This window comes from Tenrec ecaudatus, chromosome 14 (assembly GCF_050624435.1).
Source record: "Tenrec ecaudatus isolate mTenEca1 chromosome 14, mTenEca1.hap1, whole genome shotgun sequence".
NCBI classification, from domain to species: Eukaryota; Metazoa; Chordata; class Mammalia; order Afrosoricida; family Tenrecidae; genus Tenrec; species Tenrec ecaudatus.
The window spans coordinates 46,856,584-46,907,602 of NC_134543.1; the positions used below are offsets into that span (position 1 = coordinate 46,856,584).

At 41.8% G+C, this 51,019-nt stretch overlaps 1 protein-coding gene and 1 non-coding gene across 2 annotated transcripts; one reads left to right on the top strand and one right to left on the bottom strand.

The window, feature by feature from the left end:
• Positions 1-1,021: 1,021 nt before the first annotated feature.
• TRNAK-CUU (transfer RNA lysine (anticodon CUU)) lies at positions 1,022-1,094 on the top strand. Its single transcript has one exon. It is a non-coding gene; the product is annotated as a tRNA-Lys (tRNA).
• A 4,050-nt stretch (positions 1,095-5,144) lies between these two features.
• Positions 5,145-40,328, bottom strand: ACTR10 (actin related protein 10). Its single transcript, XM_075530750.1, has 13 exons — positions 40,130-40,328; positions 35,181-35,253; positions 34,161-34,243; positions 33,259-33,367; positions 29,344-29,451; positions 27,435-27,502; positions 27,072-27,151; positions 26,131-26,166; positions 21,736-21,815; positions 21,582-21,655; positions 8,537-8,618; positions 6,891-7,092; positions 5,145-5,673 (listed from the first exon to the last, which is right to left on the bottom strand). The coding sequence occupies exons 1-13, from the start codon at positions 40,204-40,206 to the stop codon at positions 5,492-5,494; spliced, it is 1,254 nt and encodes a 417-aa protein (XP_075386865.1). The 5' UTR covers positions 40,207-40,328; the 3' UTR covers positions 5,145-5,491.
• Between the last annotated feature and the right edge of the window lie 10,691 nt (positions 40,329-51,019).

A 51,019-nucleotide genomic window follows, 5' to 3' on the forward strand; every position in this document is an offset into this window, starting at 1 on the left:
TAATTAAAATAAACCAGAGTTAGCAATTGCAAGAAAAACTTGTTAGAAATAATTGTAATATTCTTTTATGCTTAAAAATTTTAATACTTAAACTTCTTTTGCACTGAGGAATATAAACCTACCACATTACTTTATGACATAACATTTTTTTTCGTTTTAAAAATGGATAACTTCAGGCAATATGATGCCCGATGCGCTTAAAGAACATTGTCCTTTGTTAGTTGCTATAAAGTGGATTACGACTCACCTTCTAAAATTCTTCTCTTATTTTAAGGCTTACAAGGACTCTGAGAACTAGCAATTCTGAGAAGTAGGCCGGCAACTCTCCCCCAGTCAACTCCAGCAGTTTGCAGAATTCGGTGTCTAGTATGCATAGGAGATGGTGCCATTGTTCCAGGTTGTACAAATCAGGTTTCGCTCACCTCTTAGCGCTAACCTTCTTGGTCTTAAGCTGGGATGGGGTGCGGTGGGGTTGGTACCATCCCTCCTGCCGCGCGATTGCTGCAGTGCGCGCCAGTTCCAAGGAAAGGCTCTATTTTAATGCAATCGAAACTGCCGTTCCTCAGGGTAGCTTTTCCGGACCAGAGCCATTCCACAGGAAAGTCATTACTTAGGCTTGGTCGCTCTTCAGAGTATGTAATCTATTCAGAGGTTGGACATCTTTTCTTTTTAACGCTGAGAGCAAAACTGGAAGAATCCAAAATGCTATTTGATAGGTGTTGGACAGCTTTGGAAAGTCTTGATGTAAATATAATAATTTATTGGTAGCAAATATTTAAACACATTTTAGGAAAAAAAAAGATTCAGTGACTGTAATGACATTCTATATGTTTTCAGTAAACTTTAGATGTTGACATAAAATTCCTTAAATGTGCTTAAGCACAGGAAATAAATATAAAAAACATCTGACAAAAGTTCTGTAACAAGAATTAACAGTATAAAATAACTTTTGCTAACTAGGTAGACTAAATCCAGTTGCTGATCTATGAAAGGAGAGAAAGAAGCACTCTGTTTCACAGGTGCCCGGCTAGCTCAGTCGGTAGAGCATGGGACTCTTAATCCCAGGGTCGTGGGTTTGAGCCCCACGTTGGGCGCAACATTTTTTGCAATGGATAGCAATCGAAAAACGTTTTCTCAAACATTTAAAATGTAGCATGACTAAAATTCCCTCACATCGAAAAGTTTTAGCATGACTAAGGAGAATTATTTACATAATTGAAAAAATTTAAAATATTAGCCAGCTCTGTGGAAGAAACACTGTACTGCGATTTGCAAGCGTAAAACCTCGCAAGCTGCGCTTGTGTACTGGAAGGCACACGAGCCTCTTTTCTTGGGTCGCTCCCGAGCTCACATTTTTGCGCAAAGAAAGCAAAATGACCGTTGTTGAAGGTGGAGGCAGGGATTCTGTGTTACGCTGCATACTTGTGTAAGAACAAAATTCGGGGCCCAACTTTGGCTGCTTTTTAAAATTTGGAGGTCCAATGTAAAAGCAGTTGGGGCGCCGGAGGACGCAGTTTCTCTTCCTCCACCTGTCAATACACAGCGCCTGTCCCAGGGAATACACGTGGATAGGTATTTCTTTCCGTGGCCAGATTTATTCAGCTAGTGTGTATCAGCTGCTTCCCCCTGATCTTGGGACCCTACCGTGTCGTATTGGATGGATATTGTTGGCAGGTGCCGTGGAGTGGGTTCCGCCGACCCGTAGCCAGCGACCTTATGTACAAACAGAATGAAGCACTCGGGCCATCCTCCCAAGCACATGTTTGTGTCCACTGTTGCAGCGACCGTGCAGGCCACGGGACGCGACGTTCGTGGAAAGTGAAGCTGGTGGCGAGGAAGCGGTGGGGCGCTGTGATGGGAAAGAGGGCCGGCAATTACAGCCTCCTGGCCCTTGGCAGAGAACTGAACGGACGCACACACTCCCACTAGCTGGAGGCCCCTTGCGTGAAGGATTTTGCTTCTCCTAAAGCACTAGATCCACACCCTCCAGCTCCCCACCCAATTCGCTCCCACTCCACGGTCTATTATTCCCTGCAACAGACAAACAGGCTCATCTTTTTCAATCTTAAAACATTTGAGCGGGGAGGGAGGGAAAAAAAGAAAATGAACTGATTCCAGGAACCCAAGTGGATGGCAAATGTTGAGAATGATGAGGGCAACGAATGTATAAGGGTGCTTTACTCAATTGATGGATGTATGGATTGTGATAAGAGTTGTATGAGCCCCAATAAAATGATACATTAAAAAATTTTTTGACCCTGTTTCTGGCTTAAATTTCTCTGCGCCTTCTGGGGCACTCGCCGCTAAATTCCTTTTCTTTATGATTCTTGTTGGAAAGAAAATCCTTTAAAAGCAAAAAAATAAAAGTAAAAAAAGAAATGATGAGGTGTAAAAACAAGGTGGAAGTTTTCTGGAGTGGAAGCTCACAAAACCCGAGGCAATTCTATGATGTCGCCAAGTTTTCTGTAGGGAAGGAGCGTGAAAAAGATGAAATTGGTAAAGAAGATAGCATCCACCCATTCTGCAAGAGTGTACTTTGTAAGGGACAATGGCCTGAAGTGGATGTTCTGCGACAGGAGATGGTTTCGTGATGTCCGATGAGTTTTTAATAACAGAGGGTTGGCTGTGCTGTCTCTGGGTGCGATTTTCTCTCAACCCACTCAAATCAAGATTTCACTGCATTGTCAACCACTCTGCGCAAACTGCTCACATTGAGAGTTCAATTCCCAGTCCTGATCTGCTTGACCTCAGAGATGATAAAAATGGACACTCCCTCCCAGCTATAGTTCTCTCCTTAGCTTCTTTTATTATCCCCCTAGTTCTTCCATTTCTCTCCTGGCTCTTAAATTTCGGGGTGGCCCAGAATTGGGCCCTTGGTCCTCGTTTGTTCCTTTTACGCTTGATCTCATGGCTATTTGCTGGTGACCCCAGCTCTGAATTTACAGCCTAGAGCTTGTCCTTAAACTTCCAACACATTTACATTTGGATGTGTAGTAGATGTTTCAAAGTGAACGTAGCCAAAATGTAATGCTCTTTATACCAGCACATTTCACCTGTAATTTTTTCAGCTGATGCTGTACCACCCTTCTCATCTAGTGGTTTGCTTGTGGGGCGCCTTCCAGTTGATTCTGGCGAAGGCCCGAGCACAAAGGCCCCACAGGGTCTCCAAAGCTGTCATCTTCACGACTTGAACCTTGACAGCTGAGCACACACACCTTGGAAACAGCATCGTCTCCTGTTTCCGCTAGCTATGAGAGTGCCTCCAGTCAGCCTCCGCCTACACTGACTCGGGGTGCAGGCATGTGGCTAGACTAGACCAATAGGGGATTAGGTTTAGAAAACTGGGGCTCGGCTCCAGCTTGCCATTAAGTGCTGAGTACCCTGAAATCACCAGCAGTGAAGAAGCCTAAGCTAGTCCTTTGTGGAGAGGCCATGTGGAGACTATCCGACTTCCCAATAAGCAAGGTAAGCTTGGTTTTGCTTGTGCGTACGTACTAATCGGTAGTGAAGTTTCATCGCAAACCCATGTGAAATTGTTCACTACACATTAATAAGCACGAGCTTGGATTTACCTTGCTTATGGTGGCCAGTCCATCCTTGCCCATGTGAAGATCACTGTTACAACACTTCAAAGCAAGCTAGCCTTTATCCAATACACCAATTGGGCCACGCCAAGTGGACAAAACCAAATTTCCTTTATGTTACTAAAAGTTTGGACAGTGTGTTACACAGCACAGACAACCAAACACATCAAACCTATCATCAAATCCTGTTGGTCTACCTCCAAGAAATATCAGTAATCTGACTACTCCTCATCTGGATTACTGTGAATCTCTGAGCTAATCTACTGCCTGAGCTTCAGCCTGCCACCTTAAACTCCTAACAGTATCAGAATAATCCATTTAAAACAGGCAGTTCTTGCCATTACTCTGCCCTAGGCCTCCAAAGGTTGCCCATTTCACTGGGTAAAAGCAGATGCCCTTCCATCTAATAAGGTATGCAAACCTCTAAGACCTCATCTCCTCGTACATTGCTTTCCGCTCACTCCCCCGCAAACAGGGCCCGAGGTTCCTGGAACATGGTGGGAGCGTTCTTCACATGGCTCTTGGCCTGGCTGGTTTTTCTATCACTTTCCTTTCTGGATGTACATGGCTCACTCACCTATTGCTCTGCTCCAGTCACTTTCCTAATGAGCTCAACTGTGACTACCCGATTCTAATTGACAACAGCCTTGTCATTTACCTCATTTATTCCACACCACTTCTCATCTATCATATAAGACATGATTATCTCCTGTTTGCTCAGCTCCTCAGAATATAGATCCCCACAAAAGCAAGTGTTTTTTGTTGTTGTTGTTGTTCATGGATGAAGCCTTTCAGGCACCTAAATTCGTACTTGGTGAATGTTCAAGGAAGGTGTTAAACTAGTGAATGGGGGCTACCTTCTTTACTAACAACCATAGAGCAAACACTAGAACAGGTGCAGTTTTCATAGGATTGCTGGAACTTGGAATAGACTCGGTTTGCTTGGTTACATCCCACTAGGTATCTACACCTGCGACTTTTATCTAAATGTATTACTCTCATTAAGTTGATTCCAAGGCAGAGTGATCCTACAGTGCAGAACAGAACTGCTCCTCAGGGTTTCTCAGACTAACTATTTACAGAGCAGCCAGCCGCACTGTTCTCTCAGGGACAACTGTTGGGTAGGAACAGCTAACCTTGTGGCTAGCAGCCTAACACTTAACCGACTCTGCCGCCTCCTCTACGTGTGTGAGAACGGAGTCCTGGGGGTGCAGTGCAGCAAGCATTGGGCTATTAACCAACAGGCAGGCCCTCCCCCAGGGGAAAGACAAGGCAATCTGCTTCAATATAGACTTACAGCCTCAGAAATCCTGAAGGATCCAGAAAAGGCTATCAGAATGAGCAAGAATTGACTTGAGATGCAAAGTCTAGAAAATGTACTCAGGGTACATAGATATGTATGTATGTGCACATCTTTCTTATCTTCACAGGTATCTAGGCAGAATGCCAGCAACACTTCAACAAGAAATAATTCATTAAAAACACAGAACAAAAATTTTTAAATGAATGAATATTTCAAAGAACCCCTGCCCTCAAAAGATACAAAGCACTAAAGAGGACATTGGTAACAGTATTTATTTTTAGATAATTCCTAAATACCATAATACCCAGGAGAGGAACAATGTTGCTCTTTTTGAAAAGTGGACTAAGTAACAAGCTTCCCAGAGTATGTTACTATATTTTATTGTTAAAAATACAGTAAAATCTCACAAGCATTAGCAGTCATTGTACTACTACATAAGAGAAACAAAATAAAAAAGAATTAAATATTAATGCAGAAGTAAATATAGAAATGTCTTCATCTCTATAAAAGTTGCATATAACAAAACATCTTACATCCTTCCTACAATTTGTTTAGAACTGATTAAATATTTGAAATCAAGCAAAGTTGAATCTTAACCAAACTTTTATTTCTCAGTGGAAAATGCTCTCTTCATCAGAGGTGGCTGTGCTTTCCCGACATCAAACATCATTTCCAACGGTGGGTTATTGAGAGAACACCAATCCGGGATGCGACCCGTTTGATTGTAATACTCTTTCGAGACGGAACGACTTCCGAGGATGTCTTGCAGTGCTCCAAAAACAGCGCCTGTGGGGTCAAAATATTTTTGCAGATTGGATGATTTCTTTCTTTTAACATTCTGTTGTGAATTGGGTGAAGTCACATATAAAGATCGCTTTTTCATTCAACAATCCGTACACATGTGGTTTCATTTCATTAATTACAATCCCCACAATATAACATCACTTTAAGATGAAAATATTTACCAGAAATCTTTGAATGACAAGCATACCAACTTCAATAAATGACAAGAGTTAAGTAGTAATATTCAGCACTGCGTAATCACACTCTTCAATTAATTCCAGTGAAGTTTTTCTATTATCCTATTTGTGAATAAATGGAACTGAAAAAACCTTTAGTTTTCTGTGTTTAACTCTAAGATGACCAAACTTCAATAAATAACATGGCACCATAAAACTCAATCGACATCATTAAATAACTGTGCTGGAGGACTTACTAAGATCCAGAAAGCACTCTTAAACCACTTGTTCATCAAAAATATACTGACTTAACTTTATTTTTCTCTCTAAATAAATGTGATTATATGCCTGTAAAAGTATATTATACAAATAAACACAAATGGGGCATCAGAAAGTGTCATCGGATTACATGTTCCTCACATTTATGACAAAGTAATGTGATTATATATTTTTTAAGTACACAAAAACATATAATTCATAGTTGTTTTCCCTTCTACACAGTCACTTGATTAAAGTACCGTATATACTTGAGTATAAGTTCTCCAGCACATTTTTAATAGAGTTTTTGTGGTAAAATTAAGTGCCTTGGCTGATACTCGGGTCGGCTTATACTCGAGGATATAGGTACTTATTTTTGTTCAAGTATCATAATTAAAACATTCAACTAAATCACAAGCAACTAGAAAATAGAGATCAATTCTCATATCTCACTCACAAATTGGAATTAAATAATTGTTGTTTTTTTCCAATTAAGTGTTTTGAACAATGAGCATCATTAGAATAAATCCATAGCATTCACTTCTCCGAGGGATGAAGACTTTTACTGAAAAGAATCAATAATGACACTTCTCCATGAACTTTTTGATGCTCCCTTGTGTGATTCAAGGAAAACTCAATGTTCAAAGAAAATTATTCAATAATAATCCTGGTAGTTTATTAAGTGAGTAATTTTGAACATGCATTGTATATTCTAACATATTGATTAGTAATGTCATTATCAATGGTTTACTATATAACCATTATATTTTCGAACTAAATCCTTACCTCCCAACCAGGCCACACAATTAGCCTTTGCCAGTGGAGTATGAATTCGAAATGTCTTGGTGCCAAGTGCTTTTTTATACTTTGGTTTTTCTACCAAGTATCTTATTTCTGCAAGCAACCTGTGGAGAAATCCTGGCAACATAGACGTGCCACCAATGATGACCAAGTTCTCTGCTAGCTGCTTTCTGGTATCTATTGGGCACTGTCATTAAAAAGGAAGAAAAAAAGAACTTATTCCTTCACTTACAAATACTGTTGACCGTATTTTAGAAACCAGACCTATGCATGACCGATGGATGAGGAGACCATGCAGTAAAATGCTCCTGAACTAAAGAGCGTTTCATGTAGTGAATGCGGCCACCAGAACATTACCCAACACGACACACAACTTTTTCTTTTTGATACAGAACTTTAGAGATCTGTAAAGTGCTTAATAATCTAATAGTACAGACATTTAAATTCCACAGGACAAATGGTAATTTGTGAGTCTTCTCTTCAGGGTAGAATGACTGAGCTGAGTAAAAACACAAGAAGTCACTTTTCCTTCGTAGCAGGGAACGTATGCAGACAGGACTTTCCTAAGGGGTATCATTATAGCATTACCAAGTCAGAGGCATTATTGAGTCAGAAGATAACACACTTTGTCAAACTGTATCGGCACATCTGTTCTAAGAATTTGGGATGAGATCTTTCACTGATATTTTTATTATTTTTGATAAAAGTTCCTGTTCTAAAGCACTTGTGATTCTGTAGTCATTAAACAAGACAAATTAGCACATATCCCGTGAAGTGTGGAGACTCAGGGTAACGCAGATGGTTAAAGCACTTGACTAATAACCCAATGATAGACATTTCAAGTCCGCCTAGAGGCACTTGAAAAAAATCAGCCTCTTAAAACTTGATGAAACGTTTTACTCTAACATAAATGGGGTCGCCCTGAGTTGAAAATGTCTCAATGTTAATGAGTTTTCTGTGAAATTTAAAATAGTTTGCCGTGCAAACCGCACGCCACAGTCAGTACAAATTAAAATTTTGGTACCACTGTCTTGAGGAGAAAAGAATATATACGCTCACGGACCCATTGTCTTCAGTACCATGCTGTGCGATTTAACATACGTGGTGCAGTGGCCACACTGGGTGGCTGGCTGAGTCTCCATGACTCAGGAGAACGACTGGTTTCCACTGCTGTCAGAGCCGTCTGTGACCCTGATGCCACCAGACCCCGGGACTGGAGGAGGCACGCAGGGACCCCACCGGCACTGAGAGGCTGACACCGCCACTAGATCCAGACTTTCCACCCACTGGCCGGAGATCGTCCTGCACTTGGCATCACTGCATGTGTTTCGTCAGTCTGAAGAGGACTTTATAGACTGGTATCAGACATATGGGCTAATATCAGACTTATGGGTTTGGGATGCTGTCTTAATATACAATTTACCCTTTATATAAAACTCTCTCTTATAAAAAAAAGTAGTCTGTGAAAACTCAGAGGGGTAGTTCTACTTTGTCCTATAGGATCACTATGAGTTGGCATTGACTCAATGGCAGTGAGTTTTTGATTAAGAGCTAAAAAAAAAAAAACAAACAAAAACATTTACATTTTTTTAAAAGGGCAACAGTTGTAATTTCCCCCCCAAAGTAAATACCTCCATAAGTGAATCCAGTATTAAAGTGGCAACTGACTTCTCCTCATTGTCTTGTTCAAAAAGAATTTCCACAACTGAATCCCTGAAAGTAAAAAGATCACATAATAGAGGAATATATCAAGAGTTCTAGTGACATAATATTTTAATACAAAATACTATGTTAATGTAGAATAATTCTCCAAACATAAGGTACTCTCATATGTACAGTAAGGAGAATAACAGTATCGACCACAAAAAGGTTGAGGTGAGGATGCGCTGAGTTAATCCACAGTGCCTGGTCCACAGGAGGCACTCCGTAACAACGTGCTGTTGTTAGGGCCGTCTAAATATACCTCTCCGAGACACGTAACAGAGGAAAGGCAGTCTACAAAAGTTATTAAGACTCCAAACGCATATCATTTGATTTAAGAAAAAAATCAAAACACCATTTCTTTTGTTTTTAATAGTAATGTATTACAAAGATTGCTATTGCCTATTAAATATGCAATTTCAATTCCCATGCTCTTTCTCTAATTAAAAGAGGCCCACTTCCGGTTAGCCTGTTTGTGGTGACAGACTAGTTCTGTATCTAGACTGTGGCAGTGATTACACAGATCTACCCATGGTCAACTACACATACGGATATATGTTCTTTCTATCAATGGCAATGCCCTGGTTTTCACATGACACTAGAACTGTATAAAATGTATTCAAGGGGGGAAACTCACTGGAGGGCACACAGGACCTCATTGTACATTCACTGCAACTGTGAATTTAATATTGTTTAAAAATAACAAAGGAAAGAATACTCCTTTTTAACTTGGTCACACTGCATGCCTATACTTACCAGCCTCCTTTGTGGCTAGAGGTGGCTATCTGACTAAGTACCCGACGCGTGGATAGCGGCAGAAGTGGCTGTGGGACTTCTAGAAAGCCTCCTTAAAAAGGACGGGGGAGAGCGTTTCTCTTCCCATCCAACATCAACCTGAAGGCTGCAAGCCGAGCAGCCAGCACGGACACCAAAAGAAAGCCAAGGTGATGTCCCGAGCGGCACTGGAAGACGGAAGAGTCTGGTTCCCAAGGAAGCTCTTGTCCCACATCTGGACCACCTAGTCCTGAACTTCTTTTGAATGATACACAAATTTCTATCTCATTGAAGCCATTATTTTTAGGTTTGTGTGACACAGCCAAACAGAATTCTCATTAATATAAAACTCACTGTACATGTGAACATGAGGGGGCTTCAAAATATTCATGGAAAAATGAAATGTAAGATAATGGATTTTTCATGACCTGTTTGCTCATATATACACAAGAGTTTATAAAATTTGGATCACAGTATACAAACTATTTTGTAGTTTTATAAAATATTTTTACAAAAATGAAAAATTCATTTTCACATTCAATGCACAGGTCCATTCCCACTAGGTGAGTCAGCCCCATGCTTACAAAGAGGCGCCTTTCTTTCACATCCTTCCAAATTTTAATGCCCATTGATTTGAATTGAAATTACATACTGAAAATAACTATTCAACCAATGAGATTTTATGCGACAAACTGGTTGTTTGTCCTATGATAATTAAGTTGAATTCTTTAGAAAGGCCAAATTATTTTTAAAATCTTTTTAGTGTAAGTGAGACAACTTTAAAAGTCTGGAAACAAAGCCTCTAAAAAGATCCTATACAAAGACTGTTAAGTTCTAACCATACTAAAAAATAAAATAAAATCATAACAAAATCATGAATTGCTGGTTTATTCATGTGTACTTCAGAACTCTGTAGACTAATCCTCAAATTCAGAACCTTTCATCACAGGAAACAATCTGGGGAAAAACTGCCAAAAAATACACATTTATAAGTTAAAATGTTTGGTATGATATTTTTAAGTTCTTCACTTTGAATGACTTCCTGCCTTAAAAACAAAAAGCCCCAATTACCTGACCTAACTGTATCTAATTAGATTCATTGCAATAAATTTTTTTCTGTAGGAAACCTCTTTAAAAGCAAATCCATAAGGTCAGGTATGAAACATACTAATGGCGTTTAGCTTTCTTTATCCACGGTGTCTTTCCTTCCCTGACTCTCGTGACCACAGGTGATTTTGACTCACAGTGACCCTACAGGACAGGACAGAACTGTCCCTGTGGGTTTCCGAGATGGATCTCTTTATGGGACTAGAGAGACTCTTCCTTATCCCGTGGGGAACCTGGTGGCTTCAAACGACCAACCCAATGTGCAGCACTACAGCACCAGGGATGCACATACATTTCTCACTAGTTAACACCTAAAAACTCTCTACTAACTGAATTTCCTTAAATGTGTGTTTGGGTTTTTTTACACGTATTTTATTCTTTTAGCCTCACTCACTGCCATCAAGTTGATTCCAGCTCATAGAGACTTTCCAGGACAGAGAAAAACTGACCCTTCAGGCATCTGGGCTGCAAATTTCTATGTGAGCAGAAAGCCTCATCTTTTCTGTTTTATTCTGGATTCCACTTAACAATGAGGAGAAATTTTAAACAGCAATTTAAATAATTACCAAGCTATATTCTTGCTCGTTTGATCCCTTACTATGCCACCTTAAACATCTGTATGCAGACAGACCCTGGGTAACCAAAGACAGCTGTTTGAAGGCTGGCTTTACGTCAAATGTGTAAGGACGCTGGGATGCTGCCGTTACGTGGATCACGTTAGTTCTGACCCACAGCAATCCTATCGCAACAGAACGAAACACTGACTGCTCCCGTACCATTCTCACAACAGTTCCCATGCCTAAGCTCACTCTTACAGCTAATGTGTCAACCCATCTAGTCCAGGGCTTGCCTCTCGTCCTCTCTTCTACTTTACCAAGCCTGATGTCCTCATCCAGTGTCTGGTCTTTTCTGACATGTTCAGAGTATAGGAGACAAAGTCTTACCATCCTTGCCTCTTAAGAGCATTTGGGTCACACTTCTTCCAAGACAGATTGGTATGGCTTTTTAGCAGTCCGTGGTACTTCCAATATTCTTCACTAGCACAATTTAAAGCCATCAATTCGTCTTCAGGTTTCCTTATTCGATGTGGAACTTTCACATGTATATGAGGAAGTACCCCCACCCCACATAAAAAGGAACTGAGCTGGACAGAACGGCTTTCATAGCATGCATTTCTCCTGCTGGGCGAGCATGAGCAACTCGCTCGGCCTCAGGGCACCCAGTAGTCTTGCCCGGGAAGGTTCTCTCGGCCACAGTGAATTTTCTTGTAAAAGAAGTTTCGTTCATACCTCATTGTGCATGTCTGTGAAATATTGTTTCCTGCTCAGGAGAGATGCTGCAGAAACTGCTGTCATGCTGAACAGCTTAGCGTCAGTGCTATGGGAAACTCAAGTATATGGTGCTTTTCTCATTTTAAAAAAGGTGAAATGTCAATTGCTAACAGTGCCTCTTGATCCACGCACAAGTTCCTTCTGCATAGTAAGTCAGGATAGGCGCACAGAGTTCTTATTTAGAAAAGCTCCTTGTCTTTGTAAAGAGTTAAAAGCTGCATGCACAGCAGTGAAGGTGATTAGTGTATTCTTTTCAAACTGAGATCAAATTTACATAACATTAAATGGCAGCAAAAAGCTAGCCCACGGATGTATTGTGTTTCTGTCCATCTGTACATTAACTTACATTAATCTCTAAGTAAAGATGAAGAGCCCTCCCTAGTGGCATAGCGGGCTGCACCCTGGGCTGCTAGCCACAGAGTCAGCAGTTTGAACCTCCATTCCATCGGAGAAAGATGAACTTTTCAGCTCCTATAAAGATTTACAGGGAGGATTCTCAAGATGGCCTCCAGATAGAATCACCCGCTCGGTGCTCCCATTGTTACATCAGGAAATTAAGAGGTAAGGAGGCCAATTATGGGAGGCCAGGTGCTCGGCACAGAATCCCAGTGTCCTAGGGTTTGTGTTTCAGACCTCCTCCACGTAAGATTTTTGCCCATGGAGCGCTCCAAGGGTTTGCTGTGTTGCTTTAAGTTCACCGCACCTACTCTCCGGGTTTCCACACCCCCCTCCAGGTCCTGCTTCCGCTACCCCTTCCTAAACCCAAGATCCGAGGGCAGTCAATGTGCTGTAATTCCCCCAGAGTGCTGTTTAGGGGGAGAGGGGATGTCATAATATCAGGCCTATGGAGAGCCTCTGAAAACTAGACACAAGAGCTCACTGCAGCACTCCCCTCTCTGCTCATGCATCCATAGGCTTTGAACCTCCCGTCCCCACCCAGGGGCAGAACGACCACATTGGCCACCTGTTTTCCCCTTTGCCCCAGCTCAGCACATGGGCAGTCAGCATGGGTAACGAAGGATATTAAACACTTATTTACTACAGTCAGAGAGCCCCTGCACTTCTAGCCACAGTGGATTGAAGATTCATGGAGCACTCTACAGAGCCCAAGAGTGAGCCAGCAAGGCAGCTGGGGTAATTCAGACCTAGTGAGCTTCAAACTCACTTGGCCAATCTAATGCCCCACAGCCCCAACACCAGGACACCCTGCAAGCCCCTTAAAGCGAACAAACAGAGAGACCTTTAAAAACATTCTGAGGCTGTGGGTTTTTTGTTGTTGTTTTTTTATGTAACTTTGAATCTAAGCCACCACACACCTGGTTCATTAACAAAGCTTTAACATAATAAATCCTGCTAGGCTACTTAGGTAGGTTACAGGAATAGATCCCCTTCTCCCACCCTCACTTGGCCACCTCCACCATCCCAATCCCTTTTGACCTGATTCACCAGAGGTACATTCTCTCAAGATACCATATATACTCATGTAAATGCCGAGTCTGTCAGCACATTTTAATGCAGTTTTTGTGGTAAAATTAGGTGTTTCAGCTGATATATGGGTCAGCTTATATTCGAGTATATACCGTAATTAACTCAATCACAATACAGCTCTTGCAGCCATACCAAACACCAAATCATCCCCCTAACTTGAATCTTACTTCCTCTATGACATCCTTCAAGACCACAAAGCAGTAAAAGAACATACCACCAAACACTGTGCCTACATAATACACAGGGTCAACAAGGGACGCTGGTGGATTCACTACACTCTTCCTTTAACCCCACCACAATAACCTGTAAGTCTGTTCCCTCGCATGAGCAACATACAACCTCCTAACCACCACAACCTCTAGACCTACTTTCTTCACCTCAACAATACCTATTCTCCACCAACTTACCAACTAAATACATATTCCCCATATCCCTCTGTGCCCAGGTCCTCTGAGCCGCAACCTATCCTGTTGCGGCCCGTGAACGTGGGTCCACCTGCACGTGATTGGCCTCCCCAGAGCCACCCTTGCTGCTTGCAACAGACCTGGCACTGCTGCTAGTGATCGGAGCCTGCAACTGGTCTGTGCACAGGTCCCTTGACTAGCTCCCTGCCCTGCTACAGCCCGTGAGAACTGGACCACACTTTATACAACCAGCCTGTCAAGCACCACCCTTGCTGTCCTCACTCGCCCCAATCAGCATGCCTGAGAAAGCCACCCATTTCACCCTCCTGATAGATAGCTCTAGATGTCCAGGGAGAGAGTCAACCGAACTGAGGTAGAGACGCAGCTCAAGCCCGCAGGGCAGCTAGCTCTAGGTAGTCCTTAGACTCGTTCCTACTAGCCTCTGAGAAAGAAAACACAGGGCCCCTGGATTCTCAGGATAATGGTGCTGCGCTCCAACACAAGACCACACAGACAACAACCCACAGTAGCAGCCACTACAGAAAGCAAAACAAACAAAACACAAAGTAATCTTCAATATGCTGCTTAGAGTCACACAGAATATGAGGGAATCAATACAGAAAAAGATGAAAAAATAGTTAAGATAGAATCTACATATCAAAGAGAAATACAAGAGTTAAGGGAAAACACAGCAGAAACAAAGCAAATGGTAAAAGACCTTACCACCAGGCTGTAAGAGGAGTAGAATCGTATCGACCTCAAAACTGGCCAAGCAGAATTCAACAAACACGAAACGTGATTATCAAAGAAGATAATCAAAGAAGCTGAAGAAAACCTGAGAACAATAGCGATGCTATGAAGAAAAACAATATTCAAGTAATTGGGATACCAGAGCAAATACAACAAAAAAAAAACAACAGCCAAGATAACAAGGGAGTTCCTGGAAGAAACCTTCCCCAATTTAATGAGAATCAGACAATCATCCAGGAGGCAGAGAAACACCAATTAGACTGAACCCCAAGAAGAACACAGCAAAGCATATCGTGAAATTATCCAACTTTGAGGAAAAGGAGAAAATTGTAAGAGCAGATAGAGAAAAAAATGTAGCACCTATAGGGGAAGAATATGCTGAGAGTTATCAGCAGAAACCACAAAGAAGAGGAAAGAATGGAGTAGCAGCTTCCAAAAGTTAAAGGAGAATAATGGTAACCTTAAAATCCTCTATTCTGCTAAACTCTACATCAAAATAGACCGAAGGATAAGGGTTTTCCCAGATCAGGTAAAATTTAGATAATACATTAAAAAAAACAAAAAACCCAAAACCCAAGCACTACAAAAATTAACTCTTCAATTCACTTTGGTCAAAAGACCAACATCCACTGAGTACAAACATGAGACCACTGCATAGTATAATACACACACACACACACACACACACACACACACACACACACACCACCTACCCCCACCCTCCCTAACACACTACTCAGGAGGGAAGGAGGAAAAAGTCCATCATAAAAAGCACCAGATGACAGCAAAGAATTCCCAGTTGGATGTAGTAACTCTGAATGTCAATGGTCTGAATTCTTCTCTCAAAAGACTAAGAGTAGCAGACTGGATTAGGAAATAAAACCCAGCAATCTGTTGTTCTCAAGAGACACATCTCAAGCTCAGAGACAAAAAAATGTTGAGGATCAAAGGTTGTTGGAAAGTGTATCAATCTAATGGCAATCTAAAAAAAGCAGGAGTTGCAATTTTAATTTCTGACAAAATTGATTTCAAGGAGTATGACATAACAAGAGAAAAGTATCAACATTATATACTGTTTAAGGGATCAGCAGACCAAGACTCAATGAGTATAATAAACATATATGCGCCAAACAAGAGACCTGCGAAATACATCACTCAAATTTTTAAAAGATGAAAAAAGAAATCACGGGACTGACAACCATAGTAGGAGACTTCAATACACTGAAGTTTGATAAAGAAAATTTCTCAATACTATGGAAGATAGATCAGCGGGAATGAAGTTCAACAAGGAGGCTACAGAACTAAATTCTACAATTAGGCACTTCAACTTGATAAACATATGTATAGTGCTCCACACAACTGCAAAAAAAAAATGCACATTTTTTCCTTTTTAAAAAAAATTATTTATTTTTCTTTCTTTTTTATTTAATCATTTTATTGGGGGCTCATACAATTCTTATCACAATTCATACATCCATCCATTGTATCAAGAACATATGTACATTTGTTGCCATCAACATTTTCAAAACATTTGCCTTCTACTTGAGTCTTTAATATCTGCTGTTCATTTCCCCCTTCCCTCCCTACTGCCCCCTATCTCATGAACCCTTCATCATTCATAAATTATTATTATTTTGTCATATATTACACTGTCCGATGTCTCCCCCCGCCTTCTTCTCTGCTGTCCCTCCTCCAGAGAGGAGGCTATACGTGGGTTCTTGTAATCAGTTCCCCCTTTCTACCCCATATTCTCTCCACTCTCCAGACATCGCCACTCTCACCACTGGTCCTGAAGGAGTCATCTGTCCTGGATTCCCTGTGTTTCCAGTTCCTATCTGGTCTAGCCAGATTTGTAAGGTAGAACTGGGAAAAAAAATCCACATTCTTTTCAAGTGCACATGGAAGGTATTTGAATATAGACCACATGCTAGGACAAAGGTCAAGTTTGAGCAAATTCAAACATATGGAGGTCACTCAGACTTCTTTCTTTGACCACTATGCCATAAAGATGGATACCAACAAAAGAAAGATCAAAAGAACAGGGGAAAATACTTGGAGGATGAATAACTTACTTCTTCAAAAGGAGTGGGTATTGACCCAAATTAGAGACAAAATTAAGAAGTTTCTAGAAACCATTGAGAGTGAAAATACAACATACAAAGACCTATGGGATACAACAAAGGCAGTTTTCAGAGGATGCTTGATAGCAATAAATGCATATATGATGAAGGAAGAGAGACTTATAGTGGATACCCCATCACAAAACCTCCAGCAGTTGGAAGAGTCAAAAAATAATCCTTCCAATATGAAGAGAAAAGAAATTATAAAAATCAAGACTGATTCTAACTTATATATCCGGCTAGACTGAAGGATGTACACCGGCACAGATAGGAACTGGAAATACAGGGAATCCAGGACAGATGAACCCCTCAGGATCAGTGGTGAGAGTGGCGGTATCGGGAGGGTGGAGGGAAGGTGAGGGAGAAAGGGGGAACAGATTATAGGTCTACATATAACCTCCTCCCTGGGGGATGGACAGCGAAGATGTGGATGAAGGAGATGTCAGATGGTGTAAGATGTAACAAAATAATAATAATTTATAAATTATTAAGGGTTCAGGGGGAAGGGGGAGTGGGGAGTGAGGGGAGAAATGAGGAGCTGATACCAAAGGCTCAAATAGAAAGGTGTTTTGAGAATGATGGTGGCAACATATGTACAAATGTGCTTGACACAACTGATGTATGTATGGATTGTAATAAAGAGTTGTATGAGCCCCAATAAAATGATAAAAATAAAAATGAAAAAAAATCAAAGCTGAGATAAATGACTGGGGAAAAGACATGGAGAAAATAAACTCAGTAAAAAGCTGGCTCTTCAAAAGGATTAACAGAATCAACAAACCATTGGCAAACCTAACAAAAGATAGGAAGGGGCACATTTCAATCTCCAGGTTAAGGGATGAAGCAGGGGGAATTACAATGGACCCTAATGAAATTAAAAGACTAATTACACAGTACTACAAAGGACTGTACTCCAAGGAATAAATACAACAACCTGGAATATATGGACAAATACCTAGAAAAACAAATCCTCCCAAGATTACCTCCTACAGATATCAAGAAGTTGAACAGACAGACCCATAGCAAAAGAAGGGATAGATAAGGTTATAAAGTAACTATCACCTGAAAAAAAGCCATGGCCCAGATGGCTTTACGGAGCATCCTACCATGCATTCAGCAAGGAGCTGACGCCAACGCCACGCAAATTCCTGTGTAGTACAGAACACAGAAAAGGACAGTAAATTCCTAAACATACTCTGTGAAGCTAATATAACACCGTTACCAAAACCGGGCAAGGACTCAACAAAAATAGAAAACTACAGGCCAATATCTCTAACAAATATAGATGTAAAAATCCTTAACCAAATGTTGGCCAATAGAATACAAAAGTATATAAAAAGAATAATTCACCATGACAAAGTGGGGTTCATACCATGCATGCAGGGATGGCTCAAGATTAGAAAATCTATCAACATTATCCACCACATTGAGAAGAAAAAGGACAAGAGAGAACCACATGATAATATCAGTAAACGCAGAAAAAGCATTTGACAACATTCAACACCCATTCCAGATTAAGACTCTCAAGAAGATAGGACTGGGAGGAAATTACTTCACTATAATTAAAGCTATATATGAAAATCCAACAGCCAGTGTTGCAATCAATGGAGAAAAGACATAAACACTCCCACTGCAAAGGGACCCAGACAAGGATGCCTCGTGTGCCCACTTTTATTCAACATCAGAAGGATATCAAAGGAATACACTTGGTGAAAGAAGAAGTGGAATCGTCGTTACTTGCAGATGAAATGACTTGACAGGGGAATATGGTAGAGTGTCAGGATGCACGACCAACAAGCAGAAGTCAATTGGATTGCTATATGCAACTGATGGGATTACAGCAAACAAGATCAAGAAGGTACGACCCTTCACAATAGCAAGCATAAATGGAAATATCTAGGGATATACCTCACCCAAAGACCCAAAATATCTTAATGAAGAAAACTACAGAAAATTATTACAAGAAGCCAAAAGGGACCTTCACAAATGGAAAAATAGTCCATACTCGTGGATGGGTAGACTCAATACTGTACAGATGTCCAACCTATGTAAGGCACTATCTGGGTTCAATGCACTCCCCATGCAAATACCTGCATCATTTTTCAAAGAAATGGAAAAACTGACTACCACCTTCTTATGGAAAGGGAAGAAGCCCAGAGCTGGCAGACTCAAGAAGAAGAAAGTGGGCTGGCTTGTTTTACCTGACTACAATTTATCCCACTGTCACAGTTGCCAAAACAGCAGGGTACTGGTAAAACGACAGACCCTCAGACCAATGGATAAGAACAGAAAACCAGAAATAAACATAAACACAGTATCCTATAGACAGCTGATCTTTGAAAAGGGCTAAAAAAAAAATCAAATGGGAAGCAGATGCTCCTTTTAACAAACGGAGCTGGAAAAACTGGATTACCAACCTGGAGAAGAATGAAACAAGACCCTTACCTCACCCCATACACAGGAAAAATGCAACAAGGATCAGAGATTTCGAGATGAAATCCACTCGCTATTTAACGGAGAGATACTCACCGACTCTGGGTTAGGCAACAGGTTTTTTTCTTTTGCTGTTTATCTATATAAGACAGGCAGGGTAAGCAATTCCAAGGAGACAGCAATGGGACTGATGGTTAGGGGGGTATGGAAGAGGGGGAGGTGGGGATTGGTGAACCAATAACAACACGGACAGGGGTATAATAAAGGATCCAAAATTGATGGTGAGGAGTGTGTAGCGTTACTGGTTGTGTGCAATCAATTGAAATGTATCTGTGAAGAATTACTGAGAGGTGAATGATGAGTAAACATGATAGTGGGCAGGAGGAAGGAACAAAGAAAACTAGGAAAGAACAATAGAGTAAAAATTATAGATATATATGTATAAATAGATTAGAATACACAAATATATAAATATGGATGGATTTGTATATATATGTAAATTCAGAAAGGAAGCAGATGGACTTTGGGCCTCTACTTAAATCTTACCTCAATACAAGAATTCTTTGTTGTAATAATGTGGCAATGTATGATACTCACATTCCCAAAAGGATCAATAAAAACAAAATGGATGCAAAAGCAAATGTGGTGAAGAAAGCTGATGATGCCCAGCTATTACAAGTTACAGTATCTAGGGTCTTAAAGGCTTGAAGTTGAACAAGGAGCCATCTAGCAGGGAAGCAACAGAGTCCGCAAGCACGAAGCACACCAGCCTGGGTGCATGAGGTGTTCACAGGGATAGGTATCAGTAGCTCAAAAATGAGCAAAGTGACAAGGAGCATGGACTAAGAGGAGACCCAAAACCCACCTGTAAGATAATTGGACAGTCCCTCACAGAAGGGATGATATATCCAGGGTATAGTATAGCACTGATGAACACATAACTATCCTCTAGTTCTTTAATATTTCCTCCCCTTACCATTATGGTCTTAGTTTCACCTCATTAATCTTGTTAGACCTGCATATGTCCACTTGTATTATTAAGATCATTCAATGCATGGAATCCAAGACAGCCAGACTCTTCAGAGACAGTAATAGGCGTAATGATCCCCTGAAGGTACAGAAGAGAGAGGGGCGGGGGGGGGGGGATTGTGCAATCCCGCTGGGGGGAACTAATAACAGAATTGCAGGTCAATAGATATATTCAATAGTGTAAGATAGGGGAAGAATCATATATCCTGTATATACTTGAGCACAAGCCAACCCGAGTATCAGTCGAGGAACCTAATTTTACCACAAAAACTGTGCTGAAAAACCCGGCTTATCGTATAGACGGGAATAATAATAAGGGTTCCTAGGAGGGAGAGGACAAAGGGGAGCTGACACCAAAGAGTGCAAGAAGAAAATGTTGTGAAAGTGATGGTGGCAGCAATTGTACAAGTATGCCCGATTTAATTGAATTATGGATTGTTATAATATCGGTAAGAGCTCCCAATAAAATGACCGGGGGGGAGGGGGGGAGAAGATTTACAGCCTTGGAAACCCTAAAGGGCAGTTCTATTCTGTTCAATAGGATTGCTGAGTCAGAACTGTCTCGATGGCAGTGGGTTTGGTGGTTTTTAAAACAATCTTTATATTAATTATCTTACACTTTTACAGAACTTTCATTATATTACAATTTTTTCTGTGCATGTTCTGATTTTATAATTTCATAGATAAAAAATTAAAAAGCTGATATATATAAAAAAATTATCCTGTTCCCAATAGAATGTAGGTGTGTGTATACATTTATATATACACACACCATATATGTAATAGCTTATACATGCTATTATATAGGCATATATATAGTAGCTTATGATAAGGTGACCAGACATCCGATTTTTAACAACTTTCCCCCGCATCCCGTGGCATTTTTAAAAAGTCCTGATTTTTGGAAAGAATGCACGACAAGCTAGGGTATATGGTTTTCGGCTTCCATGTGGCTATTTCACCAGGATATTTGTTTCACCAATGGTGTCCCATTGGTGTCCCGCTTTACCAATGTTAAATTCTGGTCACCTTAGCTTATGATGGATAATTAGAATAAATAAGGTATTTACTAATGGATCTTTTTTTGGTATTTTTTATTAATGGATCTTAAAGACTGAGTTTATTTGGAACAATACAATCTTGCTACAAGAGAAACTAAGTAGGAACTAGAAAATTATGGAATGAGCCAAGTCCAGCCCACTGCCCGATTTTTGTACATTAATTTTATTGGAACACACTTAGCTTATTCATTTACATACATCTACTGTTGGTTTCGGTGCTAGTTACAGCATGGATCTCAAAGATATTCACATTCTGGTCTTTTTCATAAAAATTTTGCTGACCGTTATATTAAAATACCATATTCCCTGCTCCAGTTCATGGAATGAATGGTTTTATTAACTGAATTAGTTCTCATAAGGCTTAATTTTTCCACCATAATTATTAAATCAGTAATACTAAAGTAAAACCTAACACAAAATTTTTTAAAAGGCAGAGACTTCAGTTTGTAATTTGGCTCCTAACAGATTAAAGTCTCACCTGATGGATCCTAGGACATGTAAAATCTTCTCCCCGTCTAATGGGTAGTCAACATCCGGGGGTGGTGTGGGACGCTGAAATAAAAATATCCTAAGTTTAAATCCACATTTGTCATTACATCACCCAAAGCAATATACCTGTATTTTTAACTTACCTCAGTTTTCCCATCAATGTTAAATTTTGCTGCTTGGATATTTAGTCCACGCTTCAGATCACTTACAAAGCAAGTGCGGACTTAAAAAGAAAGGCAGAAAAAGGGGATTGCGTTATGCTTGGAGATTGAGTAGTCAAAAATATCCCAGTTAAAACAATCCCATTCAAGAGGACATGCTTAGTAAAAACTACTGGTACTCCAAGAAGCAAGGAACCTGTATTTATTTGCACTATAAAAACTGGAACAGAGTTATCTTGAGAAAGATGTAATTTGAAGAAATCTTCCCATTTTGTTTTTTAGGCATTACTCCAATTTGAATATAAGAAATATAAATTACTCTGTATTCAAATATTAATAATGCTACCTCTTTTAAATCTTATTTTATAAATTAGTTTCACACACACAAAAAAAGGACAGTAGGCTTATGACTATTCACAAATAAAAGGTTGCTGTCTTTATTCACTGAAGAGGTTTCAATTACATTAAAATAAAAGCACCTTTGAGAAAATTATTACATTGTTTGCTATTTCTTGTCTAAAGAGTCCCATATTTAAAATAAAAGTTAGAACCTTGAAAATATAGCTATTTTAATTGAACTGCATGTTTCCTTAATCAAATTTATTAATACCTAACTATCCATCCATCCAGGTTCTGTTGGGTAAGCACTGGACTGTTAACCACAAGGTCAGTGGTTCAAATACACCAGCCACTCCATAGGGAAAAGACGAGGCTGTCCGTTCCTGGAGAGGTTTACCAGTTTGGAAACTCTACAAGGGGCACTGTGAGTTGGAATCAACTCCAGGGCAGTGAGGGTTTTGTTATTTGTTTTAAACAATTTTAAAATTATGAATGAGGTAGGGGTTTTACATTTCTGATCACCAATTTTGTTTAAAAATACAGTTATTATCCATCACTTTCTCTAGCTCCTAAGTTCCCTTGCTTAATTGGCCTACTGTCCTCTCCTCACGGGAGGTGGGGGGGAGTGACTCAGGACACACTGGCATTGAAAAATTTTTGTTCAATAGTCAATAATATAGGGTAACGTGTAGGTTTCTTTTTCAGGTCCCCTGGATCATTCCAGTGTACCCCAAAGTGGGTAGTACCACCCACCTTGAGAAACTACTTTAGCTAGTTTTTTTTTAAAATCTTAGTGGGTTAGAAGACAAAGCTAATGTTGCTCTTAGTTGTAGTAACACTCAAAATTTCCTTCTATATTAGATTTTAAAATTTTGTTTCTTCAACCTTTAAACATTTATTCAAGGTTTTTTCATCTGTTGAGTGGTACACAACAAGTTACTTGAAATTCTTTTTTCCAAATTCTTTTTAGAAATAAGGAAATAGGGAATCATTTTTTAAAACTAGAGATAAAATTGGTTAAATTCAATCAATCTACAACTTTAATTTCTTGTTAAACGTATTAATTGTGTATAGAAAATTAATTTCTTTCATGAATATAAAGTACACTTGTTAAGACAGAATTTACCATCTGCAAGACACTGAGCGACATGTCTAGCTGAGATAAATCTACTCACACACCTATTCCTCACTTAGCAACTATTTTCTTATCTGATATTTGGCATTTATGAAAACGTTGAAGAAATTCCCAGGCACTGCCTCAAATGATTCAGGTCTCAAGGATAAACCCAGTGATCTCTATATGGGCCACCCCACCAATACACCGAAGACCTTGGTGACAACCAGGCCATGCTAGGATGGTGGCTGCTTGGCTGTGGAAAGCCTTCTCCCATGTGTCAACAAGTCTTGGGGAATATCCATGGAGGGAAGACCACAGGACATAACAGTGGGACAATGCAAGGTCACAGGCAATCAGGGAAGATAAGCATGGGACTGAAGATGCCAGGGAGGCTGGTGGGAGGGGTGGGGAAAGAAGGGACCTATATGTGGGACAAGTGAAGTCCTTACGCAGGAGAGGCAGTGGGAGGTGAAAGGCAGAGGGGGAATGGGGTTCTTGCCCACTGAAAGTACCAGGAAGCAGTGGGTAGAGAGAGGGCTGGTGGAAATACCCAAACACTACCACTACCATTCTACAGTGGTGGGGAAGATGTGAGAGGTAAAGGATGCCCACTGCACCACCTGCACTCCCACCACAGTGCCTGACGGGACATGGTCCGCAAGTCACAGAACACTGATTTGACATAGCAACTTGGTCTCGGAAAGCTACCCATGCCATAAGTGAAGAGTAGGCATGCCGTTTACATTGTATGCAAGTCCTTCTAACTATTGAAAAGATAAACACGGAGCCTACTTGGCAGAGGTCAGTATACTTATTAAAAGCAATCAAAATGACTGAATTAAACATTCAAGATCAGATAAAGAACACTTAAAAATTTTAAAATAGTTGACATTTTAACATAAATGGGATCACACTGCAAATATTATTCAGTAACTCACTTCCTTATTAACTTTAGGGACAGCCTTCTAAGTCAATAAATGTAGTTCCTTCTCTTTTATAGTTACTTGGCATTCCTTATTATGAAATTACCAAACTTCATTCAACCATCTTCATTTCACTTTCAATGCCAAGTTACTTTCTAGAATAGTTTACAATCCTTTCATATACATTTTCCTACAATCTTATCAATAATATTGTTGTTAGGTGCCGTTGACTCCAATTCTCAGCAAACCTAGTAAAACAGAAGGAAACACTGTCTGGTCCTACGCGTCCTCAGACTTGGTATGTGTGAGCCCACTGTTGCAATCCACCTCTTCAAGGGCCTTCCTTCTTTCCTGCTGCCCCTCTACTTGGCCAAGCATGATGCCCTTTCCTAAGGATTGGTCTCTCCTGACAACACGTTCAAAGTATGTGCTTCTAAGGAGCATTCTTGCTGTACTTCTTCCAAGACAGATTTGTCTTTTCGCAGTCCATGAAACTTCAATATTCCTCACCAGCACCATAATTCAAATGCATCGACTCTTCTGTGGTGTCCCTTCTTCAGTGTCTGACTTTCACATGCATATGAGGCAACTGACTGAAAACACCACAGCTTGAATCAGGCACATCTTAGTCTCAAAGTGGCATCCTTGCTCTTCAACACTGTGAAGAGGTCTTGTGCAGCAGATTTCCTCAAAGCAATGCACCATTTGGTCTCTTGACTGCTGCATCTATGAGGAATGATCATGGATCTAGGCAAGATAAAATCCTTCACAACTTCAATTTTTTCTCCAGTTATCGTAATGTTACATACTGGCTCAGTTGGGAGGATTTGGGTTTTCTTCATATTGAGCTATAATCCATATTGAAGGCTGCAATTGTTGATCTTCATCACCAAGTGTGTCAAGTTCTCCTCACTTGCAACAGGCAAGATTGTGTCATTTGCATATTACAGTGTTAATAAGCATTCCTCCAATCTTGAGGCCACATTCTTCTTCTAACTCAGCTTCTCTGATTCTTTTCTCAGCAAACAGACTGAATAAGGAGGGTGAGGATACAACTGTGACACACACCTTTCTTGATTTTAAACCATGCCGCATTCCCTTACTCTATTTGCGCAACTTCCTCTTGATCCATGTACAGAAGAGTCCGCATGAGCACAATGAACTCACTTGACACTGACTCGCCATGACCCTGTGGGACAGGGTTTCTAAGACTGTCATTCTTTACGGGAGTGTAAGGCTGTCTTCCTCCTGGAGCAGCTAGTGGCTTCAAATGGCTGAGTCTATGCTTAGCAGCCCAACACATCACCCTTGGAACACAACGAAGTGTTCTGCAGTTCCCATATACATAAACAATTTAATTGCTATTTTATACTAGGAAAATTTCAGTTCCTTAGTAGCCCAGTATACTTTATGTATTTTTGAGATACTCTTTTAACACATCATAGATAATGCCAAGTGTTTCTATTGGTCTGAATAAAAATCAAAGTTATTTATATTATTTCATAACCTATATATTAAATATTTAGAAGATTTTACGTAGGAAGATAGGGGTCCTGGTGACATATTGATTACACATTTGGCTTCAATCCCCAAGGTCAGCAGTTCAAATTCACTAGCCAGTTCCAGGGGAGAAAGGCAAGACTTTACTCTCAAAGTTACAGTCTTGAAAAGCCACAGGGGCAGTTCTGCCTGTCCTACAGGATCGCCACGGTATGTGCGAGCCTATCTCTCTCTCTCTAGGCAACATAAAAATGAACGTAGAAACATATCGACTACACTAACTCAAGATGAAAGGACAAAGTTGGAAACTTAAAGATTTGGGAGGGAGGGGAAAAATGAGGAGTTGATATCAAGGGCTCAAGTAGAAGGCAAATATTTTGAGAATGATGATGGCAACAAATGTACATATGTGCTTGACACGATGGATGGATGTGTAGATTGTGAGAATTGTACGAGCCCCCAATAAAATGATTAAAAAAAAAAAAGATAAAGATTTACCTTTAATGTCCTCTAGGACACCTTCTGGAACTGCACCTAAAAGACAATTTTCACAAATGATCTATTAATTTGCCATCGCATTTCCATTTTGACAAAAGTAAAATATATAATTACTATAATATGAAAAAAAGCCATGCAGAAAAATTAAATGTTTTAGGGAAGGCATTTATTATTTAAAGCCAAGGCAAAGTATAAAGTTAAAGCCAAATAAGCCCAAGTGCTGCAGGATACCCTCAATGTGTAAACTTTGCAAACACAAGCTCACTAAAATCTGAAACGAGTTGTTATTAGGAAGAAATCTACTAAGATAATATTTTATACCATAAATTGGGTTTCTGGTTACAGTGTGACAAGTACTTAGAAGAATATATATATATAATATAGCTTAAAGAGAGATTATTTTTCTTTTATAAAAAGTGATATTCCAAATATGCTTATCTGTTTTGTGCTAACAAATGGCTGTAATGTACTAACCTTATTTTAAAAAGGATCACATGCAGACTCTTTTCTTCCGTGTAAGGGTCACATTTTAAAATGAATGAGCAGGACCTATTCAAAGAACCCTATGCAATGTAGAGAATCCCTGATTAGTGCGCATTATGTTCCTAATGTTAAGTGATATTTGTTGCCCGAAATGTCAAGATTCAAATTAAGATTTTTTTTAAACAAAAATTTTTAAGCCGCTGTTACTATGCAGTGGGTATGGAGCTTAGGTGGCACAGTGTATTATGTCAGGCTGCTAACCCTAATGTCAGCCATCCGAACCCAACCAGATGCTCTGTCGGAGCACCGGAGGCTGTGTGTTTCTGTACAGTCTCTGAACTCCCATGGAGCCTAGTCTACTGTCCTATGGGGCTGCTCGGAGTTGCACAAGAGTAAAGAATGAACTAAAGGTGACGGAGTCTGTAGAAACTACTTTAAACAGACTGAAGGAATTTTACCCATCACGGAGGGAAGGCTTTGTTCTTTAGCAGCACTTGTGTCAACAGTACATTGTTCCAAGAGTTGAGCTTCCAATTCCCTAAAATGAAAACAAATGAAATTGCTGGAACGAAAATATTGTACTGGTAACTACTCTTAGTTTAATACTGAACAATATTATTGATATCTCCTTACTATATATGATGGCTTAAATAAAGACTATCTTATCCTCAATATATGAATACAGTAAAGGCTAATGAGAAATGGAAAAAAAATGTCCTTATGTAACACCCTCCCCTGATTTAAGTAAAAAAAAAAAAATCAAACTGCATCTGCTTTTGTGGGGCAGGTAAAGAAAATGTGTGAAGTCCCAGGAAACTTACTTGTGAAGAGCTTTTCCTCCTAGGGGTAGTGCACCCCAACAATTCAAGACTGGGATTCCTTCATAGATCTATATGGTAGTCAAGGCTATTACACTCAAAGACAAATGCATTTTCTATAGCATTGTTCCGTTCTTGAGTCTTAAGTCGGCTCTGTCGCAAATTCTTATTTTTTTAAGAATTGAAAAATCAAGTCTTTATCGTCTTTGATGAAAATAGATTTTAAAAACATACACACATAATTCATTGGAGCAAGGATGTCTAATGAACTTGCCACAAGTGGTAAGTGGCTGCTGAGTGCTTAAACACATGGCTAGCGTGAAATGGAATTTGTTTTAATAGTCAACACATTGGACTTAGACTTAATACAAAAAGCATTCTGTAAAACATCTCAGGATTTTCTGAAATACTGTAATAATTATTTCTAATATAAGTAAAATATTAAACATGTATACTTTAAAGTATATTAATTTAAAAATTACATGGTTAAAGTGCAATTTTTATTGCAATTAAAAAGTTTTTATTTTATTTCTACAGAATAGTACAGAGCAAGTGGATAGATGCCATGTTGCCTTTTCACAATTGGGGTTATGACCTTGTCACCCATAGTATTTTGGTTGGTACCGTATAAAGTACAATGTTTATAAATAATAAAATATATTGTAAGAGTATCAACTTTAGAGACAAACATGGGATCAGATCCTGTCTACACTTACATGGCCTTGGGCTATGTAACACAACTTTTAACTTTCTATTTATTTAATGAAGGGAATAATGCCTATGCTGACAGGTTATTGTTAAGATTAATTATAGAGTTCTTTCTACATTAAAAAGCAGTAATGTAACAGTTTCTTAGAAGCTAGTGATTCTTGACTTTATTCCCCAAGAATGTCTTCTCATTAATGAAATACACATGCAGAATCTAAAATTGCAAGAGGTATTTGATCTCCTCTTCAATGAAGCAACAGTCACTACAAAACTCCTAAGAAGCAATTACCTACACTCTATTTTAATGCTTCTAATGGTAAGGAATGTACCAGCTTATACTAATTTAATTCTAGCTCAGTGTGAATCATTGGGAAATTCTTTCTTATGGTGAATGATATAAAAACTATAATCCTTAATGAGCAAGGACTATGGGCCAGGTGCTGGACTAAATACTTCAAAGAGATTACTTCACTCAACCGTAAAGCACTCCTGTGAGGTGGGACAATTAAAATTGCCATTCTGTACACAGGAAATGGATGGCAGAGAGGTTAAGTCAGCATCATGCACCAAAGGAGAGGCCCAACTCTGACTTTTTCATTTACGTATGTACTTGGCTCCCAGAGCCATGCTCGCCAGGCCTGTGCTGTTCTGTCCCCATGCTATCTACCTGCCACCACAAGGCACTTTTCCAGAGAGTCCGCCCGCCATTTGAAGGCAGACTTCATGGTGTCATTAAATTTTAATTTTATTTGACTAAAATTTCTTCACTTTTTTTCATTTTTATCATGATTATTTCCAAATATCATTTTCATTACCACTATTAGACATTTGAAATGTTTCAACTTTTAAATGATCTATATATTTTATTAAAAGATCTTACAGCTCTTGTAACAATTTCCCCATTTTGTACAATCTTTTCTTTAGAATTAGACTACACTCGTCTACTTCTTTGTCACGTCCCAAACATGCTGATGTTCCTCTGAAAACCTGAACATAATATTCAGGAGGTCTCACTCAACAGTATATACGGAGAACAAATCATAACAATAATTTCTACAACGCCTAAATTTATGTCTCACAATCCTGCAAACTTTTCCCACATAATTCCAGGTAATCCAAAAACAGTTTGTTGCAATAAAACTACGTGTAATTAAGTAGAACTTGAGTGAAAACTGCAGATTTGTCTGACTGACATAAAAGATACAGGTAACACCAGGCTTTCCCTATATCCACAATCCAGGACCATGGCAGAGTTAATCCCCAGGGTCAGAAGAGCCATTAAATGACTTGGAGCAAGTAAGACAGATGGAACCTAGAAAACAGCAACAATAACAAAATGAGCATCAGACCGTGATTATGCTTACATTTCAAATGCTACATGTATATGAAGACAGCTCTGGTGGGGCAGTGGTCATGCACTGGGCTGTTAACCACAAGGTCAGCAGTTTGAAACGACCAGCTGTCGCTCAGGAGAAAGATGAGGCGTTCTACCCCCATAACAAACGACAGCTTTGGAAACCCACGGGGGTCCTTCTACCCTGTCCTGAAGCCTGTTATGAGCTGGCCATTGACTGGATGCTACTGAGTTATATGCATAGGAAAACATCCCTGGTCGCATTATGCTTCGTTATGCTAGTGTCCAGTCCCATGTTATGGCACTATATTAAACAACAAGCTCACAGAGCAATTTGAATGTATGTAATAATAAAAAAATACTATAAATATAAACGTTCTTTTAAAAAATTTTAATAGATCATTATCAGAGGCTCTTACAGCTCTATAACAAAACATACATCCATTGTATCAAGCAATTTGTACATACCGTATATACTCGAGTATAAGCCAACCTGAATATCAGCCAAGGCATCTAATTTTACCACAAAAACTGCATTAAAAATGTGCTGAAAAACTCAGCTTATACATGAGTATATAAGGTATATTACCATCATGCTTTTCAAACATTTTCTTTTTACTCAAGCCCTTGGTATAGGCTCATTCCCCCCCTTATAAGCCCTTGATAATTTGTAAATTATTTTTATTTTCATATCTTGCACAGATCGCTGTCTCCCTTCACACTTTTTTGTTGTTCGTGACCCTGGGGAGAGGGGTTATATGTTAATCACTGTGATTGGCTCCCCAAATATAAACATTCTTTTTTTTTTTAATATAAACATTCTTAAGCCAAGTGTTTTCACTCTGAATGGCAATTACAAATTATTTTTGACTAATTCTTGTTATGTTCCTTTTGGAGAGGAAAATAGCCAGGAATTTTAAAAAGAGGTCCAGAAAAATTCAAATGAAGCTGTTAAAAAAGACAAGTTCCTTTATCATCAAAATGAAAACACAGTTAGCATTCTTGTCATTATTCACAAGATCTGTAACATGCACTGTATTTTTAAAACATAATAGAGAAGTCAAGTTAAATTGCCCCTTAACCTAACAAAACTCTTTAGCGGTTCTGTGGCTTTTTCAGTGACAATTTATCACCTTTTGTACAGTATCAGGCAAATGTTTGACCCAATGGCAGACAAAAGAAAGGTCATTTTTCTTATCTCTGTAGTTATTGCAGGTTCTGATCAGATACAAGAAAAAAGGCTCCCGACAATAACAAGGAACATTCTTTGTTGTGAGTCAATGCCAAGGCATGGTGAGCCCAGGTGTGCAGAGCTTAACTGCCTCCTATGGCTGTCAAGGCTGGGCCTTTCGAAAGCATATTGTCAGGTCTGTCTCCTAGGTGGGGTTCAACTGTCAACCTTTTGGTTAGTTGTCATTTTGCACCACCTAGGGACTGCTAAAAGATACGGTTTAATAGCAACTAACACTAAGAAAGTATAAAAAAAGAGTCAGCTATTTTATTCAAGTTAAGAGCCGATATGTCTTATTTTGTTGTGTTACTTCTATCGCAAACAAATGTAACTTACAGAAATTCCTAATGATGTGACATTAGTAAATTAAAAAAAGATATACAATCTGTTTTATGCACCTATTCTACAAAACTGTAATTTAGGAATATTAAGTGCCCCTAACTCTTCAATACATTGTGATTTTTGGCTAAATGACATCAGTATACTTTGAGTCCAGAAGAATGTATAAAACCCATTTATATATGCTTATTTGTTATATATTATATGCATTTTATATAATTTTCCTGTTACCTTGCAGAAAAATGTTAAATTTGTAAGGAAGACTTTACAAAATAAATAACGACCCAAGCCTTACTTTAAATATAAAAGTCTTAAATCATAATCTCGGTCCTTAGAAAAATCTTGACTCCTATAAAATGAAAGCTACAAACAAGGCGCTCTGTGGCTCGAGGGTTAAGCACTAGGCTGCTCAGAGCTCAATCAGTGGTCTGAACTGGCCAGCTGCTGCTCTGGAGACACGCCCTGGGATCTGTTCCTGGAGATCCCAGCCTGGGAAGCCCCATGACAGTTCGACTCTGTGCTAAACCCAATTGCACCTAACAAATAGTAATATTACAGTGCTCGGAACAACCAATCCTTTTCCGAAGTTTTTAGCTAAGACAGAGTATAGTATTTGTTCTTATCAGTTTTAAAGATTCAAAACGGTCAATATGACTAGACAACAGAAACTAAGAAAACCTGGGGGAAATGCATCTTAAGTTCCTTTTTTAAAAAACAGTTTTATTGGCACTTCATCCCCATCATAAATTCCAGGGTACAGAATATACAAATATTCTGAAAAAAAACCAACAATATAGTAATAATTCTGAAAAAATATCCCAATAGAAAAATCTACATTAAAATAAGTAAATAACAGAAACACCAGAGAGATATCTGTATTAGATAAAATACTAAGGTGGACAGGCAGCCATCTAGCTCAGAAGCACTATGGTCCACCTGGAGGAAGCACACCACGATCACAAGGTGTCAAAGGGATCAGGTATCAGGCATCATCAGAACAAAAAATCTTACCATAGTGAATGACAGTGGGAGTGCGGAGTGGAGACCCAAAGCCCATTTGTAGGCCACTGGAGATCCCCTTGCAGAGGGGTCTCGGGGAGGAGACGAGCAAGTCAAGGTGCAATGTAGCAATGACGAAAAATACAGCTTTCCTTTAGTTCCTAAATGCTTCCTCCCCCACGCCCCCACTATCATGACCCCAATTCTACCTTGCAAGTCTGGCTAGACCAAAGGATGTACACTGGTACAGACAGGAACTGGAAACACAGGGAATCCAGGGCGGATAATCCCTTCGGGACTGGTGGTGTGAGTGGCGATACTGGGAACGTAGAGGGAGGGTGGGTTGGAAAGGGGGAACCGATTCCAGGGATCTACATGTGACCACCTCCCTGGGGGATGGACAACAAAAAGTGGGTGAAGGGAGACGTTGGACAGGGCAAGATATGACAAAATAGTAATTTACAAATTATCAGGGGTCTGTGCGGCAGGGTGGGGGAGGGTATCAAATAAAAAAATCAATAAATAAATAATCAATCAATCAAGGGTTCATGAGGGAGGGGGCAGTGGTGAGGGAGGGGGAAAAATGAGGACCTGATGCCCGGGGCTTGGATGGAGAGCAAGTGTTTTGGGAGTGATGGGCGCAATGAGTGTGCAGATGTGCTTTGCACAGTTGAGGTGTGTGTGGATTGTGGTGGGAGTTGTGTGAGCCCCTAATAAAATGATTAAAAAAAGAATATTAATAAAGGTAGGATACAAAGAAAAAAAAGAATGAAAATAACTACGCTTAGGCAAATAAATGAAATAAATTGCCAGTGTAAACAGACTTCAGGCTACTCTGTCATTTGGTTCCCCCCCAAAGATAGATAAACAATAAAGCCAACAAAAGGAGAACGTTTAAATTTAGCCCTGAGAGCCTCTGAAGCAGCAGTTCTCAACCTGTGGGATGTGACCCCTTTGGGGGTAAAATAACCCTTTCACAGGGACCGCCTAATTCATCACAGTAGCAAAATTACAGTGATGAAGTAGCAACGAAAATAATTTTATGGTTGGGGGGTCACCACCACATGAGGAACTGTGTGAAAGGGTAGCGCCATTTGGAAGGTTGAGAACCACTGCTGTTGAGAGAAGAAACTCCTTAAAAACAGAGACTGTTGCTTTTCTGAAACATGCTATTCGTTTGGTTTACAATCAGGTACCTCAAAATATTTGAAGAGAACCCGGGCAAGCGTCTCTCTGAAGTGGGAGGGACATAACACTGACTCGACAAGCACAACTCGGCGGTCCCTGGGATTCACCAACAGATGCCTAAAAATACACAGGTTTGAAAAGTAACAAATACATTTTGGCAAACAATGCTATTAGACTAGGCTAGAGAAACTGTAGCTTAGTTCATGAAGCTTTATGACAAAGACACATCTTTATGACCGTCAGACGGTAACAGTGTTTCTGACCTCCTACTATGTGCACACACTGTGCCAGACACTTTACATCTTATCAATTCACTTGCTTCAGAAAATTTCAGCGACAGCTACTAAAATTACCCTCCAGAACCATTACAAAACTCTCATCTCTTTTCTCAGTTTACAAAGGTAACTTGCTCACAGGATTGCAATTACAGATTTTAAACTTAGAAAGTACTTTGTAATCCTACTACCCCGAAATTACCCCTGGTAGCAGTTCGTAAAAGCTTCCATTTGTGTAGATGTGCACAAATAATAGCAGGCGTCCCCAGCAGACAAGCTACTCTGCCCACTGTTTTCACTGAACAGAACACTGGAGACATCTTTCTTTATCAGTGCATATGCAGAACTCTTTATTTTTTTTAAATGGCTGAGCTGTATTTCACTGTATGGATATACAGTAATTTAATTATCTAACTCCCTTTGTTAATATTCATTTGATTTCTTTTCTCAATTGTCTTATGCTCACCAGTTTTCAAGTCTTTCAAATAGAGTTTTTAAAAGGTTGAAAATAAAAATGACAATAGAAGCTAACTTAACTTTTTTGCATCAGATATAATACAATCAATTATCACTATGACTGGCATTTGGAAAATCTACCTAATCACAAAAGCTAAACAAAAGAGACAGCATCTTACCTGAAATACAGGATGTGGATGAATTCCTTCAGGTAGGAATATAATTCTTCTGTGTTGACATTATACTGAACAACTTTAATAGGCTGTAAATTTTAAAAGGATGCATTAATTTATATTAATAAGATAAGCTAAATATGCTTATTTTATCATTATATGCTTCGTTAATAATTCAAAGGCAATTTATACTAGGAAAATGCAAAATTAACCTTTTAAATTAGTAATCCTTAATAACTAGCATGTTTAAAGGAAGGGAATTATTTTGGTTTGAAGGGAAAAAGGTGTGTCCACAGGAAGGAAAGAGCTGTGATCATCTGAGTTTCCTCTGTGTGATTTACCAATTTGATGTTACTACGAAAAGCAATAAGCATTGATTAAAAAAACACTAATTCCCTAGAAAGGTGCCCTCAAATATTCCAATCTTAGCTCAGTGTCTGATAGCCAATCTTAAAATTATTTTATAGCTATTACACATAGTTTATAGTTACTGTCATAGACCAGTCCCAGGAAAAGAGATCATAAATGACACGGTAAAAGGGCGGAGACATGAGAGACTGGCACAGTCTATGTTAACACGGGGATCCAGCATGGCCGCTGGGAGGATGGCGCAGCCCGGGGCAGTGTCGTCCTGTTGCACAGCGGGTCACTGTCAATCAAAACCACCCTGATGGCACTTAACAACACCCACTTGTGAAAGCATTTTACCACGGAGAACTTTTTTCTCTCGATAGTGTGTGATTGGCCACCCTATCGAAAGGAACAGTAGATCAGAGGTGGCTGGGGGTGGGGAGGTGGAGGTGATGCAGACTAACTATAAAATGGACATTAGGTAGAGATTATCTAACAACTTGATACATTTACCAAAAACTGTACAATTAAAACACAAATATGGGATGCGAAATAAGACCAAAATGTGTCCTAGAAATGGGCCATTATATCCAGCAATGTTCTAATCATTCTTAGCTAAAGTTTAAGCTATTTTACAAAGCGGCATCTATTTTGCTAATTTGATAAAAAACATACCTTAGGCAGCCCAGTTCTTTTTATTGTACTAGGAATTATACATCTTGGACTAGTTTCTCCAGCAAATCCACACCTGCAAATAATTAGAAAATTGAAATATTTTATTTAAGATTCTTTCTAAATATTTCTTATAGAAGCAGGTTTTTCTGCGTTTGTTTCAAAACAGTGATCAGAGAAACATTAGGAAACATCTCAGATGGGCTCACAGAGAGAAAACAGTTAGCAAGTCAGCATTCTCTCCTCACAATTGTGTATGGAAGGACACAATTATGGAGCATTTTAGGCTAACAACTACTTCCCTCCACTTTTAACAAAGAAATTAGACAAAAACCATACCCACCACCAGTAAGTCAATTCCACCTGACAGTGACGCTGTGTAAAGTTTCCGAGGCTTTTAAGTCTCTGTGGAAGCGAGTAACCTTATCACTCTCCTGCAAAACACCCGGTGGGCCGGAGCGAGCCTCGGGCCTTGCACACAGCAGCCCAAAGCTCACCGCTGGCACAGTCCCCTGCTCGCTCCACAGAAGTGCTCCTTACTGCATGTCCTTTTCTTTGTGCAATAGGAGGCCTTTAAAACGTTTAAGGGAAAATGTAATGACAAGACAATGGAATTTCCCCAGCAACCTTTTTGTATCATGAACTGGGCAACCCTTTCCAGGCAGGTGCTTCCCATTCAACAGTGCATGCACATTTTGGTTCATGGCATCGGCTGCAATTTCACAATGTAGCATCACTTATCCCACTCTCGCCCTGTCTCCATTCTTCCTTCTTTCCTAACCTTTCTGATCTCTGTCCTTAGGTTAACACTGACCTCTTGGTGGCAAATGGTTCTAAGGCATGTGTACTGCCCTAGTGCTGCTGTTCCCCTTAAAAACCTGTCTGTTGTTGGGTTAAAAAATTCAGCCTTGGGGTGAGTCCACGTCCAGACCTGAAAGATGACCAAGGACCATCGTCTCAGGGGCCTTGTCTCTATCTGACCGGCAAGCCTGGACTTTTAATGATTTTGAGTTTTGTTAGACATTTCCCTAATTTACCCAGGACCTTCTGATGTGATCTCTTTCAGGACAGTTGGTGGCAGTGGCCAGTACCCTGCAGTTCTTCTAGTTGCGCGTTTCCACAAACTTTCTTCTGAAGGGACTGTTGTTTTTTGTTAACGTCCATTAAGCTGATTATAATGCATAGTGACTCCATGTTTGTCTAAGTAAAGCTTCAATTGCTGATTTTCTTAAAGTAGCTTAACAGGCATTTTCCCTTTTTTGTATTTTTTTAAATTTATTAATCATTTTATTAGGGGTTCATACAACTCTTATCACAATCCATACATACATCAATTGTGTAAAGCACATTTGTACATTTGTTGCCCTCATCATTCTCAAAACATTTGCTTTCCACTTAAGTTCCTGGCATCAGGTCATTTTTCCCCTCCCTCCCCCCTCATGAACCCTTGATGATTTATAAATTATTATTTTGTCATATCTTGCCCTGTCCGATGTCTCCCTTCACCCACTTATCTGTTGTCCACCCCCCAGGGAGGAGGCCACAAGTAGATCCTTGTAATCGGGTCCCCCTTTCCAACCCATCCTCCCTCTATGTTCCCAGTATCGCCACTCACACCACAGGTCCTATAGAGATCATCCGTGCTGGATCCCCTGTGTTTCTGGTTCCTATCTGTACCAGTGTACATCCTCTGGTCTAGCCAGATTTGCAAAGTAGCAGGCATTTTTTCTAAAGAGCTTTTGGGTGGACTCAAAATAGCAACCTTTTGGTTAGCAAAACAAAACTCACTGTCATTGAGTTGATTCTGACTCAATTGACCCTTTGGACTACAAATATTTCTAGCAACATACAGCCTCATCGTTCTCGGGAGGCGAGGTTGGTGGATTTGAAGCACCCACCTTGGAGTTCACAGCCCAACACTTAAACCTACAGCACCTCCTTGTTTATTGCACTAGTGTCCCCTTGGGAAACCAAGATGCAATCCACTAGTCAGTTCCATTTACTTCAGATATTCATCTTATCACACTCATGTCTTTCTCAATAATTACCTTCCTGTCCAAGAGCTTCTTTCTCAATGATAGTCAAAATAATTAATCTTTAGATGCTTGCTTCTAAGTATATATCATACCATTAAAAATGAAGAAATTGTCTACAGCCATACCACCCCGAACGCGCCTGCTCTTGTCTGATCTTGGAAGCTAAGCAGGGTTGGGCCTGGTTAATAAATACTTGGATGGGATAAAGAAATGAACAAGAGCATTGCACAGAAAAGTAAGAGTATCATAAACTCTGGACTAGTTGCAATCCATTTCTAGGTACCTGGCATCCAATTTTAAATAAGCTGTTTTGATTAGTGGGTTAAACATTGGGCTACTAACTAGCTGCAAGATCAAGGATTCAAACCTACCAGCCATTCTGTGGGAGAAAGATGATGCTGTTTGCACCTGTGAAGATTTACATGTTCTCAAAGGTTAGCGAGCAGTTCTACTCTTATGGGAAACTGAAAACTGGGAAGAGAATATATGCGGCCAAATTCTCTAGGCTCATAAATAAGAGTCTGGAAGGTAGATTCTGGTGGAGGGAAGACTTCACTTCACATTTGTGAGGTAGAGATGACTCCCAGTCACATTCTCCATATGAAAAATTATCCCCACAATGCCCCTCTTCCCCATAATACTACTACTTTAAGATGCCTCTTACAAGCACATGGCTGCTCTCTAATGCTGCTGAAAGCTACCTATCTCTAAGAACAAACAAAATCCTAGTGTTCTCACTTGACGGACTGTCGCACTGCCCTCTGCCTGTCCTGGATACTGGTCTTGGGTTACTCCCTCAGTGAGTTCAGGGAAATCCAAGGTTAAGATACTGCCCACCTTTTCCATGTGTGATTGACAGGGCCTGCATGCCCTAAGACCATGGAAGTCTGTTGGAGAATACACTCACTCTTTCTTGTCCCTAACTTCTGGAAAGGTAAGCACCCTGCATGCTTTGTCTATTTTCCCTCAATTACACGGCCACTCCTCAAGACCCTTTTGGTCGTGAGGCTGGACCTCACATACTCTGTCCTGTAAGGTCACTTGACAGCCGGCTGGCAGTAAGGAAGATAGGCCCAGCAATATGCTGTCATGAAATTGTCTGCTAATGAGTTCCTATGAAGCAGTTCTACTTTGTAATCCAGGAGGCTGCAAATCAACTAGCCAGCACTGATTAGAAACAAACAGCAAATAGTAGGGGGTATTTTTCAAACTCAGTGTCACTTTCCTCTCTTTTACGCCTTGTGCTGGTCCAAGGGCCAGTGAAGACCCATTATAGTTGTTAGGTGCTGTCCAGTCCCCACTTAGTGCCACTGTGTACATTAGAAACACTGCTCAATCAACTGTTATGAATGAGCCCATGGTTGCAGCCACTGTGTCTATCAATCAATCTTCCTCTGTCCTCTTTCTACTCTACCGAGGATGCTCCTGTCCTCCAGGGAATGATCTCCCCTGTTGCACCCAGGGAGGGGAAGGCCGACCATGGGACATTCTAGCTGTATTTTCTTCAAGGCAGATTTGTTTCTGCTCTGGAAATCCATGGTAATTTCAATATTCTTCACTAACATCATAATTCAAACGCATCGGTTCTTTTCTGGTGTTTATTAAAATTCATTGTTCGAGTTTCACATACTTATGAGGTCAGTAAAAATACCACCTCCTGGGTGAGGCTCATCTGAATCCTCAAAGTGATATCTTTGCTCTTTAATTCTTTAAGGAAGTTTTGTGCAGATTTGTTCAATGCAATACATTGTTTGCTTTCCTGACAGCTGCCTTCTGCGAGTAGATTGTGGATCCAAATAAAATGAAATCCTTGATAACTCAGATCTTTTCTGTTTATCATGGTTTTAGCTACTGGACCATTGGGAGGATTCTTTTCTTCTTTATACTGAATTGTAACCCACATTGAAAGCTGTATTCTTTGATATTCATTACTAAGTGCTTCAAGTTCTCTTCACTTTCAGTATGCAAGGTTATGTCATCTGAACAGTGCAGGTTGTTAATGAGCTTTCCTCCAATGGTGATGCCTTGTTTTTATCCATATAATCCAATTTCTCAATGTTTTGCTCAGCATACAGACTGAGTATGATGGCCAATAAACCCCTTACATTGTGTGTAAATATTGTTGTTTTCACCTAGCTCTGAAAGGGATCTGTGACATCCAAAAGGTTGAGACCCACCATTTTAAAGACGCCCTGATGGCATTGTTGGGTTGGCACTGACCAGCTAACTGAAAAGTCTGCAGACCAAACCCGCCTGCTGCTCTGTGGGAGAAAGAGCAGTTTTATCTGCCCCCCATAATGATTTACAGCCTCCGAATTCCTAGATTCGGTCACTGAGTCAGAATCGGCTCATGGGCAATGGGGGTTTTGTCGGTTTGTTTACGCCAGTGTTTACATGCTGCACGTTATAGGTTAATTTTCCTCATCTATGGGTTTGGGGTGCCAACGAACGATCTCTAAAGTCTTACCTACAGGGTTTCCCCTCTTTGTTTATGCGTTAAGTCTTCCTAATTTGACTGCCTACTCTTGAAAAGGCCCAGCCCTAACCATATTTGCATCGCCAGCACCTACAGAGGCTCCACTAGATGGTTAAACACGGTGATCTTCAACGAGCCTTACAACTAGGTTGCCGTCTGCCTAATCTGACAAGCCCAGGTCAAACCGGGTCTGGGTCATCACCGTCCTCTTCAGCACGAATGACCCTAAGGGTCTGTTCGGTCTGGGAGGTAGCCAAGGTGGGAAGCGACTCTGCGGACGAGTCGCGACCACCCACGTCCACACATCTTTATATTGCGGGGGGCGGGGGTCAAGGGCAATTTACAGTTTGTCCCGGGCGGGTCTGTAAAGGGGACCTTGGGGCTCGGTTGCCCGCCCTCCCCTCGGGCGGGCCGACTGCAGGCTGCGCCGCGTCACTCACTTGGTAAAAGCCTCTCCCAGGTCTATCACGACTGCCGTCTTCTCTCCGCCGCTCCCCAGGCCCTCGTACAGCGGCATGGCGCGGAAGAGGTGGGCGGTGAGGACGAGAGGAACAGCGCAGAGCCGAGGGCCTACCGGCCGGGGCTCTCGGGGGCGGGTCTGGGTCCGGGGCTCGGCGCGCGGGCGGCGGCGGGGGCCTTGCGCGGACGCGGCGCTCTAGGTCGGGGCTGTCTCAGACTCTGCCTGTTTCCGAGTTGACCCCCAAATCCTTGCAGGCGTTTCCATCTTGGGAAACATGGAGAGAAAAGCGCCCGCCACGGCTGCTGTGAGTGCGCCGGGCAGCTTCGAAAGAGGGCAGGCGCGCGGGACGCCCGCGAGGGGCGGGGCCGACACCCGGGAGGGGCGGGGCCGCCTCCCCTGGGGTCCTCGCCGCCGGAGGCGCCCTCTGGGGACGCGGAGCTGGACGTCGGACGGCTCTGCGGCGCTGGGCTCCGGAGTGACCTCATCTCTGCGGCAGCTGGGAAGTGAAATAGGTTCAGAGGCTTTGATTCGGGGTAACATTTACTCCGCCTTTATTCTCTGCCAGCTGCTTTGCCTGTCATTTAATCTGCGCACGAAATACCGAGACTAGTGGTATCATTTTACGTACATGGAACCTGAACTCGGAGGGATGACATAACTTTTCCTACGTTTCCCCCCCCCACGCCCCGCAGGATATGGCTTTATTATTTCAAAACCTGTATTGCTGACAGTTGTGAAATGGGAACCCCTACGTAGAGACTTTATTTGGCAGTCTTTGTGCAAGTTTTTATTTCCGTCCAAAAGCAATGAAAACGGTCTGCGAATACCTCTATCTTCGATTTGTCAAGGTGGTTTAGAGGCAAGAACTTTGAACTAAAGGTTCCTGTTCACACTGAAGCCGAGGGGCTGTGTAATCTCAGAAGTTACTGTCTGTGCCAGGATGGGATGCTCACACAATAGGAATTTTCTCATAGTGGACTTTGGGCACTGTAAAATTTCACCAATTGTATTTCTGCAGAAGTTGCCCACAAAAAGTACTGTTCCGTGCACGGTCCATGACTTGTTCTATGACTGTAGGAAAGGAGTGACTTGTTTCCCCTCAGGATGTCTATCTTCTGTAGATGCTGGGACCTCCGTACAATGGATGAGGTCTTTCTATAATAAGCAAAAAGACTGAGCAGTGCACAAACGTGGACAATGAGATATTAGTAAAATTCAATGATCGATGATCTTCCTGAAAGCTAGTTGCAGGAGGTAAAAGGATAAAGTTAGAGATATGATAGGAAAAGATTAATCATGGGGCTTCATAGGGTCAGAGGGTATAAACAGAAATCCTCACTTGGGTCCAAATATGGTTTCTGACACTCTAGTTCCTAATGCCTTTGATTATTTTCTTCCCCCCACCCCCAATAGTTTTATCTACATATCATATACTTTCCTAATTCAGTCATCTTTTAAAACAGTTGTATATACATCACCACAATCAGTTCTAGAGTATCCTCCCCACGTCCGTATTCATGATTTGCTCCTCATTTTCCTTGGACCTTCCCCCCCAGCTCATAGCTCCGGTAAGCCATTCATCCAGTTAGTATCTCTATACAGCCACCCTTTCTGTGCTTCATCAAGTGGGAAACATGAGAAAAGTAAACCCAATAGATAAACATTAAAAAGTATGAAAGAAATTATTACTGGCAGTATTAAACCAGAGGAAAAACTTCTGTCAAGAAAAAAAAGAAATATTTAAAACCAGAACAAAGCTAGAATGGTTCAAGAGGGAGAGAACATCAGCAGGCTTTCATTATATCCTAGTTCCATCCACTGTAATCAAGTTTACAATAGTCTCTGATAGCAAGGTATTACTCACTTCTCTCAACCATGGTTAGCGAGGACCCACTAGAGGCTTAATCCACGCAGGAACCCTGCCAAAAGATTTTGGCCTCTCAGTGTCTTGTCACCCATAGCCTTCTGCAAATTGGGTATTCACAATTTAAGCTCTGATACCTTTCCCTCCTTTGCATTTCGGTTTTGTTATTTATAATCTGAATCACAGCCTTGTGTGCGTCTTCCATGCGGACTTAGTTGACGCCTCACTTGTATGGCTGCTTGCTTTAAGACAAACCTTTAAGCCCCCAGACCATTCTTTTCAATAGTGGGCGCCCTCTGCTTTCTTAGGCACATTTTTCTTTAGTACCCGTATCCTCAGGGAGCTCATCATGAGGGCGAGCATAGAACAGGGTCATGTCATAAGAACTAAATGGTCTTGGATTGAGGCTAGAATTAGGTGGGAATCTAGAATCCATTCACTTGTTCACAGATTACATATGACTGGTTCCCTCTAGAGGCCTTATTATTTGGTGACAAAGAATATTATCAATTATCCCTCTGGGGCATAAGGCACCTCCATCGATAGCCTCATTAATTGATCCAATGGCATAGAATTTTCCATCCTGTTGAGAAAAGGGAGGTTTTACAAATACAGGCCAGCTCTGAACTGGTCTATGAGTTGCTGACTTCTACAGATTGAACTCTTACATGGTTGAGCTCTACTTAGGTTGGCCATCGGGGTTGGTTCTAGGGGCAAATTTCCAGTAACATTCATTTACAAGGGCACAATCAGTTTAATACATGTTGTTGTAAAGCAAAGAAGGCATTAAAGTAATAGAGTGTGGTTATGGGCCACATTTCATTGGATTCCCACAAAGCAAGGAGTTCCAACCAAGGTCTAAAGATGGCCAATTCCACAGCCTTGGGGTCATTTGTTTCTTCTGTTAGGATTTCAGTCTTAAGTGTAAGGTAAAGCCCAGTTTAAGGTACAGCCCAGCTCATTCAGTTGAGTTTTCATATTGAGTCCTTCTGGTCACATGAACGTTTTAAAAGCACTCACTCTAACATAATCACATGTGTTCCTCAAAGCAACTCTTTGAATTCAGTAGCATTATCTCCATCTTACAAATGAGGAACTTTAGACATAGAGAGTGTCTTATTTGTTTTAACAGGAATTCCACAAGTAGATGGCTTAATCAAACAGACTTTATAGGCTCACAGTTTAGGAAATTGAAATAATTTGGCAGATTTTTTAAAAGCTGAATGTGCCTTATGACTCAGCCTCGCTACTTCTAAGATATTCACTCAAGAAAAATGAAAGACAGCAACCACACATTGACTTGTGCATAACTGTGCTTAGCTGCTATAGTTCTGAAAATGGAAGTGACTAGGATTCATCAGAGGTGAAGGGATAAACTAGTTGTGGCCTAGACATAGAATGCTATTCTTAAAATGGGTATGAGTTAGTGATATATGCAAAAACATTGAAGAATCATTGGATAATTATACCAAGCAAAAGAAACCAGAACAAAATATGAAACCTATGGTTCCATCTATCTAACGACAGGAATTACAAAACTCTTCTCGAACAAAAATCAGATCAGTGGTTCCCTGGGAGTGGGGAGAGAGCCAGTACATGGAAGGAGGGATTACAGAGGGGCAAAAGGAACTCCTGTTACGTAATAGTCACATGATCAAGACAGTGGTATGTACGGCTTATTACGAGTCAATTTGCATTGGACTGTTGACCAGGTGATGGGTGGGGCAAAACCACCAGTGCTGCTCCATGGGAGAACGAGGAAGCGACCTCCTGCAAAGCGTTACTTACTTAGCAACCCAGCACAAGGCCACTATCAGGTTTCAAACCCATGGGTGAAGAGTGGCTATCATAAGATGATCATAAGGCCTCTAAAGTGATCCAGAGACATATCTAAACCACAGACACGTGAATGGATTTTGAGCTCACACTTAATCCTAACCCCAGTCTAAGAACAATGGGTTCTTATGACATGGCCCTGCTCTGTGCTCACCCTTATGAATACGGGTGTCTTAGCAAAGTGTGCCGGAGAAAGCAGATAGAACCCGTCTATCAAAAAGAATAGCATCTGGTATCTTGCAGGCTTGTTTTCAAACAAGCAGCCATCTAAGAGAGGTACCAACTAAGTTCACATAAAAAGAGCGCACCAGCCTGTGTGGTCCAAGGATTACACATAATAAAATCCAAATTCAAGAGAAGGAATGGTATCAGAACTTACATTGTGAACACCCAGTTCGCAGAAGACTAGATGAGAGTGGAAACCCAAAATCCATTTGCGGATCCCTCTGTGGTTTCAGCATTAGTGAGTGTCCGCTGACCATCCCTGAAGGGTGTGAGTCGCCTGATCAGACAGAGAACTTTGCAAACTCAATTATGACAGCTATAATTACCGTAGGTTAAAATGAAATACTTTATCATGTGATCTCCCTTTTGACTCATTTGAAATTTGTTCTAGGTTTTAATATTTCCTGCTTCCTTTTTGATTTAGGTTTTTCTATGGCTCATTTTGTTTTGGGTTTTGGCTTAGAGCTTGTTTGTGTGGTTTTTTTTATTACATCTTTTGAGGGGGTGGTATATTTTCCAGTATATGAAACTCAGGATAGATAAATCTCCGGAAACACTAACAGGGTTAATGGCTTATTGGTGGTATGGCCTGGGAGGTTGGAGGGAATGGGGGATGGGGAGCTAATGAGTACAGGAAGTAAGAAAATGTCCTAGAACTGATTGTAGTGATGATTATATACCTCTTTTTAATGTGACTGAACTATTGAAGTTCATGATATGTGAATAATATGTTAATAAAACTTTTAAACAGAGTGGCCATCAACCAGGGTGATTGGATATACGGGCGAGAGAAGGTGAGGTTGTGTAATTCTGTCTCTAATTAAAATGTACAGACCAGATCCAGATTCTTGGGAGTAGGGAATGTCCCTGGGCAGATGAGAAACACAGCAGCCCCACAATGGAATTTGTTGAGTTCATTCTTAGGTATGTTATATTTAGACGACATATTTGATGTTAAAAAATGTGTGCCTTTCAAGGTTAGCATAAACTTTCTATCATTGCTTTGCTTTGTTTTATGCATATCATCTTAATTAGTTTTGAAATTTCAAATAACATTAAAAGTGGAGAAAAAGATATTTCTCAAAAGAGACTAGCTGTTTTAAAAGGCTGAGGCACCCTGCTCAAGGTGATTCCAAATCCTTCATCAGTGGGCTTGGCATGATGCTACTTAAAAAATTGTAGACCCAGCCCATATTCTTACTTTTGTTTTTAAGGGTACATGATAAACTTTGTTTAAAGAATTGCTAAAAATGCAAATGTATAATCTCTGCAGCACCTCTGTGATCTATTAAACTGAGCATTAATTCTTCCTGGTGTGATATTCACTCATTTGTTCAACAACTACTGATTGGATGCCCCACTGTGTGCCAACATGGTTCCGGATGCTTATACTAAATTGGTTAATCAAAACATACAAAGATCCCTGTCCTTGGAGAACATACATTTTAGCAGATGCATAGTACTCCATTGTATGTGGGTACCACAGTTTTTTAATCCATTCATCCGCTGATGGAAATTTTTGTTGTTTCCAACTCCTTACGATTGTGAGCTGAGCTGCTGTGAACATTGGAGCCCAGATTTCTGGCTGTGGTTTGTTTCTTGCCTCTTCTGGGTATATACCCAGTTGGAGGATGTCTGGGTCGGATGGTAGGTTGATTTCCATCTGTTTTAGATATTGCCAAATCGATTTCCATAGTTGCTGTACATATCTACAGGTCCACCAGTAGTGGACGAGAGTTCCTATCTCACCACAGCCCCTCCAACACTTGTTATTTTCTGATTTTTGGAACTGGGCTATCTTTGAGGGTGTTAGGTGGTATCTCATAATTTAAAAAATAATTTTATTGGGGGCTCTTACAGCTCTTATCACAATCCATACACACATCCATTGTGTCAAGCACATTTTTACATTTGTTTTCCAGCATCATTCTGAAAACATTTTCTTTCTACTTGAGCCCTTAGTATCAGTTTGTCATTTTCCCCTCCCTCCCTCATGAACTCTTGATAATTTATAAATTATTATTATTATTATTATGTCTTATGCTGTCCGATGTCTCCCTTCACCCACTTTACTGTTGCCCATCCCCCAGGGAGGGGATTATATGTAGATCATTGTGATTGGTTCCCCCTTCCCTTACCCTCCTGGTATTGCTCCTCTCATTATTGGTCCTGAGGGGTTTATCTGTCTTGGATTGGTCTCATAGTTCTTTTAATATGCATTTCTCTTATCGCTAATGATCAGGAACATTTTCTCATATGTCTGTAGGGCATTCTTATTTCTGCCCTTGTGAAGCTTCTGTTCAGACCCTTTGCCTACCTCCTCAGTGGGCTTTCTTTTTGGAAGCTAGCAAGAGTACTGTAGATTTTAATAACAAGGCCTTTGTCTGATGTGCCATTGCTACAGCTGTTTTTCCCATCTGTGGTCTCTCTTATTACTCTCTTGGTGAATTCTTTCAAGGTACACAGGTGTTTTATCTTCAGTCTATCCCAATTGTCAATTTATACCTCCTCTGTATTTGTGTCCTTCCCTATTTCCAATAGCCTGTGTGTTCCCTGTGCCAAAGTTCTCAGGTTTGTCCCAACTCCCTCATTGATGGCCTTAATAGTTTGGGGTTTTACCTCAACTTCTGTGATCCACCATGAGTTTATTCTTGTGCATGGAGTGAAGTAAGGGCCTTGCTTAATTTTTCTGCAGGTAGATATCCATTTTTTCTGCTTCCCATTTGATTTTTTTGGGCCCTTATCAAAGATCAGTTGTCTATATATATGCTGATGAGTTTATTTCTGGGTTTTCAGTTCCTTTCCATTGATCTGAGTATCTGTTTTGACCACTGGGCTATATACTATGTGCTGTATAGTAAGTCAGGCAGAGCAAGCCCTCCCACCCTGTCCTTCCTGAGGAGTTCTCTGCTAATTCTGCCCTTCTGTTGTTTTCTCCTCTGGATTGCTTATCCTGCCTCTTTTATCTAGATAGACAATAAAAAGACAAAAAAACAAGACAGCAAAGCGAAACAACAAAAGAAGTCTGATGGGGTGCTATGTCCTGGCCCCAAAGTCTATTTTTGGTATGCCCCATGTACTTCATTGCTTTGTTCCCCTGTTGCTCTGTTGCATGCCTTAGTGTTTTTCCCCAGGGTGGTGGGGTCAGATCAGGCACAATTCCCACACTGTATGTCCAGTGTTGTCCCCTGTAGGGCTATGGGTCAGTGAGGGATGTGTGTCTCATAGTAGGACCGGCCCTATGATGTGCATTGGCGGCTCTGAGCAGGAATGTCGTCCAAGGGGCTTGGTGGGCCAGGATGTGTTCCACTCTCTCTCTTTCCCTCTTCATTTGCTCCATTCTTTTCCTTTTTGAACTCCTTGCCATCAGCTCCCTGTTACCCTCCCCGCCTCCATGAACTTTTTGAAGCCTCTTCCTATTATCCACTGTCAGCAAGTTGATTCCACTCATAGCAAACCTATATGGCAGACTAGAACCGGCCCGTCGGGCATCCAAGGCTGTAAATCTTCACAGAAGTAGATTGCCGCGGCTTTCTCCTGGGAGCCGTTAGCTCTGACTGGTTGGTTAGTAGCTGAGCACTTTAACCACTGCACCATCAGGATCCCTGTATCTTAAAATGTGTTCCATAGCTCACTGATGCTTTATTCTCCCCACCCCCTCAGTTGTATTTTCCTCTTTCTCTTTTTTTTTTTTTTAATAGTTTCTACTGCTGTCTTAAATTCACTAATCTTTTCTCCTGGGTCCTTAATCTACTATTAACCCCACACTATTAATCTACGATTCAATGAAAATATGCACTTTCATTTTAATTGTATTTTAAATCTCTAGGAGTTCAGCTTTGTGTCAGCTACGTCTTTCCTTAATGTGGTCATGGTTTTCTTTACCTTCCTGAACACGTGGATTATGATTATCATAACGATTTTAAGGTTCTTGCTGCTAATTCGTCCATCTGTGTCCTTTCTGTTTCGATTGCTTGATTTTTCTCTTTATGATGAGTCATCTTCTCCTGCTTCTTGTGCATGACTATGAAGTTTTGCAGGAGCCAGGTCAGTTTTGCCTTGGGCCACTCCTCAAGGTCAGCAGTTTGAACCCACCGCCATGGGAGAACATCAAGGCTTTCTGTTCCCTCCGTAAAGATGCGCGGCTTTGGCACCCCACAGGAGCACTTCTCTTCCGGCCACAGGCTCACTGTGAGTCAGAACTGACTTTGATGGCTGTGAGTTTTTTATTTTATTTTTTCTCCTTCTGTGCTAAGTTTTGATTGGATGCCAGATAATTCTTGGTGGGATCCTTTTGGTGGGAGGTGGCATGCTTTTGTATTGCTTCAAATATCCTTCAGCATTGCTCTTCGATGCCCTGAAGTGACTTGGAATGGGTCCTTGGGCGACTTGCTTCTGATTGTTGGTCCTTGGTTTCAGAGCAGCCTTTGGAGTAATTCATATTCATCTTGCTTCATTAGTGGAGTGAAACCGTCTGAGGATCCTCCCTCAGGCCACACATATTGCAAGATTTTTCACACTCATTGGTGGGAACACAAACTCGTTCTAGCTGTATGTGAGCTTCAAGATTAATCCTCCTCGTCCTCCTCCGTCCTCCTCGTCCTCATCCTCCTCCTCGTCCTCCTCCTCCTCATCCTCCTCCTCCTCGTCCTCCTCCTCCTCCTCCTCCTCCTCATCCTCCTCCTCCTCGTCCTCCTCGTCCTCATCCTCCTCCTCGTCCTCCTCCTCCTCATCCTCCTCCTCCTCTCCTCCTCCTCGTCCTCCTCCTCCTCCTCCTCCTCCTCCTCCCCTCCTCCTCCTCCTCCTCCTCCTCCTCGTCCTCCTCCTCGTCCTCCTCCTCCTCCTCCTCCTCCTCCTCCTCCTCCTCCTCCTCCTCCTCCTCCTCCTCGTCCTCCTCCTTGTCCTCCTCCTCCTCCTCCTCCTCCTCCTCCTCCTCCTCCTCCTCCTCGTCCTCCTCCTCCTCCTCGTCCTCCTCCTCGTCCTCCTCCTCCTCCTCCTCCTCCTCCTCCTCCTCCCTCCTCCTCCTCGTCCTCCTCCTCGTCCTCCTCTCCTCCTCCTCCTCCTCCTCCTCCTCCTCCTCCTCGTCCTCCTCCTCGTCCTCCTCCTCCTCCTCCTCCTCCTCCTCATCCTCCTCCTCCTCGTCCTCCTCGTCCTCATCCTCCTCCTCGTCCTCCTCGTCCTCATCCTCCTCGTCCTCCTCCTCCTCCTCCTCCTCCTCCTCGTCCTCCTCCTCATCCTCCTCCTCGTCTCCTCGTCCTCATCCTCCTCGTCCTCCTCCTCCTCCTCCTCCTCCTCCTCCTCCTCCTCCTCGTCCTCCTCCTCCTCCTCCTCCTCCTCCTCATCCCCCTCCTCCTCGTCCTCCTCGTCCTCAACCTCCTCCTCGTCCTCCCGTCCTCATCCTCCTCGTCCTCCTCCCCTCCTCCTCCTCCTCCTCCACCTCCTCTTCTCTCCTCCTCCTCTCCTCCTCCTCCTCCTCCTCCTCCTCCTCCTCTCCTCCTCCTCCTCCTCCTCCTCCTCGTCCTCCTCCTCCTCCTCCTCGTCCTCCTCCTCCTCCTCCTCCCTCGTCCTCCTCCTCCTCGTCCTCTTCCTCCTCCTCCTCCTCGTCCTCCTCCTCCTCCTCCTCCTCCTCGTCCTCCTCCTCCTCCTCCTCCTCCTCCTCGTCCTCCTCCTCCTCCTCCTCGTCCTCCTCCTCCTCCTCCTCCTCCTCCTCCTCCTCGTCCTCTTCCTCTCCTCCTCCTCCTCGTCCTCCTCCTCCTCCTCCTCCTCTCTCCCCTCCTCCTCCTCCTCCTCCTCGTCCTCCTCCTCCTCCTCCTCGTCCTCATCCTCCTCCTCCTCCTCCTCGTCCTCCTCCTCCTCGTCCTCTTCTCCTCCTCCTCCTCCTCCTCCTCCTCCTCGTCCTCCTCCTCCTCCTCCTCCTCCTCCTCCTCCTCCTCCTCCTCCTCCTCCTCCTCCTCCTCCTCCTCCTCGTCCTCATCCTCCTCCTCGTCCTCCTCCTCGTCCTCCTCCTCGTCCTCCTCCTCCTCCTCCTCGTCCTCCTCCTCCTCCTCCTCGTCCTCATCCTCCTCCTCCTCCTCCTCGTCCTCCTCCTCCTCCGTCCTCTTCCTCCTCCTCCTCCTCCTCCTCCTCCTCCTCGTCCTCCTCCTCCTCCTCCTCCTCCTCCTCCTCCTCCTCCTCCTCGTCCTCCTCCCCTCGTCCTCCTCCTCTTCCTCCTCCTCCTCCTCCTCCTCCTCCTCCTCGTCCTCATCCTCCTCCTCGTCCTCCTCCTCGTCCTCCTCCTCGTCCTCCTCCTCCTCGTCCTCTTCCTCCTCCTCCTCCTCCTCCTCCTCCTCCTCGTCCTCCTCCTCCTCCTCCTCCTCCTCCTCCTCCTCCTCCTCGTCCTCGTCCTCCTCCTCCTCCTCGTCCTCCTCCTCCTCCTCCTCCTCCTCCTCCTCCTCCTCCTCCTCCTCCTCCTCCTCGTCCTCCTCCTCCTCCTCCTCCTCCTCCTCCTCCTCGTCCTCCTCCTCCTCCTCCTCCTCCTCCTCCTCCTCCTCCTCCTCGTCCTCATCCTCCTCCTCGTCCTCTCTCCTCTCCTCCTCCTCGTCCTCCTCCTCCTCCTCCTCGTCCTCCTCCTCCTCCTCCTCCTCCTCCTCCTCCTCCGTCCTCCTCCTCCTCCTCCTCCTCCTCCTCCTCCTCTCCTCCTCCTCCTCCTCCTCTCCTCCTCCTCCTCCTCCTCCTCCTCCTCCTCCTCCTCTCCTCATCCTCCTCCTCGTCCTCCTCCTCGTCCTCCTCCTCGTCCTCCTCCTCCTCGTCCTCTTCCTCCTCCTCCTCCTCCTCCTCCTCCTCCTCGTCCTCCTCCTCCTCCTCCTCCTCCTCCTCCTCCTCCTCTCGTCCTCGTCCTCCTCCTCCTCCTCGTCCTCCTCCTCCTCCTCCTCCTCCTCCTCCTCCTCCTCGTCCTCGTCCTCCTCC

Excerpts from the sequence above, each read along its gene's own strand:
- ACTR10 (XM_075530750.1), bottom strand. The coding sequence starts at position 40,206 with ATGCCGCTGTACGAGGGCCTGGGGAGCGGCGGAGAGAAGACGGCAGTC. Across the intron at positions 26,167-27,071 it reads AAGCCTTCCCTCCGTGATGG|GTGCAGTTCCAGAAGGTGTC; the intron begins GTAAAATTCCTT and ends ATTGTCTTTTAG. Across the intron at positions 8,619-21,581 it reads CATGTCCTAGGATCCATCAG|GGATTCAGTTGTGGAAATTC; the intron begins GTGAGACTTTAA and ends TTTTACTTTCAG.